Source organism: Peromyscus maniculatus, chromosome 2 (assembly GCF_049852395.1).
Source record: "Peromyscus maniculatus bairdii isolate BWxNUB_F1_BW_parent chromosome 2, HU_Pman_BW_mat_3.1, whole genome shotgun sequence".
Lineage (NCBI taxonomy): Eukaryota > Metazoa > Chordata > Mammalia > Rodentia > Cricetidae > Peromyscus > Peromyscus maniculatus.
Genome location: NC_134853.1, coordinates 40,662,062 through 40,734,150, shown reverse-complemented (window position 1 = coordinate 40,734,150; position 72,089 = coordinate 40,662,062). Strand labels below are relative to the sequence as shown.

The 72,089-nt window shown below is 39.7% G+C and overlaps 1 protein-coding gene across 2 annotated transcripts; it reads right to left on the bottom strand.

Annotated features, from left to right (window-relative positions):
• Window positions 1–22,725: 22,725 nt before the first annotated feature.
• Oprk1 (opioid receptor kappa 1) lies at window positions 22,726–46,442 on the bottom strand. 2 transcript variants are annotated; one of them, XM_015986952.3, is made up of 5 exons: window positions 46,320–46,442; window positions 46,032–46,163; window positions 45,357–45,663; window positions 32,382–32,734; window positions 22,726–26,538 (listed from the first exon to the last, which is right to left on the bottom strand). In XM_015986952.3, exons 3-5 carry the CDS (start codon window positions 45,611–45,613, stop codon window positions 26,006–26,008), a joined length of 1,143 nt encoding a protein of 380 aa, XP_015842438.1. In that variant the 5' UTR covers window positions 45,614–45,663; window positions 46,032–46,163; window positions 46,320–46,442; the 3' UTR covers window positions 22,726–26,005. The 2 variants fall into 2 exon arrangements, with proteins under 2 accessions (XP_015842438.1, XP_076420106.1); XM_076563991.1 differs by lacking the exons at window positions 46,032–46,163; window positions 46,320–46,442 and having other exon boundaries at window positions 45,357–45,936.
• Between the last annotated feature and the right edge of the window lie 25,647 nt (window positions 46,443–72,089).

The window sequence follows — 72,089 nt, the reverse complement described above, 5'->3', positions numbered from 1 at the left end:
TGATGATAATGTACACTGAAGTATTCAGTGGAGATATGTGCCAAAAATTTATTCTGAATGAATAGAGTAGACTGATGGAGCATGGTGGAGAGAGGGGAATATGATAAACCATATAAGAGATGATTTTTGAATCTAGGAGATTTTGCAGGTATTCAGTATAAATTCATTCAACTCTTGCATAAAAAAAATGTCAGGAAAGACTTGAAAAGTACATTCTTCTCAAGGTGCTCTCTTTATTCTGACTGCTTTTATTCATGTTTGTGTGTACTTCCTACCTGTCTGTCTAACTCAATTATTTTGTATAAGCCTTGGTTTAGACAGAGGCTAGCTGACCGCAGAATCGCTTCCTCTCTTTGGTTGCATAATTGTTTTCTAGCCAGTCATTAAGTTAAATGCCCTCACATGAGTTTGACTGATGGTATGGAAATGGAAAGGATATGCTCTGTTGACAGTCATGACGTCCTTAAATTAACATCGAAGGCTGAGTATACCTGTCACAGCATTAGCTCCTCTGTTGAAGGTTGCAGAGCTGTAGGTACTAAGTCCCTCACTTACTAAAGAAACAATATTTGCCAATCACAAATGACCTCTATGAATTTTTACAAGTTAGAAATATATTTCTCCTGATTAAAACAAAAAAAAATCTTTTTTTTTCTACTACAATAGTTATTCCACTGACTTACATCTCTCCATTGTTCATACTTGCTGTATCGGCCATCTTAGGATTTCAACTCAGGCAGGCAGGTTTTTGAATCTATGCCCCTTGCTATCATGCTAATCAGACTTTTTCTTCCTTTCATGTATCAATATAATATGAATAATCATTCATATCTCCTCTAAGTAATAGATTTAACCTACTGACAATGGGTCATTCTTCAAAAATACAAGTACAGGCTTTTCTTAATAATAACAAAGTATTCAGAACAGCCAACTATGTTCCCAAACAGCCAGGACATTTCTACCAATGAGTGAGCTTCCAAAAATGTTGTATCTGGGGAAAAACGGATGGCTGGGGGAGGAGAGGACGGAAAAATCCACATTTACCTTCATTTGTACACTTTGTCCATAAATAATAATAAAAAGGGGGGTATGTCCCCTATCCATTTACACCAAGTTCGCAGGCACTTTTCTAGCTGGGGCTTCATTGGTATTCAGAACTCATATCAAAATAGACGTAAAACTCTTCCCCAACCTCTAGCTGGGCCATGTTTCATCAATAGTAATACCAGCTGCAAAAATAGCTTATTCTTTGAAATACAGAATGAGTATTGGTTTCCTGGGCGGGCTCTTGATAATGAAACATGTGCCCACAGGACACAAAATGTTGGTAGGAGAAAGCAGAAGAGAACCCCTGCTGTTTGTCTGAGCATGGGTTTACTGAAAAAATATATCAATGCCACAACATCTAATCCTATAATATGCATATGTGAGAGGTGGAAACACTGAGGTATACACCTGTTCTCATGTTATCATGGTGTTGCTGGAATTTGTGTTGTCCATCTGGCTTCTAACTGTCAGATGCCATTATTGCTTTGAGTTAGGAAATTATTGAAGATGTCAAGTTTCTGGTTAATGAGAATAACAATGACAAATAGGTGTTTGGAGCAAATGTAGAAACAAATGAAATTTCACCATGCGTATTCTGTTTCCATGTCTGTTACATTTTCACAAGTTACTGAATGTGAAAGTAAATTCATTCATCTCTATTGGAGAAATTATTTTGGTCACTCCACGTAGTTAAAAGGATATTTATTTAATGGCGTAACTCACAAATTAAGTAATGGGTAGGTCGCAGGGTCTGGGGAAGGTGTAACGCAGTCCAGCGGTGTTCTCCGGAGCTCTGCACAGTCAATCTGCACCGGTCAGCGTTCCGGCACCGAGAGTGCACCCAGAGAGAGCGCTGACCCATCCAGCTCTCGGGTCCCCCGGCGCCTCCCCTCACCCCACCTCGTAGGCGTGACAGTTGCCAGAGTCTCAATGGGGGTTGGAACTTCCAGAACCAAGCTGGAATGGCTACCCACTACATCTCCCCCTTTTTGTCTAAATAAGGTTCTAAACTAATACAAGACTATATACAAAGGAATGGTTATCAAATATTGTCCAGAAATAATGAGAGATAATGACCTAGATAAGATGTAACTACAACCAATGCAAACAATATCAAGCAAGAAACACATACTAAAATCCAGAGAAGTATAGAGCATAGGTAAACAGCATGTTATAAAGATCATTCAAAGGTGTCCTATCCTAAAGAACCTGACTCTAATACTTAATATGTTCTATCTAAGATATCATATATACTAAGTTGTAACTATAACTGCTAGTCTTCAATCCCATCAAAGACCTGAGAAGAAACATAATGGTACCTGAGAAATGGTAGACGGATGCAAGCAACTTTTGGGAATCTTGCAAGAGTAGACCAAGACAGCTGGCAGCTTGGAGTCACCTAATGTTTCTCAGCATTGTTGGTGCATTCAAATTGGCTACAGGCCTAGAGTATCTGACAGACCATTTTCAGAAGCAGGATTTCTGAAAGACCATCTTACCCTGTCTTGGCAGAGTACAGTGGTCGCTTTCCTTGTGTCCCGCTTGTCCAGAAAGGACAGCATTACATTTGTACTGTCAGCCATCAAGGCAAGGGCAGTTCTTTGCCCAGTAGGCCATTTTGTGCCAAAAAGACAAACTTCCAAATGGAAATGTCTTAGAAGCCCAACATTCTCTCGGGATCAATTGGTGCAGCCAGGAGCAATTGTGTCTCATGTCAACAGAATTCTAAGTTATTTAAATGCCATATTCTCTAGGTCTATGAAGTGTTTGAAGATTACCTGCCCATCTGACCTATGTATCTGTAAATCTCGATAACCTAACTAACGTAACTACAGAGATGACAGGCATAGGCGACTATAAGCAAATGTATGGTGAAGAACGATGACTTCAAAATTGTGACAATACACAAGATATTTATAACAGAGGTAGGAATATATAGTGCGATATGCAATATGACAATAACCTTAAATATATATCAATATACCGAATATCCTAAACAGAAGTAGAACATATATAAAGTATGACAGATATAAATTTACATTTGTATCAATATAAATATGTTTCAAATGAGAGTAGAAATATATGTACATTATAACAAATATAGTTCTGTATTTGTATCAATATACAAATTATCTTAAACAGGAGTATAAAAATAGTTTACATTTGTATCAACATATAAGAATCTATGACAGTACAAATTACAGTGTAAATTATCTAAGGTTGCTATTTTACTAAGTTTGTTTACTAGTATATACAATGATTTACCATCATATCTTATACCTATCTGTTCCATTTCTTCTCCCCCCCCTTTTTTTTTTTTACAATACTGAGTTAATATTTTCTTCCACCCCCAACCCTATAACCGTCATCCATAGCCCTGAGAATTATGAAACCTAAGGGAGAAGGGGCGTCGGTTTCTTAGAAGTGCTTCCTGCCGTTTAGGGGGTGATGTTATCTGTTGAGTACTGTGAGAAAGCTCAGATAGTTAAATCTCAGTTAGACTAACTGTAGGTTCTGCAGCAAGTTTTAGAGTAATGGGTAAGATTGTCTGAAATTCTGGCAAGAAGTGTAGTATGATGATGATTACCATGGCATCATTCTGGATTGGGTAGAGTTGTTGTTGGGGCCCCATCTTCCTTCTGGTGACTTCTGAGGAATGGCTACCCACTACATCTCCTTTACTTTAATATGTAGAGCAACAGATAGAAAACTGTTGGTGAAAGAATAGCAGCATTGTTTGAGAATACTTCCATTTTATTGGCACATAGTATGAAATTTGATGATTAATTTCAATTACCAAATTAATTGAGTTAACAAGTACACAGCATCAGTAAGGAAAGTATTTTCAGACAAGATTCAGACAAATGGGGAGAAGACCAACCCTGCACATGAGCAGCGCCATGTCTGAGCAGAGGCCCAAACTGAAGAACAAGGAAAAGAAGAAGAAGGCAAACTGGGCTCTAGCATTCCCCTTCCTCATGCTTTCCCATCCCTGCCAGTCAGTTACCCTCTGCATTATTAAATCCTAAGAAGAAGCCTCTCTCAGTAGTAACAGATAACCACAGAATTGAAAACAGTGTTACACCTTTCCTTGACTTCTTTTTCCAGTGGTTTGTTTTTCTTATTTTGGCAGAATGCCCAAGGCTTTATTTTAAGTTATAAAATATATAAATTTATTAATGAAATGTGCTGGAGGCTAGAAAGTGCAAAACTGTATCTGGTAGGAGCACTCTTCTATATCATCTCATGGGAGAAAGACAAAGAAAAAGTAAGAGGGAAAAAAGAGACAGGACTCATGGCCTGGTGCACCTCTATAACAAATAATCCTCCATTCATGACAGTAGAGGCCACACAACTGAAACACCTCACAGTAGAGACCACTTCCCACTACTGTGTCATGGGAATAATGTTCTCAATACACATTAGCTGTGGCAGGTGTTTCAACAATGACCATCACTGCCTTCTTAGATGAAGTTTCTCAAACTTTGAAAAAACACATTTAGTGCAAGGTTATAGAATATGAAATGACATGCTTCTTACTATACCCATGAATTTGCACAGATTGCTAACCATTGAATCTTTTATAAACTGATTTATCTTTTATAAACTGAGAATGATGGCAATGCTTCACTTAGAGTTAAATAAGGTAACATGTAAAAACACACTTGGAATAATATCATGCACACAGAGTACTTCAGCATAGCAGTTATTGTTATTGCCTATGATGTTTGCAAATGTCAGAGAAGAGGGTTTGGTGTTGAGTAGAAACTCTCATTATAGTGACTACAATGATGACATTGGTGCAAAGGATCAATCCAAAGCTTATATAGCATCCTCGGGCATTATGAGCCTATGACATAACACCATGGTGTAAAATCCATCCTTATAGAGACATGCAAAGGTCTGTATCTCTGATAAATAACTCTTTGCTCCTCTTTGCTATGAAAACATGTAGTTTTCATAGGTTTCTGATAACACAAAAAGTTCACTTGTCCATGTTCTGTAAGAAAATAGTCTTGCTTTTGCTTCTTAGACAGTTAGCCAAAGCTCATAACTAATCTCAAGTGACAGTCAATAGGGATGGCAGCAAGTGTTTCCCTGTGACATAGAGGATTCCAGTTTCATGGACATCTGAACTGGAATCTGTAGCACGAATCCTAAAGGGTCTTATTAATAAAAACAAATCCAAAGCCAGGTATTGGGGTGAATGCTGGAAGATCAAAGAAGCAGAACAAACCACAGCTTCTTCACCTCACCAATTCCTCAGCTGATTCTGTTTCCTCAGACTGGAAGCCTCTGAGACCTCAGCCAAATGGATCTCAGATTAACTGCTACTCAAAAGCCTAAATGCTTAACTGGCCCTAGTTCCTGGTTTTCATGCCTTATATACCTTTCTGCTTTCTGCCATCATTTCCTGGGATTAAATGCATGAGTCACCATGCCTGGCTGTTTCCAGTGTGGCTTTGAACTCACAGAGATCTGGATGGATCTCTGCCTCCCAAGTGATAGGATTAAAGATCTGTGCTACCACTGCCTAACCTCTATGTTTAATTTTATGGTTGTTCTGTTCTTTATCCCCAGATATGTTTATTAGGGTGCACAATATTTTTGGGAACACAATATCACCACAAGGACCTGCTGTCAGAACCTTTCTGCTGCTTATAAAAAAAAAAAATAAGAACCAAGATGGCTGTTTCATCTGCTATGCATATTTTGCCTTCCTAAATTCCATATTGTCTTACAGTATGTATATGATAGGAGATAAAGTTTAGCTTTACTTTTAAGAGGGAATATAATATATATGTATATATATATGAACATATATAATATGTGTGTGTTTATATATGAAGTCAAGTATCCAGCCTGAGAGTTTCTTTGTGCTCACAGTCAACTCAAGTCCTCATAATATAAAGCATAAAGCAAGAATTTAAAAGAAGCTGTCATGTGTCCTCAGTGTCCTCTTTACCACAGTTAAATGAAAGTTATAATGCCTAAGTCTTTTATTATGTCTGATGATTTTGAAAATTTTAAGGAATAATATTTGGGTAGTTTGTATAATATTCTTCATTGAAATATGTTTTCTATGTAGCATCATGTAAACTTAATTGACCATTTTTTGAGAGAGGAAGACAAATAATATCCTCATCCTATCATGACAAGAAAATTACACATTGCTGTCAGATGTCTTTCTGTATGCCGTGAATATGTGTTGCTCTGATTGGTTGAAAAATAAAACACTGATTGGCCAGTAGCCAGACAGGAAGTATAGGCAGGGAGAGCAGATGAGGAGAATGCTGGGAAGAAGGGCAGAGTCAGGAGTTGCAAGCCAGACACAGAGCAAGCAAGATGATAAGGCAGAACTGAGAAAACCTACCAAGCCATGTAGCTAAAGATAAATAAAAATTATGGGTTAAATTAAGAATAAGAGCTAGTCAGTAATAAGCCTAAGCTAATGGAAAACAGTTATAATTAATATAAGCCTCTGTGTGTTTACTTAGGGGATGCAAGTGGGAGAGATTTGTCCTGACCACTGGCCAGCTGGGGCACAGGAAAACTTCCAGCTATATTTGGCTGTCTGACATGGAGCAAGAGTTTTCACCTAAAAACTGAGAAAACTTGTGGTGGTATTGTGTCACCAAAATATTGTGTACCTTAATAAACTTACCTGGGGTCAGAGAACAGACAAGCCACTAGTTAGTCAGTGATAGCACACGCCTTTAATCCTAGCATTCCAGAGACAGAAATCCCTCTGGATCTCTGTGAGTTCAAGGCCACATTGGAAATAGCCAAGCATGGTGACACACACCTTTAATCCCAGAAAGCCAGCCTTTAATCCCAGGGAGTGGTGGTAGACAGAGGAAAGATATATAAGGCGTGAGGACCAGAAACTAGAGGCTTTTGGCTGGTTAAGCATTTGGCCTGGTTAAGCTTTCAGGCTATGGAGCAACACAGTTCAGCTGAGATTCATTCTGGATGAGGACTCAGAGGCTTCCAGTCTGAGGAAACAGGACCAGCTGAGGAACTGGTGAGGTGAGATAGCTGTGGCTTGTTCTATCTCTCTGATCTACCAGCATGGACCCCAATAACTCACCTCGGGTTTGATTTTATCAATAAGAACTTTTAAGATTCCTGCTACATCTGGCGCCCAACGTTCGTGTTACGAATTCATGAAAAAGCTGTTTGACTGTGGCCTTGTGAGGCCCAGCTCAGGCCCAAGTTACACTCAGCCGGTGGAGGTGGCACACGCCGGTAGGATTTGCTGAAGGAGACAGAGGCAGGAGGATCCCGACTTTGAGGCCAGCCTAGGAGGCTTGGGAGAAGTTTTGGCCCGGACTGAACCACAAACAGTGGTGGGACCATGGAAGCAGTGGCTACTGCTCCACGTTGCCAGCTCCCTCTCATCGTGTTGGTGACTGCGGTGATGCTGCTACCTGGAACAAAGGGTTTACTGCTGCTGGTTCAGAGAAGAATTGCCAGGACCATCGTGTTACAAGAAAGCATCGGCAAAGGTCAGTTTGGAAAAGTTTGGCAAGACAAATGGTGGGGAGAAATTGTTGTGAAGATTTTCTGTTCTAGGGAAGAATGTTCATGGTTCCGAGAGACAGACATTTATCAGACTATGATTGCTCCAAACCACAGAGGAGGCAAAAAAAAAAAAAAAAAAAAAAGTCTGCAGGAAACCATGACCATGCCTAATAGTGACTTTGAAATCTTCAAAAAGATGACAGGATCCTACAACAATGATTCCACATGGACTATGATAAAGCCATTAAGCGGATTAACACCATGGAAAAATTGACTTTGGACTACAAACTGGTCAGAACAATTTCGAGAGGACTAGCTGAGATGATCCAGCCTGACAGACTACTTGAACAAGGACTTGAAACAAGCCCTGAACTTTCCTATTATGCAGAGACTGGACAAACGATACAGGACTTGATGATTAACCCCAAAATTTTCTTTTCAAGATTACCTAAAGATATCTTCACCCCTAGAAAGCAAAAAGGAAAAGAGAATATAGATATGAGATAGATCATCGAATCTACTCTGAGAAAAAAGGTAAAGAAATAATAGGATAAATAGGTGGATCATTGAATCTACACTGAAGAAAAAGGGGAAGATATAAAAATGACAAAAGGTAGACTACTGAATCTATTATGAAAAGAAAAAAGAGAAAATATGGATATGATAAGATAAAAAGGGAGATTATGAAATCTACTTTTAAAAAGGAACTACTTGTTTTAAATAAGATAAGTAATGAAAATTTTTTGGTCTGAGTTTATCAGATATTACTGGACTGGACATTGTTAATATATATAAAATGGAGTTTTTTGTCTTGATCTGTCAAATGTTAATGGACTAGACATTGTTAATGTAATCTTGACTGTATATTGCATATACTTATTGGATAGTTTTTCTTGTATTAGTTATAAGCTTTTTTAATTTTAGACAAAAAGAGAGGAGATGTGGTGGTATTGTGTCACCAAAATATTGTGTACCTTAATAAACTTACCTGGGGTCAGAGAACAGACAAGCCACTAGTTAGTCAGTGATAGCACACGCCTTTAATCCTAGCATTCCAGAGACAGAAATCCCTCTGGATCTCTGTGAGTTCAAGGCCACATTGGAAATAGCCAAGCATGGTGACACACACCTTTAATCCCAGAAAGCCAGCCTTTAATCCCAGGGAGTGGTGGTAGACAGAGGAAAGATATATAAGGCGTGAGGACCAGAAACTAGAGGCTTTTGGCTGGTTAAGCATTTGGCCTGGTTAAGCTTTCAGGCTATGGAGCAACACAGTTCAGCTGAGATTCATTCTGGATGAGGACTCAGAGGCTTCCAGTCTGAGGAAACAGGACCAGCTGAGGAACTGGTGAGGTGAGATAGCTGTGGCTTGTTCTATCTCTCTGATCTACCAGCATGGACCCCAATAACTCACCTCGGGTTTGATTTTATCAATAAGAACTTTTAAGATTCCTGCTACAAAAACTTTTTTTAAAAAGATTCTAAAATTGAGCTAAAAACAGCTTTCTAGTTGTATCTCTTAGGCAGGCTGTGAACTACAGTATGGCGGTTTCACAGCATGTGGACTTGACCTATAGCATGGTGGATTCCTGCCATGGTACACAGAGGTGTCTCCAAGCTGTGCAGTATGCTATGTGGTGGATTTAGCTTTTGCTAGTACAGACAAAAAATATGGTTTTGGGGCTACACACTGCTTTGATAGAGGTATAGACCCACTGCTTCTAAGAGTCAGTGTTGTGCATAGCTCCCAGAGATGGCAATAAATGTACCACCACCATATTGGGAAGCTGAAGTGGGTGGAGTCAGCAGCCAAGGCTTCCGCTTCAATACTAGCCACTGCAGTTTAAAGCAATAGATTCACAATAAGGCAGATTCAGATGGAATAAGACTTTAAATGGGTTTATATGTAAAAATGTACATAGGCTTGGAAGGGGGAGGAAAAGGAATATATGCAGTTATATAAATAAATAGGTTTTTTTAAAAGTCTTTAAAAGAGACAGTAAAATAATATAAAAAATAAGCCACTGAAAGATGGCAACCACACACAAAGTCTGGATTATATTGTCTTTGGGATTTTTAACTGCAGAGAGACATTTGATTGTAAAGGCTCAGTTAAACCAATATGTATGTATGTGTGTATGTATGTATGTATGTATGTACGTATGTGTATATATATATATATATATATATATATATATGGTATCTTGACTTCAAAATGTGCATCTAAAGATATGTTGCTTTGGAAAGGAGGCTCTGTTTATGTTTCCACAGGAAGCAAGAGGATGTGGATTTGTCCCAGGTTAAGATGGATCAGATTTGATCAAGTCAGATCTCCCGAACCTTAAACAGATGGTACCTATCAACAAAGATTATAGCTGGTCTTCCCAGGACTTGACATTATCTCAGATTTTCTCAGGATCCCCATAAGACTACCAACACCCACAATCAGCAGGAAGTAGCCTAGAAAACTGTACCCACATTCCCCAAAAATGGATTATGGATGTTTGTCTTTGTTTAGATTGTGGGTTGCAAATTGTTATTGGTCATAGTCAATCTCTTTTTAAAAAAGAAAGGGGGATATGATATAGAAATATAGGATATAGATATTGATAGGATAAAAGAGTAGATTATTGAATCTACTTTTAAAGAGCAACAACTTTTTAAAAACATTTTACATTGCTATGGATTATACTTTATTGATACAAATTTAAAGTTAATTTTGTTATACTGCATGTATATTTCTAGTCTTGTTTAAGGTATTATGTTTGTGCAGCTCACTGAAATTGTAATGTATAATTAGGAAACACAGATTAGTCATCTATGATAGTCAAACTTATAGTCAGGTTAGTTAAGTTTTCTAGGTATACATAGATATAATTTAATTAGGTAGGTAATCTTCAAACACTGCAAAGACCTACAGAATATGTCATTTAAAATGTTTTAAAAACTTAGACTTTTCTGAACAATGAAACACATCTGCTCCTGGCAGCACCAATTACTTCAAAGAGGATGATGGGCATTGAAGAAACTTATTATGGAGTTTGCTTTCTTTGTGGCAAAAGTTAGCCACTGGGCAAAAAAGTGCCCTTGCATCAGCTGACTGACAATATGTTATATAAACTGAACAAGCAGGACTAATAGGAAGATGACCACTGAACTTTGCAAGAAGAAATGGTCCTTCAGATTCCTGCTTTGCAGAGAAGACTTCCAGACATTCTATAGGACACAAGAAGAAGCAGCTGAGAGACTCTAGGCCTATAGACTGAAGATGGATACCCCAACATTGCAGCAAAACTTTGGGTGACTGTCCAGGCAGCCAGCTGTCTCTGTCATTCTAGATTTTTGGAAGTTGCTTACAATGTACTTCCTATTTACTTAAGTAATATTATATCCTTCTGAGGTCTTTGATGAGGTTGAAGACTAGATAGTCATAACTACAGTTTTTCTTAGTCATGATAAAAGATAAATTAGATATAAAACTTTAGATTCACAAATATCAGATAAATGATAGAATATTTTCTTTAATTATACCAAATACAAATAGAGTAGATATTGTAACTGTAATTCTTGCTTGATGACTCTTTTATTATATGTAGTTTTACTTTGTTAAAGTTAAAACCTTCCTTTTTGATTAGACAGAAAAGAGGAAGTGCTGTGGAATGTCTTTCTGTATGCTGTGAATATGTGTTGCTCTGATTGGTTGATGAGTAAAATCCCGATTGACCAGTAGCCATGCAGGAAGTATAGGCAGGGAGAGCAGATGAGGAGAATGCTGGGAAGAAGGGCAGAGTCAGGAGTCACCAGCCAGACACAGAGGAAGCAAGATGACAAGGCAGAACTGAGAAAAAGTACCAAGCCAAGTGGCTAAAGATAAATAAGAATTATGGGTTACATTAAGTATAAGAGCTAGTTAGTAATAAGCCTGAGCTAAAGGCTGAGCAGTTACAATTCATATAAGCCTCTGTGTGTTTACTTGGGGGATGTGAATGGGAGAGATTTGTCCTGACAGCTAGCTGGCTGGGATGCAGGAAAATTTCCAGCTATAATACATCATGAGTATTCCTTATCCATCTTGATGTCAGCCTTAGCAATCTGTTGGGGAGTGCTTGTCAAGTCCCTGTATTGAAAATTCCTTTCCTGTCCACATTGTACTCTTAGGAACATAATTATTATGCACAGCCCATATATGCAGATTAGAAAATTATGTAATATTTCATGAAGAGGGGACAACCTGTATGAAATATTTATAATTAATTTCCTCTTTCTGTTTACTTATTTATCTAATGATTGATTTATGCCAGTATGTACTCATATTTATTTTGTTGCTCAAATTGTTCTATTTATTGTGATGTCATTCAGAGGAATAATGTTCTCATTGATACCTTCTAGAATTTTTTTATTTAATTTTTATCTAATCCTTTACTTCTGTGCTGTAGGACAGGATAACTGGAATGTCAGACTTCTCTGGATGGCTCAGTTCTGATTGATATGCCTGTGTCGTGTCACACATCTGCTGTTTCACTCCCTTAGAACTCTTGTATGTCACCTATGAACTCACTTCTCTTTCTGAAGTTATAATAGCAGCAATCTTTTCATTATCACCTTAATTTTACTTTTTCAAACTACCATGGCATTGGAGTCATGTGGTGCATAGTCTTTCAAGACTGGACTCTTTCATTTAAAGTACATCCATGTGTTTTATAGGACAAGAGCTCCTTTGTATCACTGAACAGAATTCCACAATAGTGATGCACACTTTACTCATTTGTTGAAAAGTGTCATTGATGACTTAGTTACTAGTAACTGAATTAATCTGACATAAGCATTCATGAACAGACTTCTTTGTAGATGTGTTTTCTGTCCAGTCAGGTAAATACATAGGAACACTGTTGATGTACTGTATGTAATGCTGTGTTTACCTTTATAAGAAAGGACATGGGTTGTTTTAAAATATTTACAATACCAATATTTCATATTCCTTCCAGAAGACAGGTATCTTAGTCACTGTTCTATTGATGTGAAGAGACACCATGACCAAGGGAATTTATAAAAGGAAGCATTTAATTGGAGGCTTACTTACAGTTCCAGAGGCTTAGTTCATTGCTGTCTTGGTGGGAACATGGTGGAGAGCATGGCAGCACACAGGGCACTGGAGCAGTAGCTGAGAGCTACATCATGATAAACAGGAAGAGGGAGAGACTTGGTGTGGTGGCATTTCTGCTGAGCTGCACCTGTCCTGGCTCCAGAGAGTAGCACCTAGCCCTAATCCAGCTTTTGTTTAGCAGATACCTTTTGTTTCCCTTGCTGCCCTCTATGTGAATCTTGTCTGAGAGCTTCCCAAGGATTCAAAGGCCTATGCAAAACTTGAATTAGGAAACCTGGAAAACCCAAGGTACCCGACAAATGGAGGAATTTGCACTTGGCATTGTATTGTTGGTAGCCCCTTTCAGATTGTTTTGAGTATATGAAAATTAACTGGCTAAACTGTATTGGAGAGAAATAAAACTGCCCTAGGCAAAGGGATAGTGCTTCAGTCCTTTGAGGCTGAACCCCACTGCAGCCATGAAAGGCTAGATTCATTCTTAAGATGCCTCTGAGTCTTCATTCTATGGATCTGCATGAACCTACACACCCATGTCGTGACCACACAGTTACAGGTTGGTACTACTAGGAAGGAGTGGACAAGGAGAATGCCCCTAAAGATATAGCTATGTGGTGATATTTGATAAGGTTGGCAAAGCCATCCCCCTACCCCAACAAAAGGAAAATAGGAAGGAGAGGTGAGTATCTCAAACTCCATTAGGACTGAATAGATGGCCACAGTGTTCAGAAGGAAAGAGACAGATCACCCTGATACTGTGATCTCTACCTGGAGCTTCTTATCAGAGACAGCAGTGGTTGGGCCAAGGGAGTCCAGGCCCCCTCAGTCATCCATGGTCAGATCTTGGAAGTCAGCTGAAGGGTAGTCTGGGCTTGACGTCCTCATGCTGTGAGGGACATAGAGACAGTCAACACCCCATTGCACTTCTTGAAGACACCTTGGACATAGTTCAGGTAGTTTATGAGTGTTTGGACAGGCTTGGAATGAGTGACCCTCCTGAGCATATTTGAAAGAGGGACCTGAAGGTTCTTAGGCTTTGCAAGAACAGGGAGCCTGGGAAGTTGCTATTGTTGGTCAAAAGGACTTTGTAGTGGGTAGCTGTTCCAGCTTTGACCTGGAAGTACTACCTGCATTGTGGCTTTGGTAACTGTCACACCTACAAGTTGGGGCCGACACAGGAGCCCTTAAGACCTGAGATCCAGATGTGCTGGCTCTCTTGGTTCCTGGATCCTTGACACTGGAGGTAGATTGAGCAGAGTTTTCCAGAGAACACCACTGGACTGCACTACACCTTTCCCAGACCCTGTAACCTATCCCTTTACTTGTAAGTTACCCCACAAAATAAACCTCCCTTTTAACTACATGGAATTGCCTTAATACTACAACCAATAGGACTTCACTAACATCTGGTGCTTTTGTTTTCAGTCTTTCTCATCCTCTCTCATGGTACACCTTGAAGGCCACAGCTAAGACTTCTGTCTGTGGAGTCAGGGGTCCTGTCTCTAGATGTTTAAGTTGGGCCCTAATATCAGAGAAATATCATAAGTTCTTTTCCATCTAGGATCTCAGGATCCAGGTTAGTGTATTATAAGAGGGCCTTTGTGAGGTGGTCTAGGAATTGAGATGGTTTCCATGTTTGTCCACTTGTCCTGGATGACCTCTTGAATTTCTTTTATAATTTAGTGCTTTCAGGGTGGACTTGCAGAGGCCAGACAGAAGGCAAGTTATAAATTGATCTCTAGCAAGGATGCCCCCTGGGGTATTGTATTCATTCAAGGTTCTAGTCAGGGACTGACAGCAGTCATGTGTGGGTGGCATTAGTTTGGTGAGTTTCAACTGCATGTGCGCTAGACTAGTCCCAGACTCAGGGAAAATATTGTTGTGGAGAATCATATAAGCATCATAGAAGGTGAAGTTGTAAGTTTGGGTATTATACTGGAATTCTTTAATAAAAGTAGAAGAATTAGCAGTATAGTACCCTGTAGTGGTTTGAATAGGAATGCCCCCCATTAACTCATGTTTTTAAATATTTGGCCCATAGGGAGTAGCCTTATTGGAGGAGGTGTGTCAATGTGGAGGTCGGCTTTGAGGCCTAATATATGCTCAAGCTATACCCAGTGTGGTAGTCTCTCCTTCTACTGCCTGCAAATCAAGATGTAGGACTCTCAGTTCCTTCTCAGTACCATGTCTGCTTACACACCTCCATGTCCTGTCATGATGATAATGAGTTAAACATCTGAAAGTGCAAGTCAGTCCCAGTTAAATGTTTTCCTTTATAAGAGTTTCTGTGGTCATGGTATCTCTTCACAGCAATAGAAACCCAAACTAAGACAAATTTGGTACCAAGGAATGGGGTATTGCTGTTCTAGGCTGACCATATTTTTGTTTGGAGGAAGTTAGACTTTGATACTTTGGGTTAGAAAAGCAGTGGAATGTTTGAAGTGCTGAGTAATGGGCCATCCTAGTAGAAATGGAAGACAGAGGTGTGCTGAGGGTGATTTGAACTGTGGGGGCTCACTCAAGAGATTTTAGAGGAGAAGAATGTTAGTATGTGGTTTAGAGACCAGTCTTGTGATATTTTGGTGAAGAATTTCACTGATTTTTGCCCTTGTCTGAAATGTCTGCCTCAGGCTAAAGTAAAGAGTTTTAAATTAAACCTATTGGTGGACGAATTCTCCAAAGAGCCTAGTATAGACTCTGCCATGTGGTTATCAGTGGTAATTCTAATGAAGATTTATAATGAAAAGGAATGAGCTGAACAAGAGAAAATACAAGCTGTAGAACAATTTGAGGAAAAAAGGAGCACCAGAAAGTAGAATTGACTTAAGTCCTGTGTTCAAGGAAAAAGAGGAGAAAGGGAGTTGTGATCTCAGGGAAAGATCCCACCAGCTAAGTTTCCAGCTTGTAAAAATTAATCAAAGAAGAACTTAGAGCTAGGTGTGGAAGTGTGTAGACAGATATTTTCTGTCCCAACTGCCTGGTCCCAAATAAACACACAGAGGCTTATATGAATTACAAATGCTCAGCCAATAGCTCAGGCTTATTACTAACTAGCTCTTACACTTTAAGTTAACCCATATTTCGTATTTACTCTCTACTATGTGGTGGTACCTTAAGTAGCATGGCATGTTCATCTTCTGCTCCCTCTGCATCTGACTGGAGACTACTGACTCCACCTTTCTCCTTCCAATCACCCTTAGCTTGGTTGCCCTGCCTATACTTCCTTCCTGGCTACTGGCCAATCAGCATTTTATTGAACCAATTCAAGTAACAAATCTTTAAATTGTACAAGAGGATTATTCTACAGCAGTGGTGCATGCCTTAATCCTAGCACTTGGAAGGCAAGGGCTGGTAGGTCTCTGAGTTTGAGGCCAGCCTGGTCTACAGAACAAGTTGCAGAAGAGCCAAGCTGAGACAGTGAAGTAAACCATTACAAACAGAAAGCTGGTGGAGATGTAATTGAAAGAAGGGGCCATGTTCCAGCTACAGAAAGCAGCAGAACTTGGCCAATTCAGCCATGTGGTCTGACTTCAGAGTCAACGATAGAATAAAGGAGTTACAGAATCTCTCTCCATGCCTAAGGAAAGGCCCCGAGGCCAATTGTGTGTCAGGCTGTCCCTGAATGTAGACATAGAGAGGTCATTGTGTGAAGATGTGAAGGTGAAGTCTGGATTGCCTTGAAGAACCCAAGATGTTAAAGATGCCAGAGCTGGGAGATACCTGCTGAGGAGCTGCTAACAGGGAGTGGAAAGAAGAGAAAGAAGTATGTTGCAGTCAACAAAGCTGAAAGGAGTTTGAGATCTGAAGAACACTTTAACATTGTACATGGAGATGCAGTTTGGAGTTTGCCCAGCTGGTTTTTGGTCTTGCTTTGGTCCAGTATATCCTTACTATGCTTCCTTTCCCCCACTTTGGAACAGTAGTGCATATCCTGTGCCATTATATGTTGGAAGTATGTGATCTGATTTTTTTTTTTTTTGGTTTTTTCGAGACAGGGTTTCTCTGTGTAGCTTTGCGCCTTTCCTGGGACTCACTTGGTAGTCCAGGCTGGCCTCGAACTCACAGAGATCCGCCTGGCTCTGCCTCCCGAGTGCTGGGATTAAAGGCGTGCGCCACCAACATGATCTGATTTTTTATTTTGATTTTGAAGGGGATTACATATAAAAGATTTCATGTATCTCAGAAGAGACTTTGAACTTCAGACTTTTAAACAAGTTTGAGACTGCTATAGGCTATGGTGATTTTTGAAGGTGGACTGAATGCATTTCTGCATTATGTTATGGGGGCCAGAGAGTGGAATGTGCTGGTTTGAATAGGAATGGTCCCCACAGATTCTTGTGTTTGGATGCTTGACCCATAGGGAATGGCAGGCACTATTAGGAGGTATGGCCTTTTTGGAGGAAGGGTGTCTGAAGGGGAAAGTATCCCAGATGTCAGGAGCCAAGGAATATCACAAAGTCACTGTGCATAACAAATTTCACACAAGACATTTATTAGGAGGGGAAAACCCAGGAGGGTGGCTGCCTCTGCTCAGGAGAGAAACAGCACAGAACTCAGCAGAAGATGAAGTTTATATAGCATTTTTTTGAGTTTTGGGAGGAGATTTCCAGGTAGAAATTCAAGTCCAGAGCCTGGGAAAAGATCAGGAGCGGGTAGGGTTTCAGGTCCTGAGCTTGGGCTTTCTACTCTGTAGGACAGGGGCTGAGTCCAGCTTTGGGGGAGGTAGAATGTTCTGTGGGTGGAACCTTTCAGTTGGAGGTCCTCAGGGGAGGGACCTGGCCACTAATGCTCCTTAAGGGGTTTATAATGATAAAAATGCATGAGGGTACAGCATATCAGTACCATTCTTTTCCTAAGAGAGAGAGAGTGTGTGTGTATACATGTGTGCATATATGAGTTTGTATGTGTGTGCATACATGTGTCTGTATGTGTTTATATGTGTCTATATATATCGTGTGTATTGTGTATGTGTCCGTGTGTGTGTCCGTGTGTGTCTGTGTGTGTCCGTGTGTCCGTGTGTGTGTGTGTGTGTGTGTGTGTGTGTGTGTGTGTGTTTATTAGGACAGGACTAAGGCTTCCAGGGGAGAAATCCTTATGACTACTCCTCACTCAAGTTGATCACAGTAAATTTAGGAAGAATAATGGCCCAGTTAAATATTCTTACTAAGAATATAATATCCACAATTTCTGCTGTTATTTTTTCAAGGGATGGGAATCAAACCCAGGGCCTTATACAGGCTAGAAAAGCACTCTGCCACTGAACTACATCCCAGCCCTATATATTTTGCTGTACTGAGAAGATGTAAGAGTGGATGAAATTATTACCAAGATCCTCAGCTAGGAACACAGCCCACACTCTGGCATCCTAATCTGCTCTTTATTCTGAAGGAAAGAGCACTTTATACTGTGAAGCATTCTTTAGGCCATAAATGTAGAATTGGAGCATTATGTGTCTATTCAAAGTAGTTAAATCTTTTAAGGTTAAAAAAAAAAAAAAGAGTGTACTGGGCCCTGGGTCCCTGGGGGAAAATCTCAGTTATAAGACTCCCCGAGAGCTATGACTATGTAAAGGCAGCTAATGGCAAGAGAATAAGATGGTATTTGAAAATGTTTCTAGAAAAAGATGGTTCAACACAAGTATTATATGAAAGAGACAGAAAAGTCCCTCAAGGACAATAAGGACAAGGAGTTTTCCTCTCTAACCAACAGCTGAGTAATGCTAACAAATACCCAAGTAAAGTCTGTGAGCAATGAACAGGGCCTTCAATCCACTGGAAAGAAGGGCTCCATATAGCAAGCATTCAATTGGAACAGAAAGGCTGCAGGGAGACTTCCTCACTGGTGACATTAACTTCAACACTCACATATCAGCTGGCTGATGCCATTGCAGAGATGGCAATATTAGAATTGTTTTATGAAGGTGGTTCTCTGCCTGTGTGTCAGTGGATGATCATGCATATATCTGTGTTTATATGCATACATGAATGAGGATTATGGAGAAAATTTTTAAAAATATTTTAATTTTATGTGATTATCTGCTTTCATATAAGTGTATTGTGTGCATGCCTGATGCCAGCAGAGGCCAGAAGTCACTGGATCCCCTGGAACTGGAGTCACAGATGATTGTGAGTTAAAAAGCATGTGCTGGAAAACAAATCCGGTCCTCTGAAAGAGCAGCTAGTGCTCTTAACCCCTTAACCATCTCCCCAGCCCTGAGGGGGCGGGAAATGAGGTATGATCTCACTTTGTAGTCCTGGCTTTTCTGGAACCCACTATGTAGTCTGGTCTCAAACTGATGGAGATCCATCTACCTTTGCTTCCCTGGTGCTGGGCTTAAAGAAGATTGCTTCTGTGTCTGGACTATGGAGAAATATAAAGTAATGTAAATTAATATGCACACTCAATTTTCACTATGAAAAATAGAATTGTTTTTCTTTTTATCTCCTAAAAAATTAATTTTTCTCTCTCTCTCTCTCTCTCTCTCTCTCTCTCTCTCTCTCTCTCTCTCGTGTGTGTGTGTGTGTGTGTGTGTGTGTGTGTAAACTGTTTTACAAGTGATCAGTGGTGTAGTTTCATGTCATTTTAATAATTTATAAACCACACACTGAGTCTTAAGACTCCTCCCTTCATTGCCTGGCATAAATGCATGTCTAGGCTCCTCACCAAGTTTTCAGTGGACAGATAAGGAATAGGAGAGAGCAGAGTCAGCTTCTGGATCCCAGGGTCTTCCAAAGTCTAGTGCCAGAATGTCTCCTACAATGCTGGAATCTGTGCCTCTTCCATGATCCTGGCAAAGGGAGATTAGGGACAGGAGGAACACCCCAAGGCATCCTCCACATCCAGCTCTGAATGTGCCACAGTCCAGTGGCCTGCCTGTATTTCGTCTAATGCTCAGTCTCTGCTGGGAATTTCATCTTTGTATTTCTTCCCCAGGTGGTGTAGAAGAATTTTCCCAGTTTATGCCCTCACACTGGGGCTGCAGTTTGAATGTGTATGTGTGTCTGTATACAGAGAAAATAGATTTATAGGTATGTTAGAAGAAATGATGTGTGTGTATATGTTAGTTTTAACCTCTTTGTGAAGAGTGATAAAGATTGAAGCTTTTCCTAGCCCCATTCTTTACCTTCACCTTTACCTAAAATATTCTTAAAGGAGAATCAGTTGAAAATACACAATTTAATTTTTGTAAGCCTGACTTTAAGCCACTCGTCTCCTCCTCTGGAAAGCTTTAACAGAAGTCTATAGTGTTTGGTCAAATTATCTGAAATCTCCACATGCCTTTAAGCCATTGCTCTTAGAACAGGTAATTGGAATTTCTTGATGTTTTGTTCAGCTTATTATATTTATAATCTACCTTTAGGAACCACATTCTAGCAGAGTACCAAGGAAAGCATACATACATACATATTTATTCTGAATTCTAAACTAAAATATCAAACAATCCATTTGATAACAATATAGTAAAGTGTTTTTATCCTGTTTCTTACACACACACACACACACACACACACACACACACACACACACACACCTAGAGCTAAAAAAGTGTTAACATGTCTGGTGCCCTAAAGTCAGCGAATGAAAGTGATCTCAAATATAAAATTTTCAGGTTCCCAAAACAATCACTTCTTATGTTCACTGTCAGCATATTTTTTGTACTGCTGTCTACCACACACAATATCTTTCCAGTTGTGTTTACCATCTGCTCTTAGTGAGATGCGTTTCAGCTGAGTTTCTTAGAAACCTCAGGCTTTACATATTACTATTGCTTAAAGGGGATGTGAAATACTGAGCTGATAAAGTTTTGAAGCAACTCTTTGGGATGATTCTTTTTATCACAAAGAAGTTTTCAAACATGTAGTATGGATAGGGGACAGGGACGTTTGAGTGGAGGGGAGTCGTGAAGCCTTCCTTCCTTCTGTCTACAATCCAGTTACTAGTCCAAAAAGCTTCATTGTAACAGGGTTTCTCCATCTCGTCTCAGCTGGAGCCATCATTGCTTTCCACTCCCCCTCCCTATAAACTACCCTGGGAGAGCACCCATACCCTGCTCTAGAAACTCAGGGTGGAAATGCCCCAGCTAGCTGCATGTTCTTGGCTCTTGTTAAACTGCTGGCTTGTTTCCCTCTGCAACTGACAACCCGGATGTAGTTTTTCTGGGCTCTTTGTCTTTAGCAACTTCCTGCGATATGCTTTGGGGCTGTTCTGTGAAACGCGTTTTTCTCCAGGCAGCCGAGGGCCAGCTTAATACAGACTCTCAATGAGAACTCTGGTCATGTTGAGTGGCTTCTGGGCTTTTGCCCTGTAACATGATGATACAAAGTAACTTTTGTTAAACTGACTGGTTTGGCAAGTGAGACTGTGGTGATAGCAGGAACCCCTCTCTCCACATCTCAGGTTTAGGTGAAAAGACAGAGTCAAAAGCTATCACTTTCAGGCAGGGGTTGGGATTGGAGGGAGTTCCCTTCACAAATTCCTCAGCTGCTGCCCCCTCACTGGGGCCCTAGACAGGAACTTTCAGGGTTTTTTGATATGTAACTGGATCCAAGAGCAATCTTCCCTTGAGAAGGGCAGAAGTATGTGACAGATTTTGATTTAGGCTCAGAATCTCTCTACTCTGTGAACAGAGGCAGTGACTGTTGCCTCCAAGGCTCAAAGGAGGGACACAGTCCCAGTCTAGACAAGAGCATCTCATAAGGAAGAACCATTACAGCATTTGCAACATGTCATCTGCCACAGTGAGTCAGGTTCTACAATATTGTGATGCTCTTCTTACTTATTGACTTGATTGCATCTGGAATTAACTAAAACTCAAGGTGCTACATACATCTGTGAAGGATATTTTTTGATTGGATCATTTGAAGTGGGAAGACCCACCTTCAATCTGGCCCACACATTCTGCTGGCAGCCTGTATAAGGACATGGAAGATGGAAGTTCTTGCTCTTTGCCTGCTTGCCCTCTCTCTAGCAGGCAAACCCGTTCTTTCAAAGGTATTGGAGTATACTCCTTTGGGATTCTGGTGTATATGGAAGAAGAGCTGAGACGTCTGACCTCATGGACTGAAAAGCTATTAATTCTTGAGCTTTCTGTCAGGAGACAGTCTTTGTTGGAATAATTGGACCATAACCTGTAAGTCACTCTAATAAATCCTATATATACATTCTATCAGTTCTGCTTCTTTAGAAAACCTTGATTAATGCAAATATATGCATTTATTTTATAAGCCATTGTTTCCTAATGTAAGAAGCAGCATAAAAAAATCAATGATCTGGAATGATTTGGCACTTACATCATTCATAGCATGGCACAAACTCTCCCTGGAAGCCTCTGAATGTTTAAGGTACATACATTCTGCATGCTTGGATTGTGACTCCTATGCATCTGTGCTCTAAAATGTATGATAAAAGACAGCCAGTATTTTACCCCATCAGGCAACTGTTGGGTTTATGGATAGTAGAAAGTCTGTTTCAGGTGTGGCTGGGAAACTCAGCTTATGTAGCTAAGTTGCCAGTCACAAAAGTATAGCAATACCTGAAAACATAACCAAAGCTACTCAAAGCAAAGATAAGGTCCCTCCTCCCAGAAAACCCAACAAGATATTATGTGTATTATGGTAGAGAGATAGGAATAATTGCTTAAGTTCTTAATGAAATTTGAATTAATATTTCAATGACATAATCTGAAGAGATGTTTTACAAGTCAGATAAATTTGATTTAAATTACTTTTGCCAGAATGCTTAGTTTTTGGAATTTGCATGTTTTCATATTTTTAAAATGGAGTTTTGTTCGAAAGGCAGTGTTTAACATTGATTCTGGGATCTTGATAGCATTATGATGAAAACAGGCTAAATTGCCTAAGTTATTCCACAGGTCTAAAAATCAAAGATTGTTGTTTTCTTTGTTCTTTTCCATTAATCACCTACCACATTATGATGGGCAGAAAGTTAGTGACATGTTTTTGAGAAACATCTAAACCAGTTCTTGAGACTTGAGGCTTCACTGAAGTGAAGAACAAATGACTGACCAGCAGAGGATTATAATTTTAGCAGGTACAATTTTGGTTTTATTGCAAGGCACACAATCATATAGACATTGTATAATTACTATCTAACAGTATAAGAGATAAATAATATCTGTATGGTAAAGAACACACTTTTCTTTCAGAGAGAAAAATTGTCATTGCCTGAGCCAATTTGTAACCTTGTGGGACTTTCATATAGATACCAAGCCTTCAAAACAATTCTTGCTTGAAAAATAAATCTTGAAGAATGGACATACAACTTTGTCATAGGTTTTCTTTTAAATTCTTTCATTTAAAACCTGCTAATGTATTCTCTCATTTTCTTTATCTTATGCTCCATTATGAAATGGAATATCTATAAATTGCTGGGTACAAGTTTAACACCTATTTAACATGTCAATCACAAGATTAAACCCTTTTCCAAAAAAATTCTTGATTTCTCTCTAAACAATTTTTGTTTTTCAAAAGTTGCCACTAGAGTGGGAAGATATAGTCCAGGTAGAGTTGATCTTGAGGTCACACACATAGCAAGCAACACCTTCTTTGTGTGATGGAAGAATCTTCTGGGAACCTCAGAGAGGGAAAGCCACTTGGGGTTAGACAAAAGCACTGTTTGAAACAATCAAGCATGGAAGGATGACACTGCTCCTTAGCATCGTGCACGTGTGTGCACACACGTATGCACCTGTTCTCTTTCTCATATATGATTATGTGTGTGTGTGTATGTGCGTGCGCGCACATGTCTGTATTCAAACAATAAAACACACATATGTAATTGATACTTTTCTTCCTGTATGAGTCTCTTCATCATTCCTTAAGCTAGTGCCCCAAAGTGGCTGTCATCTTTTTCCACTTTCAGTTTAAGAGGGAAGCTCAGAATACATCTCAAGGGCAGTTAATCTACTTACCTCCCCTCCATGGGATCAAGAAATGCACAAAGCAGAGATATTAGGAGAGCATATAGAGTGTTAAGTTAAAGAGGTCACTATTATAATTCCATTGCAAGATGTACCAACATCTCCCACATCTTTGTGCACCATAGAAGCATTTCTACTGCCTACTTCAGTAGTTTTTGTTCCTGGAACTGCTTTGTTCACATACATGTCGCTTTAGTATACTAGCCAAGGTTTTTAGCAATTGAGCTAATGTCACCCAAAATTTAAGTCTTTCTTATTATATATATATTCAGTTATAAGAATTCAAGGGTGGTGACTCTTTCTTTAAGTAAACTGTGGCCTGGGCTGGCAAGATTACAAGTAAAGGAACATGACACCTGACAATGTAAGCCTGATATTGTGTGTTCCATCCCCAGAACCCATGTAAAGGAAAAAAGAGAGAACTAATTAAGCAGAGTTGTCATCTGACCTCTACATGCATGCCATAATGCACACACTAATAATAATAATAATAATAATAATAATAATAATAATAATAATATAGTTTTCAAAGAATTTTGTGTCCACTCTAGGGCATACACCTCCCCCCACCACTTTTACATGTCTCTCTTCCCCCGTTAACCTCCACGCTTAAATCTATATTAACGCATTTTCTTAATAAATTCCATCTTTGTGTTATTACAAAAGAATTCCAGAGTATCTAGCTATTCAGTGAAATTTAAGAAGTATTCCAAAGAGTACTTCATTTCCACTAGGAAATGTCTCTGCAATGTCACTAGCCACCATTGAATTCAGTAGCATAAAAGTCCCGAATAGAGATAAACATAATGGCCGTGAGTCTACAGAGTGTGTCATATCTTCGTGCATGCCTCTGTCTCCAGAAACAGGGAGCAGCAGTGAAACAGCTGGTGATGAGAACTCACAGATGGAACCCTGCCTGCAGTGTCCAAGTCCACACATTCGATGCTCTATTAGACTCCAAGGGGTGCTGCTCTAACCATGCACAAGCTTAGAAATAGAAGTCATTTCTAAATTATCCTTTCCTTCTTCTTTAAAGTCAAATTACAAAAAATCATCATTATCTCTGGCCACAAGTTTTAAAGAAGGGGGAATTTATATGTCATTTGGAAGATTTAGCAAAATTACCCTAAATGGATTTCTCAGACAGTGACCTCCACAGGTACACCCTTACCCAAGACGGTGCAAGCTGTGCTCAGCCACCTCAAGCCTCATTTCATTCTTCAGTATATATTTGGGAGCAATTCTACTTCCTGTGGAAAGTCAGAACATAACACCTGAAGATTCGCATGATCAAAACAACTTGCTCTACATTCAGCAATAGGTGTGTGTTTATAAACAGTTGCTACCACAAAACAGATTTGATGAAAACTACCATCTTAGAATGAATTCAGAGTTTGGTGATTTATTAACACTAAGTTATGAGCAGTGTTAGAGTAAATGATGTTCAAGGAATCCAGAGGAAATCACACCATGACTGAGTCCCAGAGAACCTTACATTGCAGCAAAATATCTCAGCAACAGTTCTCCATGTCTCGAGGGGTATCACTGATGCACCCTTGAGAAATGTCCTGACTGCACAGGAGGCCTGTTCTTTATTTACACCAAGACTATTTACAGATGAAACTACACACACTTTGTTTGTATATAAGCTTCATACTTCTTCACACCAGTACATCTTTTCTCAGGAGATTACCTGCCTGAATAGCAGGCTAAAACCCAGAGATCTTAAGTAGCAAACTGTAGTTTTCAAGGCATTAACCACTTTGAGAAGAGAGCATTCACAACTTTAAACACATTCACAAATGTCAACATGATGTTCTCTACCACTATGCACTTGTCCAGCATCACGGGTCTAAGTTCTTGCTAAGATGCATTCTTTTCACACATGAAACATGTCCACCTATCAGAGTATGGGCATTGATATGGTCTCATTCTAACTAAGGTTGCTTCTGCCACTGTTAGCAGGTAAGTTTGGTGTCCACTAAACTTTGGATCCAATGATTTGGTTTTGCTTTGCTTTTTCTTTCTTTTCTCTGGAGCTTTGGAACTATGTTGCATAGGAAGGCCACACAGATGGAGGACAACTAAACCAGGGGAACCAGAAGAAAGAGTATTATGTTTGTTTATGAATGGGTTAAAATTAGACTGGCTTCCCTGTCCTAGGAAAGAGGTGTATTGTTGCCAGGACCTCTGTGCTCTGTTCTTCAGACTTGCTCCCCCTACTCAGCTAGATCACTAACGTGCCCTGCACTTCAAGACTTTAGAGCATGACATGTCTTCATTATTGAATACCTCAGCTTTCCATTTCAGACTGCAGTGGTAATCTGGGTTAAACCAAGATCATTGAATTCTTCTCTACCTAGAGAGCTGTAAGAAGACATCTCCACGACTAGTCATACTGGCTTATTCATCCCATCCACATCCCTTATGGAAGCAGGATCCTGAACTGTGTTTCTAACTCTGTTGGTGCTCTGTCGCTCCATTCGCATCTTAATAGGGAAGCAGAAGTCCCTAAAACACCTCTTGAAGTTTTCATCAAGGAAGGCATAAAGGACAGGATTCAGGCTGCTGTTGGTATAACCCAAGGCAATACAGAAGTAATAGCTGGAGAGGGCAGCTGTGCTGTGGGAGGTGCTGCCCAGAGCCTCCACCAGGATGAAGATGTGAATGGGGGTCCAACAGATGATGAAGACTGCCACCACTACCAGCACCAGCTTGGTGATCCTGCGGAGATTTCGGTCCTTCTCTCGGGAGCCAGAGAGGAGCCGGACACTCTTCAGGCGAAGGATCATTAGGGTATAGCAGACAATGATGATGAGGACCGGGATCACGAAGGCAAAGATGAAAACACAGATCTTCATGAAGAGGTCCCACCAGGAATAGTCATCATCGGGAAACTGCAAGGAGCACTCAATGCCATCCATATCTGCCAGAGGTACCAAAGTCAACAAAATCACAGAGAGAATCCTGTTATTGTCAGTACTATGACTGTGGAGTTATATGTTATCCCAATACCTTTGATTTCAGAAGTCCAGGTACAGTGAGATCATACTGGAAGCACAACAGCAACTCAGAAATTGATGGGTTCACTACTGAGCATTCTATCAAAACATGTATCTACAGAGCTACTTGTTGTCAAACACAAAGTTCTGCACTGAATAAATGTGGAAGCTGGCTAGCAGTGTGACTTGTCCATCTGTGAGGGTTGGCTTTGTACTGGTGGCTTCCAGAGGAGCCAAACTGCTCACTTTTAGTGTGCCATTTATTTTGTATTTTTGTGTATTAACAATTTCTCCACACCCATGGCTCTGACAAAAGAGTAAACAACAACAACAAAAGAAAGTTAGCTTCTATTTCTAATAAATGACTAAACATTTTGAATCTCCCTACGAATTTAGCAAATACCAACTTGTCTTAAAAATATTAACTAAATTGATGATGAAATACATCTAAATATGACTCAGGTGCTGTGATTTAATAGTACCACTCTGCTCACTGTGATTAACATCATTGAAATGTGAACAAAAATGTTAAGGGTAAATGAAGACAAACCAAGAGAAAGCAATAAGCATCTATATCAATCTTTGCTTTAGTGTTTCTATGAAATGATTTAAAGTATCCTTTAAAAATCGTCAACATTGTCTTAGAAAATGAAATGTTAAAAACTTCACTAGTTAGTATGTCATGAAACTCTGAGTTTAATACAAATGTTCTATAGTTGTCTATTAAATCTGATAAACATTTTAAGTTTTATTTTATGTGTATGAGTGTTTTGCCTGCATGAATGTATGTGCACCATTTGTGTGCCTGGTTCCCACAGTGGTAAGAAAGAGCTAAATTCCCTGGAACTGGAGTTACAAATGTTTTTGAGCTACCATGTAGATGTTGTGGAACTGAACGTTGGTCCTCTGCAAGAATAACAAGTGCTCTAAACTGCTGAGCCATCTCTCCAGCTCATAAAAGTATTTCTTTTTTTTAACGGTGATCTTGAGTTTTATTTATTTTTTAATTTTTTAAAATAATGATTTTTTATCCCATCCCAGAAACAGTTTCTCCTCCCTTCTCTCCTCCCAGTCCCTCCCCCACCTTTCTCTCTGCACTCCCACCATCCACTCTTCTGTTTCTATTGAAAAAAGGGCAGGCCTTCCATGGATATCAACCAAACATGGCATATCAAATTGCAGTACGACTAGGCACATGCCTGGTATTGAGGCTGGATACAGCAACCCAGTATGAGGAAAATGGTCCCAAAAAACAGCAAAAGACTCACTGTTAGAAAGACTACCTACACAACTGAAACATATGAAGAGGGCCTAGGTCAGCCCCATACAGGCTCCAGCCACATAACCTTCAACCTACAATTTGCCTTGCCTACAAGATGTGCTGGGGTAAAAGAGGCATAGAAATTGTGAGAGTGGCCGACCAATGACTGGTCCAGCCTACGATCCACACCACTAGAGGGAACCCACCCCTGACACTGCCTGGAGGGCCAGGACCAGAGGCTGAATAGTGCAAACACCTAGGATAGAACCAAACCTAACTGGCAAAAAAAAAGAAAAAGAAAAAAGTCAATGTAATAATGTCTAACAATATTCTGATAGACATAGATTGGTGACTAGCCCAGTTGTCATTAGAGAGGCTTCATCAAGCTACTGATGAAAACAGATGCAGATCTACAGCCAAACACTGGGCAGAGCTCAAGGAATCCTGCAGAATAGGGGAAGAAGGATTGTAAAAGCCAAAGGGGTCAAGGATACCACAATAAAACCCATAGAATCAAGTAACCTGGGTACTCCTAGAGGATCACAGATACTGAAATGGTAACCATAAACATGTCCTTGAAGATGAGAAGTGTGTTTTGGGGACGGGGAAGTTCCAAACCTTTGTAGGTCTCTACTTGCAGAAGTGTCAGTTGAAAAGTCACTTCAGAGTCATTTATGTAGAGATTTCCTTCTTTGGTTCTCTCCCTGACAATGTGTGGTCCATATATGTATTTTGCTCACATTATTTACTACATAGACAAATAATCTTCTTATAGGAAATTGTGAGGTCATTATTTTTTTTCTCACTTTTCTCTTTAGAATGTAAACAACACTAGAATAAGGATTAAATCTGCCTTATTCAAAATTCATCTTTGGCACAAGGGTCATGCCTACAGCACATGCTACAAAAATAATAAATCTTTAAAATAAGTGGTCATGCATATGTCATATATGCACAAAACCCTTATACATCTAATGTGCAACAGTCACTTATCAGACTTGGCAACATGACACCAAAGTGATGACATTCAACTGTGAAGGCTTGCTTCGCTTCAACTATGTCACAGATAGTTACAGTTTAGTAAATATTTGAGTGATAGTTATGATCAATGATAAAAATGATCAATGGCAGCTACTTTTAAAAATCTGTATGAAATAAACACCAATTGTAGAGTGGAAATGGCCTCCAAATGTGCCTGAGACACCGAACATGTATCATCAAAGAAGAGGAACTACAAAATGTCCCTAACCCATGATTTTTTTCAAATATCTGTTTCTGGAAAAGAAGATGTGTTCAGATTGAATTATCTTTATAATTGCTTCAGCTCAAAAAAGTACTGTTTCTTCAAATACCATACAACTATTCTCACATATAAAATCTAAAGAAATTGATCGTGTTGAAGTTCAGGCTAGAATTGTGGCTTCAGACTTTCTTTTCCCTTGCAGATGATCACATTGGCACATAGTCCAACATCTATGGCTTCCATATCAGAATTAGATCCAACAGTCAAACTAAAGATTTCTTTTTCAGTTTTTTTATTGTTTGTTTTTGTTTTCTATTTTAGTTTTTAAAATTAAACTAAATTATTTCCCCTTCCCTTTCCTCTCTCCTACCCTTCCTATGTATACCCCTTGCTCTCTCTCAAATTCAGGGCTTTTATTTCTTTATTTCTTTAATTGTTATTGCATATTTATGTGTACATATTACTAAATATATACATATAACCTGCTTATTGTGTATAATGTTACTTGTCTATATGTTTTCAGGGATGATCATTTGGTTTTGTATAAGTAACTGAGTACTATTTCCCAGGGAAAGCTATTTCTCTTACTTTCAGCATTCCTTAGCTGACTATATATTTTGTCTAGGGTTGCTTACTATAGTACTGGTGATAAGCAGATTATGATTTACCAAAATAAATAATTCACACATATGTAGAACACAAGATTCAATATTTAATACCCATACAGTTAAAACATTACTGTATACAAAGAGCCCTCACTATTGCATGGGTATCAGTAGATGTTGGTAAACATATCAACAAACCACATGGCCTCTGAGGACCATGCTGGTTGTTGATGACACTGACATGCTGAAGAACAGTATCAATCAGCCATGACCAGTTGGAAAGATGACCTAAAACACTCCTCTTAGTCATGAAACAGTCTCAACAGGCAGCATGGTGCAGCACTCCAAAATGAATGCAGTTCACAAAAATCATCTTTCACAATATAAACAAATTCCTTAATTGAAAAAAGTAAAAGGAAAGAACAGTTATCCTATAAACCACTTTAATATGCTCTCCTTTGCTGCACAAATTAATCTTCACTGACATTAATACATCTTTTCTTCTATTACACCTGTGCATTCGTCTCCATCAATATCTACCTGGAAAAAAACCACATCTGTCTCATTTCTTATTTCGAAAGCCTAACTGAAACTCAATTTTTTTCTACACTCTCACTTTCTGACACATGCTAGAAGTAATATAGTAGTTAAATTTGCAAGTGAAACATGAACTACAAAACCAGGTCTTTATTTGCCCTGAGAAAGTCATCTATCACCTTTTGTTACTCAGCCCCTTCTCATTTTAGTGAGTGCAGAGCTTGCTCCTGGATGGGCCTCGTGATGCACAGACACCTGAGACTCAGAAGAGTTCCTTGCCATTTATTTCCCCTTAATGTAGCCATGAAGAACAAATTCTTCTGTGTGATGAATCATCTTCACAATTGCTCATTTGATTACAAGTGTCAGGGTCCATCACCTGCTGTAGCTGTGCTGGGAACTTGAAACACAGTTCAGAAGAAAGTACCATGAGAACACAACACCAAGAATGACCCCTAATGTAAGCTGTAAACTTTGGGTGATGGTATGCTAATTTAGGCCAGGCTGTGACAAATATGCCACTCTAGTGGAGGTGTTTATGTGGTGAAGCTGTGCATGTGTGGTAGCAAGAGACAAATTGAAACTCTACTTTGCATTTTAATTTTACTGTGACCCTAAAAGTTCTCTAAAAGAAACTGTCTAGAATGTACAAATGGCCTATGCATCTACCTACCATGTAAGATAAGCAATGATCATAGCACCTGTTCTTTTACTGTGTCCTGAAAAGGTCTTGCTACATATATTCAATTATCTGTACTCACAAGTACTACAAAGCTCTCTAATAAAAGGATGCATCTGGACACCTTGAAGACCATTAAGTAGCATTTATACAGTTCAAAGGCTGTTTACCTGCTTCTCTCTAGAGAATATCTATTAAGATCAAACATATTTCTCATGGCTTCATTTTTTACTAGAAAAGCAAAACTTTCGAGACCGTGGTTCTCATCTTGGCTGCAGGTCAGACTAACCTAGGTTGCACTTTTGCATGATTAAGCCAGGCTCTCCTGGGACCCAGGCATTGATGTGTTCTAAAGTACTCAGAAAACTTCATCTCTCATCCCAGTTTGATGAATGCTGAGAAAGTCCCGTTACCCTGTTTGCATAGGGTAAGAATTGTAACCATCTGTGAACCTGATTGTGAGCTGACCAAAGCCAATGAAGAAAGGATATATGTGGAATAACCTTAAGGCAGAAAGGAGAAAAGATCCCATATATGTCTCTAATAATTTAACTCCTTGTTGGGGAGAAAAAGAAGGAAATCTGTGTGATTGCTAGATTGCATTTTCTTTTTTTTTTTTTTTTTTTTAATTTTTTTTTTTTTTTTTTTTTTTTTTTTTTTTTTTTTCGAGACAGGGTTTCTCTGTGTAGCTTTGCGCCTTTCCTGGAACTCACTTTGGAGACCAGGCTGGCCTCGAACTCACGGAGATCCGCCTGCCTCTGCCTCCCGAGTGCTGGGATTAAAGGCGTGCGCCACCACCGCCCGGCACTAGATTGCATTTTCAAAACCTTCTTGCCTTTGTTTTCTTACTTCATACCCTTTCAGATTCCCTTTTCACCAAAACATAAGAATAATGAGTATGATGCAGTCTAGTGGCAGTTAGAAGGCCTATGTGCATACACTTTTCTCCTTATGACCTATGGAAATACTGTCAGGGTTATTCATACTCGCTTTCTGGTTGGTTCACCACATCATTAGTTAAAATATAAATGTTTAGGCTACAGGGTTCCAAAGTGTGTTTTGTAGAATGGTACTCTCAACCTCAGTGTCTCAAAAGCTTCTGTGGAAAATAAGGGAAGATGAGAAATAAAATAAGAAGCCAGTATATATAGTCTTCTCTCCATGGATTTACAGTCACTCTAAATTCAGCAAGCACTTTAAGGATCCAAGACCTCTGGGTGTCTATTCTCTAGCACTATCATCACCCCATTCCATGTTTAGAAGTCGAAAGAACACAACATTTTTTGTTTGTAATTTTCCATGGATTTAGGAATTATAATATACATTGCTTTTGTTTGCTTGTTTCTCAATAGATACATGTTCCAGTCATTCCCAAGGTAAAAATGTTCATCTAATGAAAAAAAATCAATTTTTATAAATGGGATGAAAACAATGGCTCTTACCTTCTCTAACTTTGGTGCCTCCAAGTACTATTGCTGATATGCCAACAGATGATGACAAGAGCCAAATGCAAATGTTGATGACCTTTGCTTTCAAAGGTGTACGGAAATCCAAAGCTTTCACAGGGTGACACACAGCGATGTAGCGGTCCACACTCATCATGGTCAAAGTGAATATGCTGGTAAACATGTTGTAGTAGTCTATGGAAATGACAATTTTGCACAGAACATCTCCAAAAGGCCAGGAATTCATCAAGTAAACAGCACTCTGGAAGGGCATGGTGGTAGTAACCAAGGCATCTGCCAAAGCCAGGTTAAATATGTAGATGTTGGTTGCTGTCTTCATCTTCGTGTATCTAAATGATAAGAAATAATAGCAGTTACTTCCAGCTCTGCAACTTAAACCCAGAGGGTGAATGTGAGTGACAGTCACTGAACTATTAATTTTACTGTGCACTTACATATTCCTTTTGCATTTATTGCATGTGCAGATTGTAAAAGGAACTCAAACTTATTAAGATTTTGTCTTAGTGCTTTATTCAAACCATGATAAAGAGAATGAAGAAAATATAGGTCAATACATAGATGAATACACAGACAGACTGGAATACATAGAGGTCTTCATGTTATAGGTGATGATTTATTTTAATCCTTCACAGAGGTCTTACCTTAAGTATTTTTGAAATATTTTTCTTCTGTTTGTATAATACAAAAACTTTTCCCTTCATGGTTATTTTGAGAAATCAATAATTGTAATTATTTAGCCTTTTGAAAGTACAAAATGGTGTTCAATTTTAAAATATATCCAGCTGCAGTGGCCAAAGCACAATTAGACTCATTGATTTCTGCTTGCCTATGCCACCAACTTGTCATTTTAAGTGTATTATATAAATAGAACAGACCAACATGAATTATATTTGATACAGCAACATCACAGTAAATAAAAATAAATTCGGTCTTTCTCTCTCCCAGTCTTAGACAATTATATTAAGTGTGCAGTTGTCTCCAATTGTCTCACTTTTCAGTCAAGGGGACATTAATGTTCAAGTTGGGTAACCAAGATTGCCTGGAAGCTGAAATAATTCATAAATAAAACATGAATTCAGAGCAACACTGTTTTCACTCAAATCTGAATCAACAATCAAAGAATTGTTCTTTGAAGGAATGCTTCCTCCAGAATCCATTGAGCAGTAAATACCCATAGCATTTTACCTCTCTGAAGCCAAGAGGGGAAAGCTGTTAATTCCTTTCTGTGTACTTCAGAATTGTAAACCTTATCACAATGAATGTATCCCTGTCCCCCTAGACACATACATTTCCTCATAAAAAAAAAAACCATCTAGTTGTCAGTAATATTAGAGTGATGGAATGGTGTTGCCCAAGGTGAAGTCACAGGCCTGAGTCTAAACTTCCAGAGTCAGTTTCTGATACATAAGGATGGTAAGCTGGGAGCCCAGGAGAGAGGCCACTATAGAGTTTTGCTCAACACTACCTTTGATCTTCCCCTTCTCTTCTTGTGAGAAATAAGATATGTTATTGGCTGGATGAGAGACCATTGCAAGGATTAGTACTAACGTTAGCAAGTTCTAGTTTGCTTCATGGCCTATTTCTAAAAGAGTGATTTAATTTGGGAAGTGGGGAAACACATCTCACGTTTGGACATTTAACTCAAATATTGCTAAGTGACTTATATGTTTTGGAAAATGTTTAAGGCTTTATAACCAAATACTCATAATATCTTTATAAAAGCACAGATAACTAAGCAAGTATAGTTATAGAAGTAATGTTTCTAATGAGAAAATATAGAATGCAATACATTTGAATACTGCCTGCTTTAAACTGTGATTTTTATGTTTGAAAAAAGACAAGTTATAGACAAACTTCCTACTCCTTTAAGTTTCTCTAACAAAATTACTAATATTAATAGAAGTTCCAGCTGGTGGTAGCTTGGATATCTACTCTTGTGTTTGGAGTCTCTGAGGTTCCTGTGTCTTCATGAACTTATACTGGCATTCTTTGATTTATAAAATTAGATATGCCTGGGTCCTGGTCTTACATTTTTTCCTTCTAAACAACAGACAAACTTCACTAGGATGTACTAGTCAATTTTGCATCATGATGACAAATACTTGAGCTAGTCAACTTGTCAGTAGAAAGGGTTATTTCTGTTCCCTTTCTTGGAGGTTCCATACCATGCCTTGCTAGCCTTGTAGCTTCAGACCACTGGTAAGGCATTGCCTCTAGACAGGAGTGCACAGAAGAGCAAAGCCATTCATTTTACCACCATTAGTGAAGAATATGAAGAAGAACATGAGGGCCAAAGACCCCATTTAAGGGCATACCTACAAAAATCCTAAGACCCTCAACTAGCCTGCATCCATTAAAGGTATGAGGCCACATATTCAACACCCAAGCCTTTGAGCAATGGTCAACATCCAGAGAATAGCAAGGACTTACTATCACAAGCCTCAATTTCCTTGTGTACAAAATGCATGTTTACTGCATAGCATTCCAAAGATAACTTTAGCACATGGGGTAAAATTTATTTCCCCCCACTCCAAGCGAGTGATCATGTCTAATTTATATCATGTGCTCCAATTTTTCCCCCTTTCATATTTGTGGAGAATCTAATAGCTAGCCCAAAAAGCAAAGTGGGACATGGCTTCCAGATGATGCTCATTGCCATTTTACCCAATTCAGCTTGAACATAAAGATGGTGGTAAAAATGAAACTTGAGCCCTGACATAGAAGAACATAAGTGCAATGATACTAGAACTCTATAAGATATGGATCTAAAGTTGTCATAAAATATTGGGTGATATCTAGTTTTTAGCTTTTCAAAATATTTATAACCAATAGATGCACAAAACTGTATAAGATCTGAATTTATAAAGAATCCAGATCATGTCATCAGAGCTCAGAATAAAAGAACTGAGCACAGACAGTAAGCACAGTGACCACTCATTTCAAAAAGCTTTCCATCCAGAATATAGACCTATCTCATCTAGGACTCATAGTAACTCCATGTGGTAGAACCTTGTAGCCAGAATTTCTCTAGTCCTGCCTTGCCCAGAAGTCTTGACGAATCTCTCTTACCTGCAGGTCCCATAGTCACTTATAAAATAATTACTCAGAGGCTTATATTAATTACAAACTGTATGGCCTATGGTTTCAGCTTCTTGCTAGCTCTTTCATCTTAAATTAACCCATTCCTATTAATATATATTGTTGTTGCATGGCAGTGGCATTACCAGTCTGCTGGCATCTTGCTGCTTCTTGGGAGGCAACTGGCATCTCTCCCCTACTCTCCTTTCTTCTTCTGGTCTCTGTCTTCGATTTCTTGCCTGGCTATAACCTGAGTTGCCATAGGCAAGAGCAGCTTCTTTATTAACGAATCATAGCAACATATATTCACAGCATCAGAAAGACATCCCACAGCACTTCCCTTTTTCTGTCTAATCAAAAGGAAAGGTTTTAACTTTAACAAAGTAAAATTACATATAATTATCAAGCAAGAATTGCAGTTACAATATCTAGTCCATTTGTATTTGGCAAAATTAAAGAAAATACTCTATCATCTATCCTATGTTTGTGAGTCTAAAGTTTTATATCTAGTTTATCTTTTATCATGACTAAGGAAAACTATAATTATAATTATTTAGTCTTCAACTACATTAAAGACCCCCAGAAGAGTATAATATTACCTAAGTAAACAGGAAGTGCATTGTAAGCAACTTCCAAAAATCTAGAATGACAGAGACATCTGGCTGTTGGACAGTCACCCAAAGTTCCTCTGTAATATTGGGGCATCCATCTTTAGCCTACAGGCCTAGAATTTATCAGTTGTTTCTCCCTATGTTCTGTAGAATGTCTAGTAGTCTCCTCTGTAAAGCAGGACTCTGAATAACCATCTCACCTTGTTTTGTCAGAATTCATTGGTCATTTTCCTATGGGTCCTGCATGTTCAGTTTATACAACATCCTGTCAAGAGTCCAGGCCAGGACACGTTTTTTGCCCAGTGGTTAACTTTTGCCACAAAGAAAGCAAACTCCATACCGAGTTTCTTCAATGCCCATCATCCTCTTTGAAGCAATTGGTGCTGCCAGGAGCAAATGTGTCTCATTTTCCAGAAAAGTATAAGTTAAATGCCATATTCTTTAGGTCTTTGAAGTATTTGAAAATTACCTACCTAATCAAAATATATCTTTGTATAGCTAAAAAAATGTAACTAACATGACTATAAATTTGACTATCATAGAAGACTAATTATTAATCTGTATTTCTTAATTATATATTATAATTTAATTGAGTTGTATAAACATAATTCCTTAAAAAAGAGTAGAAACATATATACAGCATAACAAAAATTAACTTTAAATTTGTATCAATAAACTAAAATCCATAGCAATGTAAACATTTCAAATAAGTTGTTGCTCTTTAAAAGTATATCAGTAATCTACCCTTTTTATCCTATCATATCTATATTATCCCCTTTTCTTCTATAGAAAGAGATTATATTTATAATCAATCCCTTTAAATAAAAATAAATATTTATAAACAATATTTTGGGAATTTGGGCATAGCTTCTCATACTGCTTCCTGCTGATTGGGGTACTGGCAATCTTATGGGAATCCTGAGAAGTATATAGTTATTGTACTTATTGTATATAGTTTTTCTTATTACTTTAAATGCTTGCAAATTTGTGTAAAGCACTATGGATAAAATAGGGGGAAATCATACTTTATCACAAGAAAAAATATTTTATTATTTTAGACCAAAAAAGAGAAATTCAGTGACATATTGTGTACCTCAATATATTATGTACCCTAATAAACTTGTCTGAGGATCAGAGGACAGATCCATCCACCAGATTAGACATAGAGGCCAAACAGTGGTGGCACACACCTTTAATCCTATCTCTCGCCAGGCAGAGATCTGTCTGGATCTCTGTGAGTTCAAGGCCACATTGGGAACAGAGCCAGGTGTGGTGGCAAACATCTTTAATCCCAGCACTTGAGATCTCATGTTTTTGCTTGGGAAGCACAGACACCTTTAATCCCAGAAAGTGTCATGGTTGGGTGGAGAATGGTATATAAGGCATGAGGAGACAGGAACTAAGCAGCAGTTCAACTGATTCCCTCAGGGGTGAGGACTCAGAGGCTTTCATTCTGAGAATTTGTGGAAACAGGATTGGTTGAGGAGATGGGGAGGTGAGAGGTTGGCTATGGCTGATGTTTCTCTGATCTTTCAGCTTTCACCCCATATCTGGCTCTGGGTTTTTTTTTCTGTGAATAAGACCTTTTAAGATTCATGTTATATCACCTAATATTTCTGTTCTATATATGCAGCAACTAAGATTCATGGAATTCTCTTTATAAATCTTAAAAAGATATAAGACAAATTACAGTGCTGAAATTGCAATCTAGAAGTTACATGTAAGTTACATATTTCTACATCTGTCATTCCAACTACTATAACTTTCAAAATCTAGTATTTTGACTTTTACTTGTCTTACTTGATTTTCACACATCCTTCAAGTTGGAATTGAGATTTATGTATTTGCCCTTCTCTAGCTGAAGACATTTGGGCTTGAGTGATCTGTGCAGCATAGACAAAGACAGACCTTGCTTTCAGGAACAGGGCAGGGCTCCATCCTGCAGACAGGTGCTTAGAAACCTGCCACAGTGACAGGATAGAGAGCTCACAATCAGAACTGAAGAAAAGAATGAACCAGAAGTTCAATAGCATTAATAGTCTTCCAGGAAGTACACTGTGCTGGACTCTATAAACATGTAGGTGGAAACCAAAACCTCTACCCTCAGAGATTCTGGCAGAGTCCCCAGGAACTATATATACATTTAACTACAACAAAATGTTAGGCAATTTTTTCATTCATTTTATGTCCACTGAGGAGAAAACAAATATTTTTTTTCTTGTGATAGAGTATTATTTCCCCCATTTCATCCATAATGCTTTATAGTAATTTGCAAGCATTTAAAGTAAAATGGCACCATCTAGGTGGGAAGTTTTGGCTTGTTTGTAAAACCTGAAGGTGGGTTGGCTGCAAATGGTTGTGTCTTTTAGCATACACATCTCAGGAGCATATGGCACTAAAGGGCAAAGATGGAGGTTTCTCCTTGCTAGTATCTCCACAGAGCTACAAAACCTGAATCACAACACTGTACCTTGGACAGGAGAGGAAAAACGGACCAGGAAGAGGGCACTGAGTTCCTTTACCCAGTAAACATGGATTTCAAAATTCCTCAAGAAATACAGGACTATACTATAGGTTGTTAGGGTAGGGCCATGGGAGGTTATTGCAATAACAAGAGCAGCAGCTGCCTTGGTAATGACAGTGGAGGCCAGCATTACACCAGAGCACTTACCATGTGCCAGGCCCTTGCTGTGTGACTTAATGTGTGTGTGTGTGTATGTGTGTGTGTGTGTGTGTGTGATCTAATCATCACCACAACTTTATCAAGTCATATAAAAATCCTAAAGCAGTACCTATCACTTTGTAAACCACCAGTGAATGTGTAAAACAATTTTGTTCTTGATGGGTCATAGGCCTTCTTTGGCCCAACACCACTCTTCCCACCCATCCATTCTCCCATCACTCCCCAGAAAGCCCATCTTCTCACTGCCCCCTGCAAGGGATACTGGGTATCAAACTTTTCTCTGTGCCCCTGTCATCTGGCAAACTCAAGTTCCCGTGGGGTTCCCTCTTTACAGCATCTGTGCAGATTTCACAGATGTCTAGCTTCTGGGTATTCTCTGTGTGTTCACAAATGCAATGTAAACAGTGGTTATACTCATTGTTTGGGATGGGGCTTTCTGTTTTTGTTTGTCACATTACACCAATTTGATACAGACACAAACCAAGGCAGGCCTAAGGACATTTGGTTGAATCTACAAAGGCAGAATCTACAGATGTGAAGAGTCAACTGTAGTAATTGAAAGGTGGAGGGCGGCAATGAACAAGTTTAGAAGAACAGATGACTTGTCCTAAAGTGGAAGTTAGTGACATAGTAGAAACTCAAACTTTGGTGTCAATGTAATGCAAACTACAACACTACTAAACCCATGGACCATCTATCTTCTCATGCTTGAATTGCCCACATTCAGACTCAGTCGGAGGAAAGTTGTGAAGCCTCAGGGAAACACAGTCCTTTTAACAAGCAGTAGGAGACCAACAGGGCAAGACACAAGCAGGTAATGGGTGGGCTTTCTTTTGCATGTCAACAAGAGTGATGTATTCACTATACTGAGTATGCTTTCCATGTTGCATAACATGCTAAGGATCCAAAAGGGTAGGGAAATGAGGAGACATTGCTCAAAGGTACAAATCCTCAGTTACAAGATGAATTCATTCCGGAGAACAAATGTACCAATGATATATAAATGATGATTATGGTTAGGATACTATAGTGTGAATCTGAAAGTTGCTGAGGACAGATCTTAAGTGTGCTTCCTATATAACTGGCACTCCCAGAGAAGTAACAACACTGTGTGATAATGACTGTGTTTGTTTGATTAAGTTAAAAATGTCACAGTTCATACATGTTTTAAATGATGTTATTTTCCTATCACAGTAACAAAATACCTGAGGTAATCAATCTGTAATGAGGAAAGGTTGTCATGGCTCCCAGTTTGGGAAGTTTCAGTCCACTGTTGGTCCATTTGTTGGGAAGAGATCATGATGGTTCAGTATACCATGGTAAAGAAGGCATGTTTACTTCATGCATCAATGGGAGAGAGGGAGAGGAGAGAGAGAGAGAGAGAGAGAGAGAGAGAGAGAGAGAGAGAGAGAGACAGAGAGAGAGACAGAGAGAGAGACAGAGAGAGAGACAGAGAGACAGAGAGAGACAGAGAGAGACAGAGACAGAGAGCTCATGTATACACCCCCAATATCTCCTTCAAGGGCATGCAGCCAGTGACCTCACTTCCTTACATTAAGTCATACCTCTTCAAAGTTCCACTGCCTCTGAGCAGCGCTTCAAGTGGATGACAACATCTTCAACATGTGAGCCTTTGAGTGACATTTTAAACACACCTTCAACACAAGTAATTTTCAGTAGTCAGTTAGGCCTCAGTGATACCTGATAGGGTGGAGCAACTCCAGTGCGAACTGTGGAGTCTGGGTGACGATACTGAGTCAGCAGAGTCAATTGCCTCCTTCTGCATGTGGCAGGATGCTTATGGTGGGAAGACTGCATGTGAGGGGCAGAGTATGTTGAAATCTATGTCTTTCATTAAATTCTCCTGTGAACTCAGCTACAAAGAACTTTTAGAAAAGTCTCTTTTCAGATATTAAATAAAAATAAAAATAATCAGAAATGAAGATTGTCCTGGTCTTACTTCTCAGTTGAATGATTTGAAAATATAATGAGTTTGTTTCATTAAATTCTCCAGATATCTTCAGTTCATCTCAATAAAATTAATTTGCTAAACATCCTTCTGGATTACTTGATATTGAAATTGTGATTGTTTACTAAAAAGCAGTAGTTTATTCATTTCCGAAAAGAAAGAAAATGTAGCCCTTGCCTCTAAGCTGTCTTTGGCCCTTCCCTCAGTCTGAGGTCCCTCTGTGGAATCTCATTCCACATTGGAGCCAGGTTGTTTTCAGTGCTCACTCCCATGCACAGAGCCAGCACCATAAGCACAGGCTGCTGGCCTCCCTCTCTGTTACCACACAGGGAGTTAAGTACAGTGCCAACCCTAAGCCAAGTCACACCTGGGCAGGCTATCCCAGCAGGCTTGTGGCCAAGGAGGATGGGGAATGCCCAAGAAATAATTTCACTGGAGTAGTCAGTGACTGGAAAGAGCTCATCCGTTCCTCTTGGTATTGCCACATAGCAATGATCTCTCAGAACAAATTCCAATATGTTCCACAGGGCACAGTCATACCAAAACACATATAGATATTTAAAATTATTTCTCTGACATCCTATAGAAATCTTGAGACTTGACATAAGCAAAGATTTAAACCTTTTATGAAAGGTTTGGCCTTTTGGGATAATAAGTGTTAAACAAGTGAAAAAAACAATAACCCACAAGTGTTTTGCAGCGCTAGCCCCATTCTTAAACTCCATTCTCCTGTGAGGTGTGCTAGCACAGGGCTGTAACCCCAGCACTTGGTAGGCAAAAGTAAGAGGATAGTGAGTTTGAGGAGAGCTTAGAGAATTTAGTGAGACTGTCTCAAAAACAAAGACTACCACTATCTATTTTTCTTATACAAATTTTCTTTGTCTAAGACATAAGCTGACATAACCTCTAAAGAAAAGGTGAGGAACAAGTAATTGTTTACTTCAAAGCTCTTGATACAATTCTAAGCCTGTATTACTTGTCCCACTGAAATTCCATCCGTCTTAGAATGACAGCTGTCTTACAGCCACAGAAATTTAGATTTCTAGCTAAGCAGAGAGCCTCCAGGGGCAACCACAACAGTCTGCATCCAGAAGTCAAGCTAGGGTGAAGGAAGTGCCACCCACATAGTTCTCAGCAAGATATTGCCACTCAGGATACAGCACAATAGCTAATAGAGAGGAATTCTTCTCTCCCAGTAAGAAACAAGTTCTCCTGAAACTAGCCCCAAGACAGATATCAGGAAAGACTGTAAAGCCAGGAGAACATGGGAGCAGTTCAGAAGGCTTTGTCTGTGGTCTGTTCAGGCATAAAGAACTCTACAGCACATTTCTGTATTTCTTTTCTATGATGCTGGAGCCCTATGTGTGCTCAGTAAGTGTTCAAACACCGAGGAATTTCCTCCAGCTCTGTGTTTTTAGTTTTTGTTTTGAGATTTATTTTGCTCTAAGTTGTCCAAATAGGCCTTAAACTCACATTTCTCCTGCTTCAGCCTCCCAAGTAGCTGGGATTACAGGGCTATGCCCCAGCCCAGCTGGCTTCTTCCCTCCCTCCCTCCCTCCCTCTCTCCCTCCCTCCACAACCTCTTTATCTTCATATGGTTATTTTAGCTTCTGTTCTGAAACAGCTGTGCAGCCTCCATACTTTATTGTGATCACATACTCTACTGGGAGAAAACAAGTTTAAGTAATCCACACAAGCAGCTGCCATGAAACTGACTCTCTTTTAAGAGATTCTCAAACTTGTACAAAATAATTAAAGAAAGAAAGATGGGCTCTTAATTTCTGATGTTGCTTTTTTGATTCTTTTGTAAAAAGAAATATTAATGTTGATTCCAAGATTTGATGCAGAAAAATGAGAGCATACTGTTTCATCCAAAGCCCAGGATAAAGTTGTAGGATGGAGCAGTAGTGAACGGTGTGCAGGTGACCACACTGCACACTAGTCTTTTTTGTGCTCCTCTGCAGGGGTTTGTGATATGTAAAAGGAGGCCAAGCTGATACAGGTGAGACTTTGGAAGACAAGGACATCTAGTGCAGGGATTATGGGAACTTTGCGGAGGGGATGAAAGATCTGACATTAAAGAAGTAATGCTATTGCAGACTCTCCAACTGGGTCGTCTCATTCCTTCCTATACTGACTCAATTCTGAGGCAGCCACACAGTCTGGCCATGCAGTCTAGACTGCCTCAGGGATAACCTGAATAAGCCATTATCTGTCCCAAACTTAAGATGCCATAAGCAGAGTGAACTATGGAACTTTTGCTTAGTGGCTTAAGGAAGAGTAAACTTTTCTCCTATTAATACTTGAGGAAATTGGTTTCTTCATGAGTATCAAGCTCCATGCTCAGGAAATTTGGATAGGTCAATGAATTTGAGCTTAGGAAATGTAGTCTTTTCCATAGTAGTCCTTCCATGGTTACCTCTAAGCCTCTTTCAAGATGACTCTCCTGAGGAACTTTCAACACAGTGATGCTGAGCTACAAAGAACCAAATGTCTTCTACTCGAGAGAAGGTCTGGGAGTGAGCCAAGCCCTGACTGCAAATTACTGAAAACTGAAGAGAAAAGGAAAGGCAAAGCCTATCACTAAGACCCAAAGAATTTCTCATTTTTACTTTATGTTTCTTTGTAATTTTTTTCTTTGTTTATCCTTAAAATTCATTGACAAAGAAATGTACCTTCATAGGAGTGAACTTTTGACTACACGGAATATAATGTAGTTGCTGTAGAACTTGAAGCTGGAAGGAAGTGCCCTAGATTGGTGTCCCAATCACTGGCACCTCAGAATGTAACTCGAGACTTGGACATCGAAGAAGTAATTAAGATCCAGTGAGATCACACATCAGCTGCTATGTCTGCTGTCTTTATTAGAGGTTAAGACATAGCCACATACAGAAAGAAGGCCATTTGATCACCTGGAGATGACAGCCAAAAAGAGAGATACAGAGGAAACTAACCTGGTACACTTTAACCTTGGACTTTTTGTACCCCAAACTGTCAGATAAAATGTTCTGTTATTGAAGCCACCTAGTCTACAGAGCTTTGTAATGGTAGCCCTCTCAGACTAATACAGGTAGGCCGAGAAATTCAGAAGTTCATGTTGGATCATCAGGTAGCCATCAGAATAAGGGGAGATAGTGGAGTTTTTTTTTTTGTTTTGTTTTTTTTTTTTTTTTTTTTGTTTTGTTTTGTTTTGTTTTGTTTTAAGACTGGATAATGGGGAGAGAGAGAGAGAGTTTTTGGGTTTATCATCATATACCTGAAAACCATAGTGACATGGGAAAAACAAGAAAGAATGAAGCCATTTGGGGAACAGTGTGGAGATAATTTTAATGTTTATCCTTAGCCAGACTATGGTTTCCAGGTCTTCAAACATTCATTTGGGTGTTACTGCAAAAGTTTTTTGTAGAAGGTATTTTTCTAGATTCAGTTGATTTTAAATAGGGGAAGTAATCCTGACCACAAGGGTGGGCTGGCTGAACCAGGAAAAGGCATTGAGGGTATAACTGAGGTTCACCAAGGAAGAAGTTCTACCCAGGCATAGCATCTACCCCTTCTGGCTTCCTAAATTAAAGATTTCCACTTGCATAAACCAATTCCCTGTATGAATTCTTTCAGCATGCACATGCACCACTGGTTCTGGTTCTTTGTTTGACTAATCAGGAGAATATACCAAAAGGGCAGAAGAAAGCTATGAGGCCATGGAGGATATGATTGGATCACTTAGGAAACAGGGAAAGTAAGCTAGGAAGCAGCCAGAGCTCAGAGTTTATACAGGATACAGGGAGAAGGTGAAGGGGAAATGGAGACTTCTGTGAACTGGGCATCATGGCCCAGGGCTATAATCCTAGCACTCAGGAGGATGGAGGCAGGAAGATGGGAGTTCCAGACCAGCCTGAGCTACAGAATGAATTCAAAGCCAGCCTGGACTACATAAGAAGACCTTATGTCAAAAAACCAAGGGCTAAACAAATAGCTCAGGGATAGAGAGCTTGCCTTATTGAGTTTGATTCTGGCACTGCAAAATCATGCTAGTGGATATTCACTAATTATCATATTGGTTTTCATTTCATAAGCCACAACACCAATCCAGTGAATCACAGAAAACTCTGAATTATCTCCACTGCATTTGGTGGGCCTGGAGTTTATTTAAAGAAAAATTTACACAGGGCAGTAAACTATTTCAATCCAAAGCAGGTAAACAAGCAAAAGCCACATAGATGTTCTCTTTTCTTTACCAGGTGATGACCTTGGGATCAGAACCCTGGCACTTTTTCCACAGTGTTCTCTCAGCAGAGATTTGGAGCCTCTGCTGTAGCTTTTAAGTCCTTAAAGGTACCACGGATTTGCCCTGTGTGAAGAATCTCTAGAACCCTGCACAGAAGAGACACCACACCTCTCTCTGTGTCTGTCTGTCTCTGTCTGTCTGTCCTCTCTCTCTCTCTCTCTCTCTCTCTCTCCCTCTCTCTCTCTCTCTCTCTCTCTCTCTCTCTCTCTCTCTCTCTCTCTCACACACACACACACACACACACACACACACACACACACACACACACACTGTCGCACTGTCATCCCTTCACCCCTGCTACCACCACACCCTGTCCCGCACTCACCGAATGATGACAAACATGACCAGCGAATTGCCCACCAAGCCCACCACGAACACTACAGAGTAGACAGCGGTGATGATGACAGGGATGGCCGGAGAGATGTGTGCAGTCTCCAGCTGCTGGTCCTCCGAACCCATACTGCCGTTGCTTTCCGATTCTACCCAGTTAGGGACCCAAGCGCTGCTGTTGGGGAGTCGGCAAGAATTCGGGGCGCAGGTGGGGCCTGGCTCCCCACGGAAGATCTGGACCGGGGACTCCATGGTGAGGGCTGCAGCAGGAAAGCGAAGAGCAGTGGTGCCTGCCTGCGGGGCTGCGGGAGCAGAGGACAGACTGAACCCAGAGAGACAAACTTTACCTGTACAGGGGCGGCACGCAGGGCTGGTGGGGAAGCAGCCTGCAACCCCTTGACTCAGTCTCAGTCTCGGGGAGCGTATTTGGAGGAAGGGGTATGGAGGACTGGCCACTTGCTAACCGCTCCCTCAACACTCTTCCGCTGCTAAACTGAGAACATTTGGACATTCCCAGAGCCCTGAGGGTGCACGTTGCCCTCAGGCGCTGTTCACTCTACAGCTGTCCCTACCCTGCCTGTGTGCGCTTGCAACCACAAGAAGCGCCCAGCCACACTGCTGCCCTGAGCGCAACAACCGCCCCACTGTGCTTTGAAAGCCCCAAGCTCACCTCCGGATCCCTCGCTTCCCAAGTCACCATCGGCCTCCCAGCTGTCACTCTTGTTCCTGGGTGGCTGTTCTGCCTGGATGGGTCCAGGTCTCGCTGTTCAGTGCGTGGCTTCCACGACAGGAGGAGGCTCTGCTGGGTGGGATGAAGCCAAAAAGCAGTCAGGCTCAGGGGACTGGCAGATCGACAGCAGCCGTGCTATTTGCCCCCTCCCCCCGCCCCAGGGAGCCCGTCCCCTCCCCACCCCTTCAGAGCTAGCCCAGACCCCATTGCTGCGGAGCCAGCTCTCACCAATTCCAGCGTCCCCAGCTGCACAACGCATTGCTCCCTCCCTCAGCGCTGCAGCTTCCAGGCTGGCAGTCCAGGGCTTAGCTCTGGTCCAGTAACAGAAAAGAGCGCTTGTGCAGTGACCAGAGTGCATGGGATCACTGGGAGTATTCACAGTATGTACAATGTGTTTGGAATTTCGTGTCTTCATAGTTCACAGGACCAGCCTCTTTTTAGGCAAGGAGACAAGTCGTAGTAGTATTGAATTTTATTTATTGAGGATCCCAATAAAGTTGCAAAAAAATCTAGTCAGAATCATACAGGTCATTTAGAATTAGCAATTTATGACATATAATTAGAAAGTCTATGCATCTATCTGACTAGAATGCCAGGCTGCAGGCATACTGTACCTTACAGGTACTAACTTCATTGCCTACTATTACTGCTGAGACTCTCCTTACCCAGGCCCTGCTGCTGGAGCAGGATGGTAACTGTTCCTTATGTTAATTCCCAACCAAGAAGTTCCTGCCTCCTCTAACAAATGCAGAGAGCTCAAATCTTTATGCAGAAACTCAGTTTCCACTCTGTGTGAGTAACTGACAATCCATGTATCTCTGTTGGAGTCTGCTGGGTAAAAAAAGACCCTGGGGTCTCAAAGGAAGACCCTAGAAGAGAAGGACTGTAGCCACCTGAGGGTGAGGCACTTGAATTTTCCCAGGGGTTCCATGTTCTTAAACAAACCAGGTGCCCATTCTTTCCCTTAATGCACAACAAGACCAGAGGTGGGCATTTTAATGGCAGTCTCTGCTCTTCTATCCGTCAGATGATAGAAGGGTCCTCCTACTCCCTACAAAGCATGCCAACTGAAGATTTGACCATCTGTCCTTACAGGTTACAAATGTATAACTCTCTACTACTGCTGCATGAAAACACTCCCCTTTGCCAATAATACTTCCAACTCCTAACTCACTATCAAGTCTTGCAAACTCGCATTGGAAAGAGTACTGGTTGGTTTTTGTCAATGTGGCATAAACCCAAACGTATCTAAGAAGGAACTCAGAAAATGCTTACTTAGGAATGGCCTGTAGGTAAGTCTGTGGGACATTTTCTTGATTAATGATTGATGTAAGAGGGTCTAGCCCACTGCCACCTCTGGACAGGAAGTCCTGGGGTGCATAAGAATGCAAGCTGAGAAAACAGTGGAGAGCAAGCTTATAAAGAGCCCTCCTCTAAGCTTCTGCTTCATTTCCTGCCTCCAGGCTCCTGTCTTGAGTCCCTGCTCTGACTTTCCTCTGCAGCTGTTTCTGGTCATGGTTTTTGTCACAGCAGTAGAAACCCGACTACCACAAGACAGTGACACCCGCTTCTGCAAACACTGCAAACATGAAGCGTGATGACTCTAACGTTGTCCTGTCCAGAAGGAAGATGGCAGAATCTTTCTTTATGTCTTGGGGAATCACTTCCTAACACAGAGATGACATGTGGCCAGCAAACTAGCTCATCAAAACATGTTTCTCTGGAAATGACAAAAATGGAGCAATATTGCAATTCAAAAGAAATTAAAAATAGTTTTCCAGTGAAAGTATTAGGCAACCAAAAATTACCCATCTTTCTTATCTATTTCATATTTACTTGTCTGTCATTTGTGTATTAAATGTATAACTGCCTTTGTGCTACACACTTTGGAAGTGTGTCTGTATCACTTCACCTCTCTTTGCTCTTACTTGTACATTGTCCACACTCTTTATTTAAATGTAGGTCATTCACACAACTGGTAATGCAGAATCTGGGTTCAAACACAATGTAACCATGGGTCTTGTCAGGTGCTTGGTGACTAGAACTATCCATGTGAGAAGACAAATTCAGAGCCTTCTTCCTACAACACAAATTTAGGAGAGAGGTAGTTAGTGAAAGCAGAAAAAAAGAAGACACATTGATTGACAAGATATATATTAAGTTTCATAGATGAACATTTCTAAGCACTCATATAATGGAATAATTCAACCTTTTGGTCTCCCATTCGTATATACATACATCCATATATATATGTATGTATTTGTTCTTGGGAATCTCTAGCCAGTTGGTTATAGAACACCACAGAGAGCAAACTTCACAGATTCCCAAGCCATTCACACAGACACTGTAGTATTTGCATGTAGCCTGTGCATAGGGCCCTTTTACTTCAAGTCATCTCTGTGTTCCTCATAAAACTTAATATAAGCAAATGCTGTATAAATAGCTGCATTGTATTATTTAGGAAATGACAAAATGTCTGTGTATATTCAGTAGAAAAAAATTAATTAAAGAAAGGTTCTTTGAATCTCTGATTGGTCAGGTCTGTGACTGTAAAACTCATCAATAGGGATGACAGAATACAGAGTGGGGATGAAAGGGATATACTCTAAATCAGGAGGCAACACAGCCTAGATGTCTAAATGTAAAATGATAGGCTAAATTCCACCACTATTGAGCCTTTCCAAGTTCAGACAGCTGTTGGGAGGCAGAAGACCACTAAAACTAGTAAAAGTGATTTATTTTATTTTTACTCTGGTTTTCACTCTTTAAAAAAAATCACATTAATAGCCAAAATAAAGAGAAGTCAGGATAGAGAGAACATTGAGATGCCTGAAGTTGCCCACCCCCAGGCCCCGTTGCCAGGGCAGCTGACGGCTCTGAATGAGGTAAGCATGGCTGTTTCTGTTGTTTTGAGCTTTCAGGAGTATGGAATTTTATCATAATGTTGGGAAAAGAAAAACATAAAGAAAATAAACTACCAAGTTGCTGTGTACTACTACACACTGTATGAAGCACATATGAATAGCCTCACTAAGACTGAAGCTGGAGAGATAGCTCAGCAGTTAGGAACACTGGATGCTCTGTTAGAGGACATGTTCTCAGCATCACATGATGGCTCACTGCCATCTGGATCTCCAATTCCAGGGAATCCTCTGTGGATACTAGGCACACACTTGGTGCCCAGACACACATCAAGACAAAACACCCATACATATAAAATATTAAAATAAGTAAATAAATAAACTCACTAACGCTCTACGCCACCATCATGGTAAGAACTACAGAGAAAGCACTTTTACAAAGAAAATATTAGCACTCTGAAAGCACCTTGAGTGAGAGGCAGCTAGACGTTCCTGCCAAGAAGACTGAAGAACCCCTAGCCAGCCGTGAATAATTTGATTTCTCCTAACTCTCGGACACATGAACAGCCATGGGTGCAGAGCTGAAGGGTCAGTGTCAATCAAGTCCCAGCTGAAGCTACTGTAACCTATTACACCACACCAGGGTGCAGGCAGGACCAGCTTGCCTCACTCGGCACCTGCTGCTAAGGGTCCCCAAGGGGCAGAAGAAAAGGCGGGCCCTGAGAGTGTGACAGGAAGCTAGACAAAAGCAATCTCTCTAAACGACGGTGTACATTCATGCATGAGAGACCGAATCTGAATTGAAGAATTTATGGATAATTAATAGCAGTTATATCAACTTTGGTAAGTGTGCAATTAAGGATGAAACAAAGTAACTGACAACCAATGCAGCAAGTTTATCCAAAATATTTCAGATGGCTTCCTGTTTAGTGATACCTTGCTTATATCTTTCAGTAAAGTGTCATCATTAATGTACAAACCCCTGGTCTTGGGAACAACAGCATCCTCTGAGATGCTCTACTCCTACTCTAAAGGATATGGAAGAAACGATGCCAAGAAATCGCAGGCAGTAAGAGAAGTTAGGGGGCATCCTTCTGGAAGAAGTAACACAGGAACTGTCACCTGATGGTTATATCCAGGGGAGAGGGGAAATGGGCCATTCTGGGCAGGAAACAGTACATGTGAAGGTGACTGGTGGCCAGGAAAGAGGCATGTTTGCGGTATTGTGGCCAAGGTGATTGAGTATGATGGTCAAGACAAAGACCTAAGGTAAAATGATAGGTCTTATAGTTGGCCAACTATATTGGACTTCAATCTAAGAGAGACAAAGAAATGCTGAAGATGTTCAGACAAGAAAGAGAATGCAGCAATTTGGAACATTGTGTGTGTGTGTGTGTGTGTGTGTGTGTGTGTGTGTGTGTGTGTGTGTGTAAATGTGCATGTGTTTGTGCTAGTATGCATAGAGGCCAGAAGGGGGATGTCAAGAGTCTTCCTTAATTACCCTCCAACTCCAATTAAACTGGAACTCACTGATTCTGCTAAACATGCTGTCCAGCAAACTCCCAAGAATTTTCCTGTCTCTACCTCCCTAGCACTGGAACTTCAGAAACACACTACTATTGCGCCCTGCTTATTACATGGGGTTTGAAGATCTGAACTCAGGTCCTCATGATTGCTCAGCACTTTACCAATGAACCTATCTCCCTAGGCCCCAGGTATGGATTTTCTGAACACCACTTTCTTCACTTCAGAGGGGGTGAGTGGGGCATCCCGTGTTGAATCAGCATGCTCACTGTAATGACTAAAAGTCACTTCTGTGTGATATACAGTATATAAATGAAGGGTAAAAGAACTCTCCCATCCTCTTAGGCTTCAGCCTAAAACCTTTTTACATCAAGTGTCTTTAGTGGCCAAATCTACTCATGTGATATCCATTGCCAGTCATACATCAGACAATAGAGTTGGGAGTGGAAGAAACTCTGGCAACTTGAGACCGGAATGGTTTATCTTATCAGGCATGTCCTGACTAGTTTTTGTTAATGCCACACAAGCTAGAGTTACCTAGAAAGAGGAACCTCACTTGAGAAAACGCTTCCATTAGATTTTATGTAGGCAAACCTCTGGGGCATTTTCTTGATTAATGATTGATGTTGGAGGACCCAGTTTACTGTGGGTGCTGCAGCTTAGGAAAAGAGGTCTAGGGTGGTTAGGAAATCAGGCTGAACATGAAGGAGCCATGGGGAACAAGCCAGTAAGTACCACTGCTGTAGTTTCCACCCCTCGGTTCCTGCCCTACTTTACTCCCTGTCTTCGCTTCCCTGGGTGATAAACTGTGTAAAGGATTTATTTGGCACGTGTAAGCCAAATAAATCCTTTCCTCTCCATGTTGCTTTTGGTCCTGATCTTTGTCATATCAGTAAAAAGCAAAGTAGGACAGGGCATGTGGACAGAATTGGCTCAAAGGAAATCAGGATTATTCATGGTATGGAGCGAAGGTAGGGACTGAAATGTGAGAGTGTGCCAAGAAAAAGGTCCCAGAGACACATGGTAAGGGTGTGAGACCTGACAGGGTGTGGAGTTTGCTGAGTCACAAGTGTTCTATGCTGCCCATAGGAGAGCTGCAGCACCAGAGCAGATCAGGCTGATGGCAAGAGAAGTGGGAGAGCCACTGCTTGGGCAGAGGATGATGGCAAAGCTCTCCTAACGGCCTAGGAGGGGGATGATTCCTTACTAAAGCAATGTGATTGCTAAGATGAGGAGGAGATGGTAATTTTGAGAACCATTTAGGGAATTAAATCGGTGGGGCCTGTGGTCTGAATGAGTTTGGAAGTTAGGAAGGATGAAGAGCCCAGGATCACTTTAGGATGATGCCTGGGTGACCAAAAAGAAAACTCAGGGAAATAATGAGAGGTTTGGTTAGAACGTGAAGAGCTCTCTCTGGCTTTTGGAAGACTGAGGCACCAGTGACATACTATTATGTATGTAATGTGGGAGAATGACTTGAGAATAGTAACAGATAATATGTTACATCTCATAGTGAATGACAGTGAATGGGACTAGAAATGTTACTCATAGACTATTAGCATGTGTCTGGAAAGTGGTATTACCCTGAGAAGTGTTTACATTGAATTTATCAACTTTGTAATGTTTCCTTTTTCTTTTGTCATATATCTCATAAAGCAAAGTTGTGACCAGTGATGGAACTCAGGGTTCAGTAATTCAGGAGAAAACAAGCTGGTGGGTTCCTTCAAGTCCTACACAGCACTCTATATTTTTTTTAAGACCAATAAATTCACTGACCTTAACAGAACTTAGGATCCCAGGGCTCCAGACAAGTCGTATTCAGTAACTATAATCTGAAGGCAGTGCTTGTCCAAAATGTTACTTATTTTGCAACAAATTTCATACTAATTCAGTTAGTACCCAGAGTCTAGAAGCAAAAACTTCCTGAGTAGAAGAACCCTTTTCCGGTGCTGTCTGTAAGGCCATTCTGACTGACTCTCATCTTACGAGAAAAAGAAATCTTCCTATTTGTAGTATTTTACCACATGTACCGTTAAAACTAATGCTGTAGACTATACCCAGAGTGGTTATTTTAGAGGTTCTTAGCACAGTTCTGCAAATTTCAAAAAAAAATGAAAATATTTTAATAGGACACCAGCAAAAAGAAAGAGGAAGAGGGAGGGAGGGAAACAGGGGAGGGAGACTACAAAAGTTTGTTGAGTGAGGCAGGTGAACTCCATTGGTTTTATTCCTGTTTTTCTCTCTCTGGTTTAACAAATATGCAAACAAGGACATGTGAACAGCAGGGGGAGGAGGTGCTATAAAATAATACTTTTGGCAAAGAGATAAAAGTAAACAAAGTCAGAACTGACATAAGTACTTTCAATAATTCAGGAAAACCTGAACTCAGCTTTACTTTAAAGATACCCGTTGTTCCAGATCTACATGAATAGCCTGGTCATGAGTGGGAACAATGAAGGGCGACAGTCGAGGGAAAGAGTGGGAGATCCTAGCTGGATCAAGAAAAGAGAGGGAGAACAAGGAATAGGAGACCATGGTAAATGAAGACCACATGAGAAGGTGAGAAGGGGAGGAAGCAGAGAGCTAGGGAGGCCCACGGAGATCCACAAAGATACCCCCTCAAAAGACTGCTGGCAATGGTCGCGAGACGGCAGGAACTGACCTACTCTGGTGATGGGATGGCCAGACACCCAAATAGTGGTGCCATAAACCCCATCCAAGGACTGAGGAATCTGAAGGCAGACATCCACGGCTGGGCCCCTGGTGGAGCACTGGGAGTCTAATTAGTGAGTAAGAAGAGGATTTATATGAGCGAGAATTGTTGAAGCCAAGGTTGGATAAAGCACCGGGACAAATAACCAAATGAATGGAAGCACAGGATCTATGAACCAAAGGCTGAGGGGCCCCCAACTGGATCAGGCCACCTGAACGGGTGAGACAGTCAGTTGGCTTGATCTGTTTGGGAGGCAGCTGTGCATTGGTGCCAGGTCCTGGGCTCGTTGCATGAGTTGGCTGTTTGAATCCTGGGACTTATGCAGGGACACTTGGCTCGGTCTGGGAGGGGGGAATGAACCTGCCTGGACTGAGTCTACCAGGTCAACCCCGGTCCTCGGGGGAGACCTTGATCTGGAGGAGGTGGGAATGGGGGGTGGGCTGGGGGGAGGGGTGGGCGAGAGGGGGAGAACAGGGGATTCTGTGGCTATTATGTTGAACTGAATGGTGTTGTAAAATAATAATAATAATAATGATAAAAAAAAAAAAAGATACCCGTTGTTCCAAACCTATGTAGCACATTAAATCACCTCTGTGGCCATGGTAATAAGGATATCATCAATTTCTAGAAGCCTTTGATTTCATCAAAGCTCTTCCTATAATGATAACTCGTTTGGTTATAATATCTTCCTGTATTTCATGCAGTAAATCCTACTTGTCATTTATAAAAGCAGACTACAAGAAGTTAAGCTACACAACTGTGGCCATTTAATAAGCAGAGGAAGTAGGAACAGAAACTCTTTGAAGTCCCAATGCAGCGATCTTTTCACCTTCCCAGGGTTCATGAAATGTTTGCTTCAAACAAAAATAGGGTGGTCATAGGATTACAGTTAAAACTTGAGGAGAATGCCGAGTGTGTGCATTAACATGAAGCTGAGATGGGCCCACAGTCTTCATTGAGAGAAACTTAGCTATATTTATGAAGCAGAGACAAGTGGCCACATGAAAGCCATTTTCAAAAGTTGTGTTAATATTAAGTTCCACTGTAAAATGAATGTATTTAGACAACTAAGCAAGCCCAGGAATGAGTGACCAGTTCCAGTAATTTAGAGGGAAACTGTTGAACACATGAATACTAGAGCGTGTTAATTTGGGGGAACAAAATTGACATGAACATGATTGTGTAGCATGTGAGAAAGTCACACCTAAAATTGTAAATGTGGCAGCATTTATTAAGCTTGGATGGTAACCATTAAGAAAATGTCCTTTATAGCTCAAAATAGGCAAAGGCTCCTTTTCATTGTTATAAAAAGAATAGTTATTTTGGTGATACATTCTCATGAACCACAAATTAACTCTTTACAGAAACTGAAAAGTTCAGCTCTCTCTTTCCATCTTTACCCTCTCATATCTCCATCCAATGGAAGTAACCAATTTGGGGTTTCATATATACATGCTTCTTGAAGCAAACCACCCAACTAATCTCTATATTTTTAACATGAAAATATCCATTAGTGGCATGTGTTGTCCATGTACCAGAATGGAGAGATTTGTGCAATAGGACATGCTCTTTCTATCCACTTTAAAATTAGTTAAGTTCCTCGGAATTTTCCTCTTTGTGTAACCAGTACTTCAGAAATAGAAACATGGAATGTGTTCCAGCCTTGAGAAGCTAAAACAGGGGGATCAAGAGTAAGGCTAGGCTGGACTACATAGCAGGACATGGCCTCAAAGGCATAAGAACTAAAAACACAAACAGCTGCACTATTTTGTATGCTTCTATGTGACACAAAGCTGGAGTGTGTGTGTGTGTGTGTGTGTGTGTGTGTGTGTGTGTGTGTGTGTACAAGTGTGGTGGTATTGTGTTCCCCAAAATATCCAAAATATTGTATACCCTAATAAACTTATCTGGGGTCAGAGAACAGAAAAGCCACTAAATACTTAGGATAGGCAGTGGTAGCACACGCCTTTAATCCTAGTATTCCAGAGGCAGAAATCCATGTGTTCAAGGATACAGCCAAGCATGGTGACTTACGCCTTTCATCCCAGAAAGCAAGCCTTTAATCCCAGGGAGTGGTGGTAGAAAGCAGAAAGGTATATAAGGCGTGAGGACCAGAAACTAGAAGCTTTTGGCTGATTAAGCTTTCAGGCTTTCAAGCAGCACAGTTTAGCTGTGATCCATTTGGATGAGGACTCAGAAGCTTCCAGTCTGAGGAAACAAGATCAGCTGAGAAGTTGGCTAGGTAAGGTTAGCTATAGCTTGTTCTGTCTCTCTGACCTTCCAGCATTCACCCCAATAACAGGCCCCAGGTTCGTTCTTATTAATAAGACTCTTTAAAATTCATGCTACATACAAGTGTATCTTAGACAAAATCCAAGAGGTAGGCTGATTTATATAAAGTGGTAAAAGCGGTACTTTGGAATCACTTGTTAAATTTTGGGACATCTTTGAATTATTGCTAAAACTGGCACCAATAAAAATTAAATTTGCCGGGCAGTGGTGGCACACGCCTTTAATTCCAGCCCTTGGGAGGCAGAGGCAGGCGGATCTCTGTGAGTTCGAGGCCAGCCTGGTCTCCAAAGCGAGTTCCAGGAAAGGCTCAAAGCTACACAGAGAAACCCTGTCTTTTAAAACCAAAAAAAAAAAAAAAAAAAAAATTAAATTTATAAAAACTTGATTTTTTTTTTTCTGGTTTGGGGGAGGGGCATATTTTTTTCTTTCTGTGTTTTTATTTGACTGGTTGTTGTTGTTGTTATTGTTGTTGTTGTTGTTGTTGTTGTTGTTGTTTTGAGACATGGTTTCTCTGTATAGTCCTGGCTGGCTGTCCTGGAACTCACTCTGTAGACCAAGCTGGCCTTGAGGTCAGAGATCCACTCGCCTCTGCCTTCTGAGTACTGGAATTAAAGGCATGTACTTCTTTCCTACAATCCACCGTCTGCAGACTTTTTGTTGTTTCATGTGTTTCTGTCCATCCTTGCTCACTTTTACATTTGGTGAGATGCCCTGGGCAGCTGAATCAGCCATGGCAGGACAGTTTGTAGCCCCTAAAGCTGGGGCAGTCATTTATCTCGTTTTTAAACTTGTTAGGGTTTTCTTCTTTTCACCGTGATTGTTGTTTCATAGAGGCAGCTTTACACTTATTCTCTTTTCCTTTTGACTTTCATAGTTTCTGCTTCTAGCTTTGCTAACTCTTTTCTTCTAGTCTTTTACTAAATGCTGTTCTTCCAACTCTTCCATTTTTAGGATGATTCATTTATTTTTTGTTTAATAAGTAATTTACAGCAATGCATTTCCTCTGAGCTTTGGTTTTGTTGTTGTTGTTTTTGTTTGTTTGTGTATAGTTTCTTTTTTTTTTTTTTTTTTTTTTTTTTTAAAAGATTTATTTATTTATTATGCATATAGCATGCACGATTGCAGGCCAGAAGAGGGCACCAGATCTCATTATAGATGGTTGTGAGCCACCATATGGTTGCTGGGAATTGAACTCAGGACCTCTGGAAGAGCAGTCAGTGCTCTTAACCTCTGAGCCATCTCTCCAGCCCAAGTGTATAGTTTCTTAAATATAATTTCATTATCATACTTTCAAGAAATTCTCTGATTTTGTTTACATTTCATGTTTGATAAAGAGTTGTATAAATGAGATTTTTTTTAAAAAAAATGTTTGTAAAAACTAGACTTTCTGCATTTTGACTTTTAATATTTCTCCTATATTTTTGTGGTATTTTGACCAAAATGTTGTCTGAACTTCTTTCTTTTCCTTTCTTTCCTTTTGTTTTTGTTTTCTTGTTTGTTTTTGTTGTTGCTGCTGCTGTTTTGGTTTGGTTCAGTTTCTTTTATTTGTATATGTTGAAACTTTCTTATGCCACTTAATAAAAGGTAAATATAAATGCTTCATGACGTTTTTAAAGATGCTTCCTCCAGTTCACAGATGCAGAATAGCAGCTGGCACTCTTCATTGCTTGTAATGCTTAGTGTCTGACATGCATGCCACTTGACTGTGTTCTTGACATGTGATGTAATAGGGAAGCTAAACTCTTTTCCATAAGTAAGTATCCTCTGTTCTTCCTCTGTTTTCACAGGTTTTGCTTCATGAACATATTATATCATTTTGTAGGTTTTGCATCATGAATATACCACACCATTTTGTTTCTGGCTAGTCACAGCTGTTTCTTCTTTCCTGTGAGAGAGAAGCAAGACTCAGAGCTTGGGGAGATGCATTTTGAGGGTTGGGGAGGGACCAGAGATTGAGGAATGAAAGATGCATAAGAAGGCAGGGAAGTTAATTCCTTCTCTTAGAACCCCAACTCTACCAACAACCTGACCTTAACTCAGTGAAACTGATACTGGACATCTGACCTACAATAGTGTAGGAAAATACACTTGTGTGGTTTTAAGTCACTAAATTTTTAGAAGCTTGTTATAACAGCATTATGAGATTAAATAAATAAGATAAAATTAACCTGTCTCTATCCTCCTTCACTGCTCAATTTTCTTCAAGAAAATTGTATTTCCTCCACACTTACAGTACAGAGCCAGGCAGCATACTTCCCAAGAGTCAGGCTGTGTCCTAGAGGCCCTGAAAGCTCTAGACAAGGGTGAGCCAGATAGTGGTATTCCTGGAGCTTAAGACCAGGAGAAGAAGCAATCATGCCAGAAGAATCCTCTTCCCTAGGCCACTCTCTAGTTGTGCCTGTTTAGCTCAGGGGAGTTTTCACTGGGGATCTGAGTCTCTTGACATCCACAAGGCCTTGGTCTTGGCAGTAGGTACTTACATGTGAGTAAGTCAACTGTGGTGGAAATGGTTCACTTCTGCACTGTGCTCCTACCTTCTCTCTTAGTCATACCGGGGTGGCCCATGCCACAGTTCTAATGGTGCTGTGTGTGTGTGTGTGTGTGTGTGTGTGTGTGTGTGTGTGTGTGTGTGAGAGAGAGAGAGAGAGAGAGAGAGAGAGAGAGAGAGAGAGAGAGAGAGAATACTAGAAAAAAGAAAAAAGAAAGGAACCTAGGTCAAAGACAGAGAAAGTATTTTCAACAAAATCACAGGAGAAAATTGCCCTAACCTAAGACAGGAGATGCCTATCAAAGTACAAGAAGCATATAGAACATGAAATAGATTGGACCAGAAAAGAAAATCTTCACAACACATAATAATCAAAGCACTAAATGTACAGAACAAAAAAAGAATATTAAAATCAGCAAGGGATAAAGACCAATGTATATTATATGACCAGTTAAGATGTGTTCACTGAAAACTCACTCGGAAACACTGCTAGGAAAAAATGTAAAGAAAATCAGAGCATAAAGAATATTCCACACTCAAGGCAGGTGACCTTCACCCTCCTTCCTGTCATGCCCTACTCTCATCCTCAACCCCATAACTGACCCATACAAAGGCCTGTCCTTCCTCTCTGCCTCCATGCTGCAAACACCACAGAACCATTTGGGAGGCCCAGAATTCATCTCTCACTCATTCCTTTGTTTCAGCCACCAATACCTGGAGACACTCTGTACCTAGGAACCTACTGGTCATACCTGAGTGGGAATTAGGTAAATGATCTTTATGCTCCTTCCTGTTCTCCATTTGTAATTCCCCAGTCTCAACCCCAACCCTATAGCTGATAATTTGCAGGTACCTGTCCTCCTTCTCTAACTCCACTCTGTGAGGATGCCATGAAACCTCTTGGCAAACCCAGATTTTCTCCCTTATGTAGACACTGGTAGTACCTGCTCCCACTTCTAGTCTATTTCCATTACTTTGTGACAGCCCCCAATGTCTAGAAATATATGATGGCTGTAGGTTGCCTGGTCGGAAGTGCTTCTGAGTCCCTGCCAGATATGCCACTCACTGGTGGTCCTGGGTTGAATGTGTTGTGTGATAAAACCAAATTTAAACAGTATCAATCTAAAAAATTAGTGCCTCAACCTGAGGAGATTAATCACAACTGAGAAAACACAAGGAATAAATATTATAAGATCAGAAAATCAAAGTGAGGGAAGACCCCACACCACAGCAACAAAATAATAGGCATTAACAAATGCTGTTCATTGATAACTCTCAATATCAATGGTGCCAATAACCCCAATCAAAAGACACTAACAGACTGGATTCCCAAACAGGATCCATCCTTCTTCTGCATCCAAGAAGTACACCTTAACATCAAGGATAGAGATCACTTCCAGATAAAAGGATAGAAAAGCAAAGGGACCCAAGAAGCAAGCTGCACAGCCATTTTAATATCTGATAAAATAGATGTTCAACTACAACTAATCAGATGAGATAGAGAAGGAGACTGCATACTCATCAAAGGAAAAATCACCTGGAAGATATTGCTATTCTTAACATGGATGCATCAAACACAAAGTCACCCAAAAGAAACACTACTACAGGTAAATCACACATTGACTATCACATATTGATACTGTGAAACTTCATTATCCCAATCTCACCAATAGACATGTCATTAATACAAAAACTAAACAGAAAAATGCTGAAGCTAACTGATATTATAAAACAAATGGACCTAAAATGTATTTACAGAATCTTTCATTCAAAGAAAAAAGAATATACCTTCTTTTCTGCACCTCATGGAACTTTCTCCAAAATTGACCACATACTTGGACACAGAACAAGTCATGTATCAACAGATACAAAAAAATTGAAAGAAGACCCTGCATCCTCTCTGACCACCAAATATTAAAGCTGAATATCAACAACAAAAGCAACAGAGAGTTTACAAACTCATGGAAACTGAACATCTCATTACTGAAAGAAAAATGGGTCAAGAATGATATTAAGAAATAAGTTAAAGACTTTTTAGAATTCAATAAAATGAAAATACAACACACCCAAAATTAGGGGACACAGTGAGGGTGCTCTAAAAGGCAAGCTCACAGTACTAAGTGCCTACACTAAAAAAAAGGATTGAAGAGATCTCATACTAGCAACTTAATAGCACACATGAAATCTCTCAAATAAAATGACAAAATTACACCCAAAAGGATCAGACATCAAGAAATAATTAAACTTAGAGATGAATTCAATAAGATAGAAAAAATTACAAAGAATTACAATGAAGAGTTTGTTTTTTGAGAAAATAAGTAAGATTGATAGAGCCTTAGCCAAATTAAATACAAGATGGAGAGAGAAGATACAAGTTAATCAAATTAGAGACAAAAATGGTGATATAACAATAGACACTGAGGAAATCCAGAGAATCATAAGGACATACTTAAAAAGTATTTTCTCCATCAAATTGGAAAATTTAAAAGAAATAGATAATTTTCTTGAGAGATACCACTTAACAAAGTTAAATCAAGATTAGATAAGCAATTTAAACAAACCTATAATCTCTAGTAAAATAGAAGCAGTCATTAAAAGTCTCCCAACTAAAAAAACCCAGAGCCAGAGAGTTTTAACTCAGAATTCTACCAGACTTTCAAAGAAAAGTTAATGCCAACACTCCTCAAATTATTCTACAAAATTGAAAGAGGAGAAGCATTGCCCAATTTGTTTTATGAGGCTACAGTTGCTCTATACCCAAACCACACAAAGACTCAACAAAGAAAGACTTACAGACCAATGTCACCAATGAACATTGATCTAAAAATACTCAATAAAATACTGGCAAACAGAATCCAAGAACACATCAAAAAGATCATCCACTATGATCAAGTAGGCTTCAGCTCAGAGATGCTGCCATGTTTCAAAAATGTAGAACACCATGTAAACAGACTGAAAGACAAAAAAAATGCAAGATCATCTCATTAGATGCAGAAAAAGCCTTTGACAAAATCCAACACCTCTTCATGATAAAAAAAGTCCCAGAGATATTAGGCATACAAAGGGTATACCTCAGTCCTCAATGTAATAAAGGAGATTTGCAGCAAGCCAACAGCCAGCATCAATCTACATGGACAGAAACTCAAAGTAATTCCACTAAAGTCAGGAACAAGAGAAGGTTGTCCACTCTTTCCATGTTTATTTAATACAGTACTTTAAGTTCTAATTAGAGCAATAAGATAACTGAAGGACATCAAGGGTATACAAACTAGAAAGGAAAAGGTCAGAGTATCTTGATTTGAAGATGATATGTTTGTGTGCAAAAATGAGCTTTAAAACTCCAACAAGAAATGACTAAAACTGAATAAAATCACCTTTAGCAAAGTAGCAGGATAAAAAAATTAACACAAAAAAATCTGTAGTGTTTTTATATGCAAATGACAAAAAACCAGAATGAAATCAGGGAAACAATCCCTTTTACAATAGCTTCAAACAAAAATATGGGGCAGCTTTAACCAAGCAAGTGAAAGACTTGTACAATAAAAACTTTCACCCAACAGTGGTGGCGCATGCCTTTAATCCCAGCACTTGGGAGGCAGAGGCAGGTGGATCTCTGTGAGTTCGAGGCCAGCCTGCTCTACAGAGTGAGATCCAGGACAGAGAAACCCTGTCTCAAAAAAAAAAAAAGAAAGAAAGAAAAGAAACTTTAAGATATTGAAGAAGATATCAGAGAATGAAAGATCTCCGATGCTCATGGGTTGACATGACTAATACAATGAAAATGGCCACCCTACCAAAAGCAATCTAAAGATTCAATGCAATCCCCATCAAAATTCAACACAATTCTTCACATAAATTGAAAGGACAATTTTCAGCTTTATATTTCAGCTTTATATGGAAATATAAAAAACCCCATGATAGCTTAAAAAAAAACCTGAATAACAAAAGAACTGCTGGAGATACCACTATTCCCATTCTCAAATTGTACTAAAGATTTATAGTAACAAAAACAACATGGTATTTGCATAATGACAGACATGTGGATGAGTACAATTGAATTAAAGATCCAGATAAAAGTCCATAGTTTTATATGGACTTATAACGGACACCTAATTTTTTTTATTTAAACAGTCAGACATACACAAAGGAAGAAAAACAGCATCTTCAACAAATGGTTCTAACAAAACTGTACAGCTATATGTAGAAGAATGCAAATAGATTCATACTTATGATGCTGTACAATACTCAACATCACATGGATCAAAGACTTAAACATAAGGCCAGAAACACTGATTCTGATAGCAGAGAAAGTGGAGAACAGTCTTGAATTTATTGGCACAGGAAAACATTTTCTGAACAGAACACCATTAACACAGATACTAAGAACAACAATTAAGAAATGACTCCTCATAAAACTGAAAAGTTTCAACATGGCAAAGGATACCATCATTTGGACAAAGCAGTATGTGAGAGAATGGGGGGAAAATATAAAATACACATTCTATAGAGGACTAACATCTAAAATATATAGACAACAACAAAAAAAAACATCAAGAAAACAAATTTCAAAAAAAATTTAATGCTTTTTTCAAACTATTCAATCTACATGGGTGACCTGCCAGCATGACATGCTAGTGCAATAGTGGTGTGAAATTTATAGGAATATTGTAAGATTGGATGTAAAGCCCACTCTGTGAGATGGAACCCATTCTCAGCACTGTCCAGGTGGCCAAGAACATAAGACTAATAGGCCAGGGGCCTAGGGGACAACCAAATACTACTGTTCTGCTAAAGGAATGTAGAAATAAAATGACTTATAATGACATTCTGCTATACTCGCAAATTAGTGTCTTGCTCTCCCATCATGAGAGAAGATTCCTCCTGCAGCAGATGAGAACAAATACGGAGTCCAAAAACTGGACAATGGTACACAGAGTGAGAGACCTTGGGACACTCAGTCCTAAATGGGATCAAATCCTTTACCTCAGAGCTCAAGGAAACTTGTGAAAGAGCGGCAGAAAGGTTTTAAGGCTATTGGGATGGAAGACACAAAGGCAATAAGGCCTTCTAGATACAACAGAACTGAAACACACATGAACTCACAGAGACTGGCAGCATACACAGGTCCTGCACAAGTCTAAGCCAGATGGGGTCCTAGTGCTGAGAGGGGAAGTGGACAAATGACCCAATCCCTAATGCAAAAGCTATCTCCAATTGATTCCAAAATCTTCAAAACCATTCCTTCATATGAGCAAATCTGTAAGAACTTTGTTAAGTGACAATTTTAGCTCACACCAAATTACAAGGAATAATAATAAGTGGATAAACAGATCTCACTGGAATTAACTGGAATTAAAAAATGTTACTGATAAATTTTAGACAGAGGAAAATGGAAATAAAACTCACTGATGTATAGAAACCATTTGTAACATATGTGTGTTGAGAGACCTGGCCAAAATTTATAAAGAGCTTAACAACTCAGTATCTGTATTTTTTAAGTCCAATAATAAACTGTCATAGGATCTAAAATAGGCAGATCCCACAAACAAAAGGCAAACCAATGACCAAGACACATATGCAAAGAGGCTCAACCTCATTAATCAGTAGAGAACACAAGACAATGCCATAATGAGATACTCTTTGTGGTGGTATTCTAATTGTACTAAAATGTGATTTTGATTGTATGTTAATAAATAAAGTTGCCCGGGGGTCAGAGTTATTAGAGCCATAGACAGAGTGTGGCGGTGGTGGCACACGCCTTTAATCCCATAGATCTCTGTGTGTTCAAGGATATAGCCAGCATTGGAGACATATGCCTTTAAGACCTAGGGGGCTGTACATTCAGACAGTGACGAGGCAGTCATGTGTTTGGGTTTACAACCAATGAGAAGGTAGAACAACATACTATAAAAAAAACGAACAGACAGGATATAGCTCTCTTTCGGGAAGCTGGGACACCGCAGGCAGAAGGGTGAGATTTTAGCTCTGAGCTCTGACCTCTCGGCTTTCTCTTTTACATTGTTTCTGTGTTTCTTATTTAATAGGACTGTTGATTACATCAATAACTCTTTAACACACAACTGTAGTTGAAAAGATGACAAGAGTTTGAGAAAATGCAAAGAAGTTGGAATTGTTGGTGAGAATGTAGCACACCACCCCACTTTGGACAAGAGTTTGGGATGCAAAATAGTAATTATAGAGTGAATATTTGACCCAGATATTCTACTCCCATGCACATGACAAGTAGAACACATAGCTCAGTAGTAGAGCATTGTCTGGCTGTAAGTGCAAGGCCGTGTTAGACCCCTAGTACCACAAATATGCATACATGTGTACTGATAAAAAATGTCATTAATAATCTCTGAAAAAATAGAAGCAACTGAAGTCTGTGGAAATGAGTGAGTAGAAAAATAAATTTTATATCTACACAATGCAATATTTTTCAATAAAAATGGAAGAAAAATGTTTTAATACCTAATATACAATACTAGCTAGACAAGCCTTGAAGACACTTCAGTACATGGAAGAAGCCAATACAAAATACAGACTACATGATCCCAGAAGTATGGAATGTCCAATAAGGGCAAATCTAGTTAGGCAAATCATACTGGTCCCTCACTAGACCCAGAAAGTACACACCATCTGCTGTGGGATGGTCTGTATGTCAAATTGCTCTGATTGGTCAATAAATAAAACACCAATTGGCCAGTGGCCAGGCAGGAAGTAGGTGGGACAGGGAGAGAGGAGAATTCTGGAAGTGGATGGCTGAGGTAGGGAGACACTGCCAGCCGCCACCATGACCAGCAGCATGTGAAGATGCCGGTAAGCCACAAGCCATGTGGCAAGGTATAGATTTATGGAAATGGATTAATTTAAGCTATAAGAACAGTTAGCAAGAAGCCTGCCATGGCCATACAGTTTGTAAGCAATATAAGTCTCTGTGTTTACTTGGTTGGGTCTGAGCAGCTGTGGTACTGGTGGGTGACAAAGATTTGTCCTGACTGTGGGCAAGGAAGGAAAACTCTAACTACAACCATCTTTCTCAGGAGTGAGGAAAATACTTTAAAAGCATATCATAATTGTGGCTGCCTAACTCAGCAAATATACTAAAAGCATTATATTTGATACATTAAGTGGTTGATTTTAATTTCATGAGAATTACATTTCAATAAATGTATAGCAAAGGGAAAATGGTGGGGATGCAGGGAAGCAGAAGAGCCCTTGCCTCACTTAGCAAGCTTTTCATTATATCTTTTCCTATGGATCCTTTCCTGCAGGCAAATGACACTGATTACTCCCAGAAGACAATATTGTCTATAATACAACTCAATATCTCATCATAAACAGTAAATTTAATCTTTGTGATCAGTGTCATGATTATGAGGAAAGCACTGACAATGGATCCTTAATATATTTCTGGACTCTTACAGCTAAAGGACAGACCGGGGACCATAACCAAACCTGGACCTTGGGAAGCCAACCATATGATTGCTGCTATTTCCATTTTCCTTTTACAAACTACAACTGGATCTCTGAATAGCAGCCTTAAGGAATCGATTGCCTGTATCAAGTAGGAGAGCACTTTTGATTCTAAATGCTGGGTCCTGCTAAAAGAAATCACCAAGGAGAAATTAAAGAATTTTTAAGAGACATTACTTTGGCTGGAGAGATAGATCTATGGTTAAGAGTACTAACCTCCCTCCCTCCCCACCCCCCAGAGAACTGAGCTCTGTTCCCATTATGCACAGCAGACAGCATAATCACCTGTAATTACAGCTTCAAGAGATCTGGGACCTTCTGACTTCAATAGTCATGTGCACATGTGGGCTTCTACACACACACACACACACACACACACACACACACACACACACACACACACACCAGAAACGCAGTTGACAGAAGTCTCAAAAGCTATTTATATACTTCATGTTTTCCCTTGTTAGCCTGAATTGGTCTAATTATTAATTTTCATTTCAGACCCAGGCCTAGCAGCTGTTCTGCTTAGTGTCTCTCACAGTACACCTCCAGTGGTGCTCCTATTGTTGTGACACAAAGAGAAATTCCAGATGACTGGTTTCTCCCCCATTATTCCTATTTGATTTTTATAAAATAAAAAGTCTACTGCTAAAAGTCCAAAATTTAGTCACAGATTCCAAATTCTATATGAAAAGCTCCCACATCCTTGTGTTTTAGGATTTATCATTTTTCCAAAATTTGCAAAAACAGTAATGTATATGGCCTGTTTTATATAACTTCCTCATGAAGGCCTTGGTCAGAATTATTATAATCTAGTATTAATAGTAATCAATATATTAAGTTATTTTTGCAATTAAATATTAACATCCCACCATGGCAAAATACTCATTCACTTCAGGCCAGATTTGTGTTCCCATTCAAGTTTCTGCAAATAGCAGGAAAAAAATTCTATTTTGCATTTTTGCATTACAAATCAGTGTCTTTAAATATGCAATGCAAATAGCTAAGGTGCACTTTAAAAGGAATTTATAAGTTTGTCTTGGATCAAAAGTAATAAACAAAAGAAAAAAGATGCAATTCTTTGGGTCTAAAGAAAAATCACCGTTAACTTTCTATCCAGCAGTGTGGGGTACTTTGGGTGTACTATGGCTCCATAGACTAACAGTGCATTTAAATCACAGTGGGTGCCAGGAACTAATCTGCTTTCCTTTCTCTCTTTCCTGGGTTGCAGAATTCTCTCCAAAATGTTGACCAGTGAGGCATGCCAGAGTGAGAGGGTATGACTGGGAAGGAGGGGGTGAATATAATAAGTGAGGGAGGAGCAGGGAGGAAGGAGTGACTATGGGGAGGAGGTGACTCTGAGGGAGGAGTGACTGTGAGGGAGAGGGTGATTAGAGAAGTTAGTTCTACACATCCTGCTTCTAGAAACCTAAGTACATCCTTATACACAAATAATAAAACTGTTCTTTACTAGTCAATTATGTTATTTTGACTCAACTAGTCAAACATTATATTACATTGAAATTCACAACAGAAGACAAGGGTAAGGGTTTTAAGTAATATTTCGGAGACTTCCTTCATAAAAACCACACCTTTTAACTTTGAAAGAAATGAATACATTCCAATGAGCATAGGTCAAACATCAGGCTTGCAATCACTTTACATATTTGTAGGAATTAAAATAATTGCATATTAACATTGATTTGCTGATAAAGGTTTTTGTGTGTGAGGACAGGATTTCTTTACCACACTGTAACTGAATTTGAAAATGGCACTGAATGTAAATCTTTGACAAATCTTCAGTAGAGCCATGGTCTGTCATCCTGGTCCTTCCAGAAGCCTCCATGTGGTGATAGCTATACTGCCCTGTAAAGAGCTCATCTGAACCCACACCAGCATCTGTGAGGAACACACTGAGCTGGTATTTTGGGATCTAAACATCTGACATCCATTTGTACCACATTTGCCGGATAATCCAGGCACCCTTCTTTTCTGTCAAAGACACTAACATAAATTTAGTTTGGGGCTACTCTAGTTTCTCCCTTAACTATGTCAAACATCTCAGGTTTGTGCTTCTTTGGGGGAAGGGACAAAATGCCCTGTACAGAATTAATTCCATGTGACAGTTCCTAGAATAAGGTAAAGATACAAGTTTGACTTCCAATATGCACTGTAAAAATGGAGTAAACATAGATCATAGTGAGGCTGAAATTTTCTATCTTTTTAGACCAGCTGCCAAGTCACCCTTTCTAGAGTATCAATTATCAGTTAGATACTTCATTTTTAACCTATGAAGACAAAACTGACTTTTAAATTTAAATGTTTTGAATAATGTTGGAGGACTGGGGAGGAAGAAGACAAAGAGAGGCAGAAGGAGGGGGTGGAGTCAGAAACGGAGGAAGTTAGCTGTATTTACACCATCAGTGTTGCTATTTCTCAAAGAAATAAAATAATAGAATGTCCTCCTGTAATTCCATTCAGAACCTTCAGTAGCTGTAGAAAGTATGTTTCTAAATGTCTTCTTAGTGTTTGGAAATGGCTAAAGATCACTTTTAGACTCGTGTAGTGAGTCAAATGACTCAGATTATTGTTTTGAATGTATAGTGACTTGAGTGAGTCCTTTGCAAATTTATGTGAAATTGTAATTCTTTTTTTGGTGGCACTAAAAGGCAGCGCCTTTTAGAAGGGATTAAGCTCTGCAGGCTCTGGCCTCTCATGGATGAGTAGCTTATAAAAGGGTCAGAGGGAGTAAGACAGGCTTCTTCTTCTGGCCCTGGGCTTCTCCTTGTGGGGGCACAACATGAGCACCATCCGGGAAGCAAAGGAACCAGGCCTCACCAGACACAAACCCCAGGCGCTGATGCCCTGCCATTGGCCTTCCAGCCCCAAACTATAAAAAATAATATATTTTGTTTATGAATTACTTGGCCTATGGTATTTTTCTGTAGCAGCACAAACAAACTCTCCTAGCACAATATGGAGGGATTTACATAAAGGATCCCCCAGACATTTTGAGCAAGGCCAGCATTTTGCAAATATATGTTTGACTTGGAGCCCTCATTAGAAAAATGACTACTAACTTAAGTTTCTTAAACAGCAGATAGTCAATGTAGGGTGTTGTTTACACAGAAGATAGAATTGCTGAAGAAACAAAGGAGATAGTAAGAGGACTAGAGAATATAAGGAACTGTGCCAGCTCTAGTAACGTAAAACTGTGGCAAAAATGGTGTCTGTAGAGTCCAAACATACTCTGAAAAGGTGTGGTACAAGGTGGTGCTGCCTATTGGTGGCTTAGACCACACAGAGAAGCACTGATAAACATAATGAGAACCACATGGAGTATATCTACTGCTGGTAATACTACTTACAGGGACAAGGGAAGGAATATCTGCCTTATTCTTCCTCTCTCATGCAAATTTCTCCAGGATCTCTTTGGGCTGACCTCTAGAAAGCCAAAAAGTGATGATCAATGGTTGTTGGTGAAATTATTAAGGCCACTCCACATAGTTAAAAGGGAGGTTTATTTAGTGGCGTGACTTACAAATAAAGGGATAGGTAGGTTGCAGGGTCTGGGGAAGGCGTGTCGCAGTCCGGCAGTGTTCTCTGGAGAACTCTGCTTGGTCTACCTCCACCATCCCAGGAACAAAGAGAGGTGGTGCATCCAGATCTCGGGTCTTCAGGGTCCTCTCTTGGCCCCGCCTTGTAGGTATGACAGTTACCGAAGCCTCAATGGGGGTTGGAACTTCCAGATCAAAGCTATAATGGCTACCCACTACATCTCCCCCTTTTGTCTAAATAAGAAGGTTCTAACCTAATACAAGACTATATACAAAGGAATGGTTATCAAATATTGTCCAGGAGTAATGAGGGATAATGACCTAGATAAGATGGAACTACAATCAATGCAAACAATATCAAGCAAGAAACACATACTAAAATCCAGAGAAGTCTAGAGCGTAGGTAAATGACATGTTACAAAGATTATTCCAAAAGGTGTCCTATCCTAAAAAACCTGAATCTAATACTTAATATGTTCTGTCTAAGATATTTTTGCTTGATAATTGTTTTGTTATATGTAATTTTACTATGTTAAAGTTAAAACCTTCCTTTTTGAAAAAGAAGAAAAAGGAAAGTGTTGTGGATATCGCTCTGTATAAAAAAACACTGATTGGCCAGTAACCAGGCAGGAAGTATAGGCAGAACTAACAGAGAGGAAAATTGAGGGAACAGAAAGGCAGAGGGAGAGACTGCCTGGAGCCACTGCCAGGACAAGGAAGATGTAAGGTACCAATAAGCCACAAGCCACGTGGCAAAGTATAGATTAATAGAAATGGGCTAAATATAAGAGTAAGAGCTAGACAATGATAGGCCTAAGCTAATGGCCAAGCAGTTTAAATAATGTAAGAGTCTGTGTGTTTATTTTATAAGTGGGCTAAGGGACTGCCAGCCAGGACTTGGCGGGACCAGGAGAGAAAACTCTTCAGCTACAAATGGTAACATACTTCTTACAACAGAGAGCAAAGTGGGGAAGGGGTGTAAGAAATTAAACTGTGAGCAAACCAGACCTCCCCAGGTACTATCTTGAAAGTAGGACTTACATGGAGTATAGCTTTTCTTTGATCATTTCTTTTGCAGACAATTTAACACATACTATGCACGGGAAGGAAAAACAGCATATACTTCTTCACAAGAGTGAGCTCTTGATGAAGAAGCCAGGCTACCTACAAGTAAGCACATAAGTATACATCTACCATAAAAAAACAAGGTGATTAACACAGAATAACTCCTGGGCAAAGCCTCTCTGAGGTCTTTGTATTTGAAGGAAGGTCTGAAACCCAAGCAGAATCCAGCTGTGGGGGAAGCATGGCACCTTAATCCTTTAACATAGCAGAATGAAACATACAATGATTGATGGAGACAGGCAGGAGAGAAGTCAGGACCTCATGGAGGATAGCCCTTGAGTCTTGCTAAGATCACATATTCTGAGTATAATGAGAAACTCATAGAAAATTAAAACCGACAATTGGCATGATTTGACTTGTTATTCCCCCAAATTACTCATCTCACTATATTTGCAAAATATTATGGACATAGAAGGGCAAGACTAAATGCAATATAAAAATTACAAAGATGTTTGAGGGGTCCAGAAAGGACAAGGGTGGTTAGGACTGTGGATTGGCAATAGGAACACAAAGAAACAACTGAATCTGAATACCACCTCAGCGATAATAAAAGATGCTGATGGAGTGAATACAAGGACTGAGGACGAGGAAAAGATAGGAGTGTGCCTAGATTTTTGCTGTGTTGGAATAACTGGGAAGCTAGGAATGGCAGTGAATAATGAAGAAAACAAAACTTCAGGGTGAGTTGTCACCACTGCTGCTTTAGGTTACTATTCATCATCTAGTGGATGTAGCAAGAGCTAGACGTATAACTTAAGAAGTGCTGACATTTCAATGGGTACTGTAAAGCCACAGGATTAGAGACCAGCCAAAAGAAGATAAAGATACAGCTGTGTCCACCTGGAATTAGCTTGGTTGACTTATATAGAAAAGTCCAACATCAAAAATTCATATTTGAAGGACATACAGAGTACCTGAAGTAGACATTTCAAATCTTAGTTCCTTCTATAGGTATATTATATTGGAAAGCACTGATGAACAGGACACTGTGTTAAGTAGGCAGATAGGGATCAGCAGCCTTGGAGGCAATGGACGATCTCTTTCTCAGGGTCATCTTTATCCTAACTTTCATTTCTCTGGCAAGACTAGAATAAGAAACATCAAAACTGCCCTTGCTTAGAGTTTAAAATACCATAAACAACAGGAAGAGATCAGGCTTTACAGGAAAGCAAAGCTATTTCCTTCAGGTCAAAAGAAGAGATTCTGAGTTCTGCCTTTGGCTCCGGGTAGAGAAAAAAACATCTGATTTATCCTAAAGATCAGTACATTGCATGCTATTGTCACCTCTCCTAAGTGGTAATCTAGTTGGGCCTGTCAACTACCAGAAGACCACCCCACAGGAAAGCTGATTCACTCAAAGACATGCTAAGGAGATGGGAAGAAAAATTATTCCCTTAATGAAATAATGTACTTATACTTCCCAACCCCCATCCACAATGCCGCTGATAGCAGAGGTTCCATCATGCAATTCTAAACTGGCCTGCTTTTCTGCATTCTAACTTAAAGTGTAATTCTTCCTTTGCCTTCTTTCTTTCTTTCTTTCTTTCTTTCTTTCTTTCTTTCTTTCTTTCTTTCTTTCTTTCTTTCTTTCTTTCTGTTTTTCAAGTACTAGCCAAAAGTTTAAGTATGTTTTCCCTTGCACTCTGTGTTTTCTCTTTCTTGGAAACTTACTTCCCCTTGGCCATACAATTTCTCACTGACCTTTATTACTGAATATGATGGAATGCTGAACAGCTGTCTTGAACCCTAACTCACTATTATTATTCAGGATTTGCCAAGATTTTGAGCTTATCTGCTGTGTTTTTCTTTCAAACACCAATAAAATGACCCTTCAGCTTTCTTTCTATGTCTGTCTTAAGATTCCTTTGTTAGTGAGACTAAGAACCCACAAAAGCAAATCCCTCCTTCTCCAGTTATAACTGATCATTTTCATAAGGGAATTCCATCAGCACCTTGCTG

What these genes read in the sequence shown, in the direction of transcription:
- Oprk1 (XM_015986952.3), bottom strand. Translation starts at nt 45,613, where the DNA reads ATGGAGTCCCCGGTCCAGATCTTCCGTGGGGAGCCAGGCCCCACCTGC. An exon ending in GTCATGTTTGTCATCATTCG is followed by an intron (nt 32,735 to 45,356) that starts GTGAGTGCGGGA and finishes CTTATCATTTAG; the next exon opens with ATACACGAAGATGAAGACAG. An exon ending in AGGCACCAAAGTTAGAGAAG is followed by an intron (nt 26,539 to 32,381) that starts GTAAGAGCCATT and finishes TACCTCTGGCAG; the next exon opens with ATATGGATGGCATTGAGTGC.